A 72,089-nucleotide genomic window follows, 5' to 3' on the forward strand; every position below is an offset into this window, starting at 1 on the left:
TGACTGACCTTAGGGAGTGCATCAGGAGTCATTAGAAAATTACATACTTTCTTCATGTCTCCCCTGTGTAACTTGGGTTTCAGACTGTGCCCTGTACCCATTTACGCAGAATGGCTTTTCACGACAGAGAAAGATTATTAAGCAAATGGGTTTCAAAGGGCTCTCTTGCTCAGATAGCAGGTCAAACTCAAAGGACGTGTACAGAGTGTAGTTGTCAACTAACAACAACAAAAAAGCAGAGACCAGACTCTGCAATTGAATCAAGAAGGTTGTGGGTGAAGTAACAGAATTTCCAAATGAAAGCTGCTTTTAAAAAAAATAATGGTGTATTTTTTGATAAGACAAGAAGTCCACGGTTGGTCCAGAGGCTTAACAAACACCCATCTTTCTGATCGGACACCCTGTGTTTAGGAAATGCTTTCTCTCTGGTCTCAGCATTGGCTACTGCAGGTGATCATCATAACCAGAGAATGGTGTGACCACACTGGCTTATGCTAAGTATGCGCCTTCCCCGGTGATAAGGCCATGTTTCTTGAGCAAATGCTGCCTGGACAAAAGTGGATTATAATGGCAAGAAAGAAAGTAGGAGTGACAATTGGGTAGGCAATCATCTCAACCACAGCAACCAAAATGTTCTGTCTGTGGATAATAATTTTTAAAAATTGAGTGACTTTGGACCCTGGCAGTGTTGCTCAGCAGTTAGAGCCCTGGCCTACATATTAAAGGGTTGGAGGTTCAATTCCCGGTCAAGGACATGTATGTGGATTGCAGTGCAGGTTCCATCCCTAGAACATGCAGGAGGCAACCAATTGTGTCTCTCTTACATCCATGTTTCTCTCTCCCCCCATCCCTCCCTTCCACTCTCTCTAAAAATCAATGGGAAAAATATCCTCCGGTGAGGATTAACAAAACAAAAATATTGAGTGAATTTGGTTAAAAAGTGAGTCTTTATTGACTACAGTCTATGCCACATTTGGGACATCAGTGTGACTCTTACAAAGCAACATATTCTCTCCTTGAATGAGTTTATGACAACCTCCAGGGAGGAAAAAAAATCTAATTTTGTTATACATGTTGGACAAGGCTTAGGATGCTAATTTGGGCTTCTGGTTTTCAAAACAACAGATTGGTAAGTGGAGTGTGCAGTAAATCTTCAGTAAGAACTTGTTTTAAGTTCTAGGAATGATGGGTCTCCTCCATTTATTCTTCCATTAAAATATGTTAAAAGCAAGTCTGTAATCATCTGTTCTACCCACATGGAAGAAGCCCGATCATCTCCTAGGTGAATGCCCACTTCTGAATGTACTGAGGCAGCTCACTTATCTGCTCCGAATGTGGCTGTTTCAGAAGGAAACACCTGAGTACAAATCACAGCAGGGCACTTCTTTCCTTCCCCACGAGTCTGTGCTTCGAAGGGAAGTGCCCGCAGCCCACCATGTAGGCATGCGAGATAGGCTGCCCTACATAGCACAGAGGAGACCAAGCATTGTGGGCTAACTGAGGGCACCTCAGGACCCAATGCCGGCCTCAGTCCAAGGTGACTGTTCAAGCAACCAGCAGGTGGTATCCAGGACAAGTAACACCCTCGTAGGGACTGCCCAAGATGCAGCAGGGGGGGGCGGGCTCCCAGCGGGCAAGTGCTGTTAGATAACACAGCTGCAATTTCATTCGCAAGATCTGTTCACGTTTAAAACTCAGGGATATCCCAGTGTTTCGCTAAAACGTCTATAGAAAGCTGCTATTTTCCAACCTGCTTGTAAAAGGGGCATTGGGGAAGAGCAAAAGAAGGGAAATTTCCTACTGTTACAATAGAGGAACTCTAGCTGGAAGCCCAAACACTATGTCAAAGGGTTAAATGAAGTTAAATAAAGCACATTTTCCTTAGGTGTGGAGTTGTCCAAGGCCCGAAAAGAAGGAAAGTTTTCCCACTGGGTTCAGAATGGGATTCTAAAAGAACTTGTCAAATTGCTGTCTGGCTTCCTGGGTCCTAGATCCATTTTGTCTCCCCTGGGGGTTTAGTGGTAACAGTTGAGGAGCTGTGGACTGGGGATGAAGACCAGAGCCACAAACTTAATAACCTCTTTGGGTCTCTTCTTGAGTGCTAAAATAGGACCCATTTCACAAGATTATTCAGTATCAGCCCAGCTGGTGTGGTTCAATGGGTGAGCATCGATCTATGAACCAGGAGGTCACAGTTTGATTCCTGGTCAGGGCACATGTCCTCGTTGCAGACTTGATGCCCAGTAAGGGGCGTTCAGGAGGCAGCTGATCAATGATTCTTTCTCATCATGGATGTTTCTATCTCTCTCTCCCTTTCCCTTTCTTTTATATACACACACACACACACACACACACACATATATATACACATATATACATATACATACATATACATACACATATATATTAAATGTCTACTTTTATACTAAACTTTCATATCCAAAGCCTTACAAATCTTTTTGATTTTGCAAGGTTTTCTAAAACACTCTTTAAAAGGATTTAAAGTAAATAATGCTTATGCATTAAATTAGTAGTTTTAATTTTATGTTTAAAATTGTAATATAAGGGAACAGTCAGATGCCATTGCCCTAGACTTGAGGTCTGCACTGCACAGAGAAAAGTAGAAAATCTTCTGTCACCTGAATATCTGTACTGTAACTCTGATCCTATTCCAGCTTTTATCCAATGAAGATAATCTCCATTTTGCAATATTGTTGTGAGACACATTATAATAATTATTAACACGGTGTCCCCAGACACGAGTCAGTTCTGTGTTTCTTACCTCATCCCAGCCTATACAATGGAGAGCCTAATGTCTCCATTAGATGCAAAGGTGAACGGTTTGAGCAACATGTGAAACCACTTTAGAAACTGTCTATAACTGCACAGTGTTTTGAGTTGAGCCATAGCGCAGGTGAGTGGTGGCATTAGATACCTGGCTCTTCCGGGAGATAGGATGCTAGCTTGAGGCCCTCATGCTTTTCTAATGAGAACAGCCTGGGTGCCCTGATGTACTCCAAGTTCTGTTCTCTCTCGTCAGTGGACCCAGCAGCGCCCCATCCTCTATTCTATGACGGGAATAGAAGTGGGAGGGAGAGCAGAGTTTAACGATCCTCAATTACCTGCTCCAGTACTTAGTGTCCTCCAAGAAATCATTTACCCCCTTTCTCAGCCACAGAAGAGAAATATAAAATAGAGGCCAACCAATGATTAGTACAACTTCTGACTTAAAATAATTGACCATAGGCCCAACTGGTATGGCTGTGGTTGAATGGTGACCTATGAATCAGGAAGTCATGGTTCGGTTCCCAATCAGGGCACATGCCTGAGTTGTGGGCTCAATTCCTAGTAGGGGGCATGCAGGAGGCAGCCGATCAATGATTCTCTCATCATTGATGTTTCTATTCTCCCTCTCCCATCCTCTCTGAAATCAATAAAAATATATTTAAAAAATAATTGACCATAGTTTATCTCTCATTTAAATTACTTTCAAGATGTACAGACACAGTCTGGATGACTCTGGAAGAACTGGAGATCAATGGCCTGAGTCATGCTAAGAGCAGTCAGGCATCTTTGTGGATTCAAACTGTTGGGAAGTGGAATACATCTCCCCTCCTAGAGTGAAGGGGCCCTGGGAAGATGTACCCTGACATCCATCCAGGTCCAAACAAACGTGTGAAAATGATACTGTGGTTCCAACAAAATAGATTGGCGTCAAATGAGAAAAACCACAAGTCAGTCTCAAAGGTTCGCATGTGTGCAGGGGTGGAGGGGTAACTCTTAGGAAATCAGGCTACGTTAAAATGTGGGGTTTTACTCCCTTCTCCTTGAAGATGCGCTCCCTTTGGACTCCTGATAATTCCCTAAAACACAGCCATCTCAGTGCCTACAGAATATTCAAGATGAAAGAATCATCTCAGCCAACCCCCATACAGTGCAAATGAGAATTCAATTCCTAGACTTCTGGGGTTGGTCTATTTCCTCATAGATTTGTCAGGTGGGATCTTACCTGTGAATCGACTGTTTATGAGGTATTTCAAAGCTGGGACTGTAGCATACTTTTCTTTTAAAAAAAAAACAACACTATTTTTTTTATTTCATAGAGGGAGAGAAACATCAATGATGAGAACCATTGATCCGCTGCCTCCTGCACACCCCCACTGGGGAATGAAGCCACAACCCGAGCATGTTCCCCTGACCAGGAATCGAACCCTGACCTCCTGGTTCATAGATCAAAGCTCAACCACTGAGCCACACTGGCCAGGCCTTACTTTTCATCTTACATGCAGCTCAGCTCCTAGTCTACGAGTGCTGTTAGGCCAAGGGAAAGAACAATGTCCCGGCTGTCCCTTCATAGGGTTATGAACATGAAAATGGCCGGCACGCTCAGAATTCCCTGTAACGAGGAAGGAGCCACAGCCCCGACCCATCCAGGAAAAGGTGAAGAGGCTTTCAAGGACCCACAGGACGACTCATCCAGCCCTTCTGAGTGGAATCTTCCAGTCACTGAGGACAGCCAACAAAGCTGATGGGCTGGCCCCAGCGAGGTCTGCTCGGGGCCATGCCCTTGAGCACATGGCAGCCTCGGGATGATCTGTGATAAGGACACTGCACCGGACCACAACCTCGAGCAATTGGAGAAACGGGAGGAAAGTCAGGGTATCAGCTTTCAGTACATGAATAACAAGCAGTTTAGTATCACAGCAGCATTATCCAACAGAGGCCACCTTGCAAAGGACGAGGTTAAAATACAAATGAACACTGGTCAAGGTTTATACATCAATCTGAACCGAAAGCCAAGAGCAAATGATCTTTTACTAACTCATGTCCTGGAAAATTTTTTACCCTGATTCAAGGACACAAGGTCTTGGTCCAAAGTTTTTAGATTTGGTATGGCTCATAATGCCTGCATATTTTCAAAACCCTGTCATCAGCCCAGCTGGCGTGGCTCAGTGGTTGAGCATCGACCTATGAACCAGGTCATAGTTCAATTCATGGTCAGGGCTTGGTCCCCAGCGTGGGGTGTGCAGGAGGCAGCCAATCAATAATTCTCTCTCATCACTGATGTTTCTCTCGATCTCCCTTTCTCTCTAAAATCAATAAAAATATATTTTTTTAAATAAACCTGTCATCAAAATGAGCTGGAAAATACCACATACTCATATCCTGATATGATTTAATGGGGACATACAATATGGTAGATACTGGCAGGACACAGTACACTCCCATATAATCTTCATGGCCTATATTCCGAATCACCTTTTACTATAACTGAGTATGTTTACCCACTACATACACTAGTATTACTTGCTGGGCTGGTTTCACTTTTGTAAGAGGTTTTTGAAGTTGGCAAGAAGTGGTCACAATATTCATAATGCATTTATATTTAGGAATCATTTTGATAGAAACAAAGGTAATTTTTTTATTAGAAAGAAAAAAAAGCCTTATTTTAATATAACACCACTGTTTGTGAGAATGTACATCAAACCGGTCTTAAAAAAACAAAAAACATCACAATGACAGAAAATTTGAAATATTACATCTTTGAGGAGCCTGCAACCAGGCCACTTGGAAATAAACATACAGCTCCCACCGCCACCACACACAAATATGTACATGTTGTAGAAGCAAAGGTTTAGAAAACACATTGGAAGAGAAGGGTGGACACAGCTATATGTGTATATGTGAGCATGTTTTCCTTAGGAACATGTAACATGGTTTTCCTTCATTTTACTCAGCTCAAAGGAATTCTCCATCTGAAACTATCTCATGCCCAACACTAAACAGAGGAAACAGCGTAAGGCAAGTTTCCATTTTCCTGGGAACTGTTCATTGGAAAAAATGTTCCGCATTTTTTTAGTATGAAATCCACACACAAACAGAAGTTATATGATATAGCGCTTGCCACTCAATGCAACATTACAAAAAGCCTCCCTTCTACACTACAGTTTCCAGCTCTGAAGAGGAGTGTAATGAGGAAGGTGATCGGGGCTTCCAAACTTTTCTAATACTTCTAACGGGGGGTCCAAAGAGTTCAATGTAGTGAGATGGACAAGGAACTGTTTTCTTCCCACTGACACGTGTCCCTGACCACAGACAAGCCCCTGTCGGCCACCTGCCAGGGTCCTAACACACAAGTCTCTTCTACTGGACCCGACAGTTCTCGTTGGGCTTGGTACCGGCTTCTGGGCTGGGGGCGGGCTGGCCTCGCTTGGACCTCAGGCCCTCCCTGGGGCTGCCAGCCGAACGTCTCTCAGGAAGGTTACTGACCGAGAGAGGTCTCGCGGGGGGTTCTCGGAAGATGCTGCCTGAATCCGCTGGGCTCTGCTGAGCAACCTTGACCTGCAATACAAGCACCTTTGTTAGAGTTTCATTCACATTTCTACAGCATGAAAAATCCCTTGTCATCAGATTTAAGGCTATTCTTCTTCCCCAGGAGTTGTACATAGTTTTACCATTTCTTCTTACCTAAGAACAGGCCCTACCTAACAGCTAGGACGATGTCAAACGTGACCTCCGATGAGTCACCTTGCAAACTGTCCTCGATGCCTCTGATGGGCAGAGACGTGCTCCCAAGGCCAGTGTGACACCATCAGCCCAGAGGGCAGCTCTCTGAGGGCAAAGACTATGTCCTCGTTACCTCAGTATCCCTTGTGCCCACAATATGCTTGACTACCTGGCAAACATTCAATATATACCCTCAGAGAACCCAAACCAGCTTCTGTTTACCCTAACTGAACCACGTCTGTTATGCAAATGAGTAAAATCCAAATGAGAAATACCACCTCCACAGGGTATAAGCCTTATCTACAACATTTCAACGACCCACCACCTATTCCTCAGATAACGGCACTTTTCTCCTGCTCCCTGCATCGTTGTTCGGCTTCCATATTGGATTTGGATTAGAGCCGAAGGGCAGCCATCTAATAAACACGTCTGGTGACAGTAAATCTTCGTTCTGATGACTGGCCTTTTTAAAGCCAGAAGGATCTCAGAAAATATGAGACTTAGAAGCCAAGCAGAGTCAAGACTTTTTTTGAGGGTTACACAGCAGCAAAAGAAGATGGGGCGGTGGGGGGTGTCGAAGAGAAAGAGGAACAAGACAGCTGACGTGCACAAAACTCCACTTAACCAAAGTTAAGGTAGGAGTGGGAGAGTCAGGTAGGAAGATCTTTAAAAAAAACAAGAGGACAGGCCCTGACAAGGGCCACGCGTGCCCAGCACCGACCGAGAAGCAGCTCAGCGACAGTCACTTCCTGTGCGGTGGCCACCAGGGACCTCCCTCTGCAGCAGTAAGAACAATGGAAATTATGTCTCCATTTATATTCTTTCCATAGGAAGTATGTGGCTTTAAAAGGCAGCTAAATACTTTTCATTACAGAAAACATAGCAAATCTGGCCAACAGATCAAATCCCTGGAAAGCTCACCCCGACCTCAGATTATGTGCAGGACACGTAAAAGGAGCAGCAGCCCTGAAGGGCCAGGACCAGGACTCAGTGGAAAATCACCGTCATGGAAAGTTGAACGGAAAACAGAGTTTTATGGTACTTTTTTAAAAAGTAGAAAGTGATATAAAAGGCAGGCGTTTCCCTTGAGCCCATCAGATGCAGAAGATTCAAATTTCTAGGTCCATCATGGAAGACAGAGAGAGAGAGAGAGAGAGAGAGAGAGAGAGAGAGAGAGAGAGAGAGATAACAATGATTCTCTTTTCTGAGCTAATAAAATTCTTTCTTAACCCCAGTTCAATAGCCAAGGTCCATCCCTGGACTTCCCCCACCTCCAGGTGCAATTTCTCTGATACTGGGTTGAGGAAATTAGAGTCCGTGATCATTTTAAACCATAGATTTGATCCTCATGTTGGTCAGTTAGCCTCAGATTGTGAATAATGAGATGAGGTCAAATTCACCAAGTAAACTCCTAAGGGCACAGAAACCCTGACTGTCTTACAAGCTATGTCTGCAGCCCGAGGGGGAGAGGGCGAGGATGCGGACGGCTCGGTGAAAAGGGACCTCATTAGAAGGAAAAAAACTCAAAGTCCCACTAAAGTGGTGACTGACTGATGCTGCGGTGACGCTTCACCGTCCCCCACAATTCAGTGGCCCACCCACCGGCACCGACCAACCCCAGGTTCAGATCAAGTCCGCACACATCAGACTCCCTGGTCCCCAGCAAATGAGGAGCGCCTGGGTTTACTCATCCAGAGATGGAACAGAGACTGACCCTCACCTACTCTGCATTTCAGCCTCCTTCCCCTCTGAACTTGTCAGCTGTCACTGAGGGTCCTGCTAAATGACCTGAGGAGTCATCTTGCTCAAAACTCAAGCCAGTCACTTCAGGTAAAGGCTTGTAATCCTGGGTTTCTGAGCAGCCGCTTTAGGAAAATGATGCCTTGCTCTATATTTTTCAAGCTGAATACTGAAATATGCTTAACAGATGAGGCAAGCATTTTATAAGGCAACTCGGAAAATACCGAATTAAATTAAAATTCAGCAGGCTGGGTTTTGAAGTTTGCATCTAATCACGAAGTCTCCTATAACCTCCTCTCAAGAGGGACTCCCCCCATTCATTTGCACACGTGCACAAAATTGCTTAGCAATTCATAACCGCTGGTGCCTCCTGCTGCCTGTAGCGAACACACGGGTTGCAGAGCTGCAGGAAACCATGGTTACGACTTTGTGCTCAGCAGATTCAACAGCAGTATGGAAAGCAGGCCCCCTAGTGTGCAAAGCCTGTTTTCCAAGATAAGTCTGAACTCCACATGCAAACTGCTGTACCATCACTTCCTCATCAGAGGAGGGAAAAGTGACCCGTGTGGTGATTTCATGAGATGATTTCCTAGCACATCTTTAAAGCCTCTATTTATTATTGCAGTCCCGTCAGGACAACAGCAACAGCTCCACCCACTCAACACACATCTGTTGAATGTGAGATGCTGCATTAGACATGGGACACTGGGAAAGCATGAGCATAATCAATAACCTCACAGCCCTAGCTGGTTTGGCTCAGCGGGTCGAGCTTCGGCCTGCGGACTGAAGGGCCCTGAGTTCGATTCCGATCAAGGGCACAGGCCGGGTTGCAGGCTCAATCCCAAGTAGGGGGCATGCAGGAGGCAGCCCATCAATGATTCTCTCTCATCATTGATGTTTCTATCTCTTTATCCTTCTCCCTTTCTCTCTGAAATCAATAAAAACATATTTTTTTTTTAAAAAAAGAAGCTTACAGAACTCACTCTGCAATTCAGAAGGCAGATTTTCAAGCAGGCAATTACAATAAAGTGGACTGGCATAACATAATGGGAGTACTTACTACCTAGTCATGATTTTCTGCTTTAGGAGCCAAATACTTCACTTGATCCCCTAAATGTGGGACCAGCAGGATGGGTATTCGTGTGCACTGAGGAAGGAGCAGCTGCCAGCCAGCCTTGGCCCCGTCAGGACCTAAGCCTGACTCCTGGGTCATCTTACAGGTAACAGTTTTGGTCCAGCTCGGAAGCTTCACTCTTTAGAGCACTGGTTGCTTTATGGAAAAGCTGTTGCTATGGTCACTGGAGGGCCAGGGCCTACCGCAGTATGCTCTCTGCAGTGTTTTGTTGTTACCAGCACCCAAAAGTTAAGTCTAAATGTGAGAGAGAGAGGGAGAGGAAGGAATGGGGGTAACTGATGGAGGAGGGGAAATCCTTGCACAAAATGACACATTTTTTCTAATGCAGACTTGAACGAGTAAAAGAAGTTTCAGACCTTTCCTCCTCACCCCTGAATTTTAAGAGCTCAGTGAGCGCAGTGTCAAACCCTCGCCGGGGGGGCACTGTCATTTGCTAGATTTCAAAAGGCAGATACTTGTTCACAGGCGTTTACCTTTTGTGATCTGCTGCCACCAGCTGTTGGTTTGGAGGCCTCGGACTGGTTCTCTTTGTGGATATTGGATGGGGATGGAGTTGACTTCTGGGCAGCAAGGCGGGGGCTGGTCCTAGTTGCCATGGTTGTTCTTCGCAGGACATAGGGACTTATCTTTCCCGTTGGGATATCAGCAAACCCTAAGGACAAAAAAGCTGCCTGTCAACACTGCTAGGTCCAATTCTATCCATAATGGAAAAGATATGCACGAGGTCACATTTCACAGATAAACGCTTTCTCCTAGCCACAGAGAACAGAGATTAACTTCTCAGTTACCCTGGGAGTCGTCACACTGAATAACTAACTAACTAACTAACTAACTAACTAACAGGTTTTCTCTTATTAGAAACATAAAAAACCACAATGGAAAAAGGGGAAAACAGATAATATTCTTCTATGAGGATCTCTATTCTTGTGTTTTTCTAAGATCGAAAGAACACACCAGGTAAGCCCTCCTGTAAAATTTGGATTAAAAGGGGTGGGGAGGAAGAGGGTAAAATGCTACAGCTACTTCAGGTGACTCCCCTCAGGTAAAGACCAGGACGGGCAGAGATCTGATCTTGCTAAGCAGGATTTCAATCTCACTCTGCAGACATCCCCTCCTTCCACAGAAGGACCCCATGGGACTTGTGATGACAAGAGAAAGTCAACCCAAGGACACTAATGGACAGGATTATCACACACACTATGGAATTGTACTGACTAAACTAAACTAAACTAAACTAAACTAAAGCAACGTTTGGTTTGGTTTGTTTTTAACCCTTTAACTACAAATAAAAACCAGTAAGAAGAAAGCGATATCTCACTTTTTTGGAGTTAGATTTCCTAAGGGCTAGAGTTACTTAGAACAGTGCTTCTCAACCCATTTATGGCAAAGAATCAGTTTTGATAATGAGGGGGGCGGGGGGGCTGCCGTGCATAATTTCTAAATCTGCTATGGAATGACACTGTTGTATAATACACTAAGAATGAATCAATAGAGAAATGATTATGTGCTTGGATGTTGTGACAATGTCAAACTGCTATGAAAATTTGAAACTCTTACTCTTGATTTCGTTTGTTTGTTTTGGGGAGGGGGTGAGTCATGAACCAGTAACAACAGTTCCCTGGGCCACACTTGGGAGGACAACTTAAAAAAAAAAAGCCTTGCCCAAGGGGTTTGGCCCAGTAGATAGAGCATCGGCCTGAGGACTGAAGAGTCAAGGGTTCGTATCTCAGTTGCAGGCTTGATCCCCGGCCCCAGTCCGTGTGTGTGTGTGTGTGAGGCAAACAATCGATGTCTCTCTCTCACATCAATGTTTCTCTCTCTGTGTCTCTCCCCTTCTCCTCCACTTTCTCTCTCTCTCTAAAAAAAAAAAAAAGAAGCAATGAAAAAATATCTTTGGGTAAGGAGTAACCAAAAAAAAAAAAAAAAAAAAAAGTGGTACGTGGCTCCAGCCAGGGGGGCAGCACCTGCAGGCCCACCCTCCAGCCCTGACTACAGACAGGAAAGCTAGGGGGGTGTCCTAGAGTTGGGGACTTTCCCGCACAGGAATATTAAATTCCAAACAGCTTCCAAACAGTCACTCCGCAAATGGACCAGCCGTTTCTGTAGTGGGACATGAGGGACTAGGTCCTATTTGGTCCTATTTGACAGAAAGGAAAACACATGCCTTAAAAGTAGGCAACCGCTTCTTAACTTTACTTCGTACAGTTGCACAGTAACTGAAACTCAATGCTTCTCTTTTGCATTGGAAATGCCCTGTGGACTTTCAAAAGAACACAGATAATCTTGTTCTACACCTATGCCGTACCTTTCTTTACAACTTCTGGAAGCCCCTCAAGCTCAAACTCAGTGTCTTCTGCGTCCCCGGCAGGGTGAGCGCCACTGCGGACCGCCTTCCGGCTTCTCTTAGGAAATGAGTCTGGGGTGGACGGGGCTGCTCCTCCCCCATCCTCCCAAATCCCACTGTTCCTTTGCCTTTTGCCTGAACCTTTACTTTGGCCGGACGACTTCTGCTTTTCGGTGACAGAAGGGACTGGAGACGATCCCGGGACAACTGACTTCGGCGAAGGAGAACTTCGGACATTAGGTTGAGATTGTTGTGTTTCTAGCATCTCTTTGGCTCTCTCCAACTTCTCATAGCTTATAAGCAGCGCACAGTACTTATCCAGATACTCGTCTGCCTCCTTGCTTTTCTCTTCGAGGGTTTCTTTCAGTTCTTTCACCTCGGTCTTTAATTCATCTACATTAACATCCACGACAGGACCTGTCAGAAATCGTACCGCGTCACTTCACATTCCTCTAGTTGACACTGGACACCATAAAGCAGAAAACCTTGGGCTTGTGTTTTTTATTTTTATTTTTTTTACAAGTTGGGGAGATATATCTATACATGTTCTTAGAGTTTAAACAACCCTCATTTGGAAGGGATCACATCAAGGTTAATATTCTTATTAGGACAGCTGACATACCCAAATCTCAAGCTTGTATTTCCTCCAGCCTATCAAACTTTCTTGCAGTTGTTCATATGAGAGCAAATGGATTAATTTAGCGCATCCCTTATGATCCCTGTCCATTCTTTCCACCATACGTGAATGAACAACCTAAGCTGGTAAAGAATATGAGGTCCCAGTTGTGACGGCTCTGGGAGGCAGAAGGGGACCTGTGACAAGGCAGGCCCCAAAGGCTCTGAAAACCATTTGTAAGCAAAGGAGAGCCTGATGGACAAAAGCTTGGGGGAGGCTGTGAAGTGGGAGTCTTGGACAACTTGTAGCTGCCACAGCTGGCATGAAAGCCATTGGAAAACCTCCTTGGAGCCCCATATGCTCTGGGACTCTTCTCAGCGGGAAGACCCACCCTGCATACAATGCTCGCCATCATCTTTCCACAGGCAAGTAGCATTCCCCTCGGGCATAAGTGGAAAAAAGTTGTCTTTTCTTTTTTATTTTATCTTCACACCCAAAAATAAACCTCCCACCCTCCCACGTGGCTGAGCCATGGGGATGGGCCCAGGACCACCAGAACCAGCTGTTTGTAAGTTACCAGCACCAGCTCAGAGGCCAATCTGCCTGTGACATAGGAGCTACTTAGATGGGCATCATCACATGAAAACTCTTCCTGGAATGGCTCGCTAGCAAAAAGTGCTGCCAGTCTTTTGTACGTTTCATGGAACAGCAGATGTGACAATCCTATTTCAAAATGCAGGGTTCATTCTGAATCCTATGAATGACCCCAAGCCGAGCACAATGTTCAAAAACTGGAAATAAACATCTGCTGAGAATCAGCGGGCAGTACCAAACGGAGTGCTAAAACCATGCTTGGCACACACACACCAGCGAGCGCTGGCCTGGCCATGCCCATGCCCATGCCCATGCCCAGCTGACCCCACCTGAGTTCTGTTTCCCCCGCGCGGCATCTTCCAGGCGAGACAGCTCCTTCTGCAGCAGCTCCTTCTCCTCTTCCAGCTGCTTACAGGATTTGATCAACAGCTTGATTTTCCCCTGGGCACGCTCCGTTTCCTTCTTCAGCTGACTGGCGTATTTTAGATTGTCCGTCTACAAGGCAAAACCTTGAATTTAAAACCTTCAACTGCTTCTAGTGAGCACATAGAAAAATAACCATGAGATATAACTAAGAATCATGTATTGTAAATCTAAGATTATGTTCAAACTGAAACATCTAAAGATGAATCAAACAATTCACCTTTTCTACTGTTTTCCAGGGCTCCCCAATGGACGCTGATGCTAAGACGGGAAGTGACAAAACCAGCGTTATATCTCATGGTTATTTTTCTATGTGCTCACTAGAAGCAGTTGAAGGTTTTAAATATGGATTGGTATGAATATTACCAGAGAGCCTGCTAGCATATTATATAATATGTGGCATGTGCATTGTATTATGTAACATCTAAAAAATGCATAATTCTAAAACAAATTAGCTTTAAGAGTTTCTGGTAAGAGATCATGAATATATAAAGGCAAACCAAACTATTAAAATAAAAGAACTTGAGCACCATAATCATGATGCTAGTAATTTAATTCTCTGTGTATTTCACCTTGAGATCTTGTATTAGCAATGTTACAGTTCATCTGCACTTGTGAAATTTTCTATTTCTGAATCCAACCATAATTGGATTGGAGATGGATTAATTCCATTTCAACAATGCTTATCAACTGGTACCTCACCGAAATTACATGTGATCTGAATAGACTCAACAATGTACCATTTTGTACATGGTACGTACACAGACATTCCCCACAGAAAAACTGTCAAAGATTAAAAAGGCAGAAAGTGAATAAAAAAGTAGACCTGAAGCTACATCTTTCCATTATTAAAACTAACATATCTCATTTTGTAACAGAACATCATTGAACATTAACATTATTCTAAATTTTATGAGTATGTATAATTTTTAAAATACATATATTTTTATTTCAGAGTGGAGAGGGAGACAGAGATAGAAACATCAATGATGACAGAATCAATGAGCAGCTGCCTCCTACATGCCCTCTACTGGGGATTGAGCCTGCAACCGGGCATGTGCCCTGACCTGGAATCAAACCGTGACCTTCTGGTTCATAGGTCAATGCTCAACCACTGAGCTACACCAGCCAGGCATGAGTGTGTATTTTATTGGTATATTCCCTTCACCTTGTAAGTGTATATGAGCAATAAACCTAAGAAGTTAATACCTAGTTTTCTGTTTGAATATATTCAATATACAATTAGTTACCATAATCTTTAAAATTTAAATCATCTTTCAGTAAAGACTTTTATGGGACAATATTTATTATCCAGGTTCATTATTATACATTCTGAATGGTATTCATTTTGTGAAAATTATCTGTAGAAATCAAAACAGCCTCCCTTTACAAGTAGAATTCCTAAAGCGCCACCTCTAGTCTAAGAACCCTGGGACTAGGGTTCACCTCCTTTTCTCTGAAGAACACAGTTTTAGGATCCCTGGGTGGAGAGGAAGAGGAGAATGTACACCTACCTGTGCCCGACCAAATGCCCTGCCTCACCTTTGCCAAAGTGGGTTTGATGACAGCAATGAACTTGGAGACCCATCAAGCAAGAATTTGGAATTACCACCAAATTATTACTTAGGGGCCCCCCCTAATCTGTCAGTGGTACAACCTTCACCTCCATCTCAAGAAGTCTTGAAGTAGTTTGAGAGGGTTCGCTGAGCAATGGATAAAGTTCATATAAGCCATGAGACTGTAGGCCATCCACTGACTTTTAAAAATAACTCAGCAGAGAATTGATGAGTGATATTATTTATAACGGCAAAAACCTTTTTCACAAAAATTAAAATGAAACCTCATAATTCAATACCATTAAAACCATGGTGATTCTGCATAAGCCATTCGAGGTCATGAAGCAATGAAAAGTGAACATATTGCCCTGCTGGTGTGGCTCAGTGGTTGAGCGTAAACCTATGAACCAGGGGGTCATGGTTTGATTCCCAGTCACGGCTCAGGCCTGGGTTGTGGGCTCAATCCCCAGTGTGGGGTGTGCAGGAGGCGCAGCCAATCAATGATTCTCTCTCAGCTATGTCTCCCTTCCTCTCTGTAATCAATAAAAATATGTTTTTTAAAAAAAGAGTAAACATACCTTGGTTCTCTTCAGTTCCTCTAAAAGCTCGGTGGTTGTTTTCAAAGAGCTATTGAGTTCCTCTTTACTGGACTTCAAGAGGTCTATCTCCACCTTTTGGGAGCTGAGACACGCTTCCTTAGACGCCAACTTCTCCCGATAGGTCTGGATTTCCATTTCATGCTGGGGCAGAAAATGCTACTTTAGCCAGAAGGCTCAGGTAAAAACATTGCAAGCAAAATGAACTAAAAATAGACCTGCTGTTTCAAGGGCCATTACCAAAGGTCTTTGTGCCTCTCCTACTACTCTAACCCGAGATGGAAAGGTATTTTTTAAAAAATCAGTTATGTGCAGGTAATGGAGGGAAAGGTAGTGAGGAAAATATGATGGCACCCTTTCTAAGGTCATACAGCATAATAATGATGCAGAACTTTGACCTTCTTGCAAAAAAATGCTTCACTTCCATGGTCAACACACACTCTCCAGCTCCCCCAGTAATCAAACTCCGCGGATCACCTGTTTGTTTGTATCCAGAAGCAAAGTTTGGTGTTTCTTTTCAGCTTCCTGGAGCTGTAGCTGGTATCCAGCTATTTCTTCTCTCATTTTCTCTTGCTTTTCCATCTGGTCTTTTTGTAGGCAATCCAAGCTCCTTTTCAATTCACTATTTTCTAGCATGAATTCCTTCAATTGACCCTAATGAATAAAGTTATGCAAGCATGGGAAAATAATTAAGAACCTTGATATACGTCTTCAGGAAATACTGAGTACTGAGGGGGAAGAAATAGTTTATAAGCAAGACAAAAACCTATACAGAATAATGCTATAATCCTTAGCAGTGTATTCACTTTAAATTACAATTTCATCTGCAGTAACAATTTCCCCCATTCTAGCCCAGCCACCTCCTAGGTCACATCCAATGGGACCACAGAATCTCCGAAACCTGACTTCCACTAAACCACTCTGGGACTATACACTCCTGGCTACCAGGTTCGCTTATTTAAGTGTTTCCATTGCAGTAACTCCTTGACCTCATCAACAGCACCACCATGACGACCTTCACATTCCAGACTTAAAGTTTTCTTCCTTGGCCAGCTTAGATTCCATGTTCTATCACTTTAAGAATTTCCTTCCAAATGACCTGAACTCTTTAGCCCCTCTCCACTGTGCAGGACAGGTAGAACCACAGCCCTGGAGGCACCTGCCTCCCCTGTGCCTGATCCCACAGAGCTGCCTCTATATACATACTGTGTCCACTGCCTCATCTCCTATTCACTCAACCCACTCCAGCCTGGTTTCATTCTACCTCCTTCTGAAATAGCTTTTCATGGCATCGTCCACCTCCATGTTGTAAATCGAAGGAACACACTTAAGTCCTCATCTATCTGACCTGTAAGTAGGATCTGAGGCTCTGACCTTTCTGCCTTGAGAGCCTCCACTCTTGGCTGCTGGGACACGACACCGCCCCTGGTTGGCCTCACCATGGCTTCTCTGTTTCCTGGCTTGTTCTTCCACCTGCACATCACACTGCACACTGGGGGATCTCTGGGCTTGGTCTGTATTTTCTACCACGGCCATAATTCTGAAATCTGACCTATATTCTGAACTAGCCAAATAAATATATCCACTCCAAACCTTTCCTTTAAACGCCAACCTCGTGTATTTGGTCACTTCAGACTTCATTCGAACACTTTACCATGGCCTGCCTTCCTCCCTAATCTTTTCTCATATCATTTTCCATCTGATTTCAGCCACAATGGCTTCAATTTCTGAAAAACACAGACTTTACCATACTGCTCCCTAGACCCAGAAGGTTCCATGCTCTAGCTGGTTCTTTGCCGATCTGACTCCTCATCCTACAGGCAACATTCTCTGACCACCCGATCTCAATTAGGTTGTTGCCTACGCCCCCAGCCCAATCCCAATTGTTCGACAATAAAGAATCTTATTTCTTTCATTTATAGCACTTAACAGTTTATAATTATTTCATGTTTCCTGTTTAATGCTTTATTGTGTGTCTAGACCACAAGCTCTATGAGTACAAGCAGCACAGGAGAGCTAACGGTTCGACATTCTATCCCCTAACCTTACCAGTGCTTGTTATTTATAGAATGAATAAATTGAGTGAATGAAGCAATAGCGAGCCAACACTCTCATCTGTATACACTTAAGGTTAAACACCTATAAGTGAAATATGAATAACAATATACTTGGGATAGCCCCAAGATGTTCAGTGCCAAAGATTTCAGCAGGTGCGATACTCAAACTTATCATCAGTTAGGAACTCCTTCTACACAGCACTGCCAGAAAATTCCTTGTCAATTTCCGAGATTAAACACCAAAAGATTTAAATTTTCATTAGCTTGAATGTAGTACTTTAAAGAAAAATACAACTTTCCTCAACTTCTTTCTTACACAGGCTATTACAAATGTCACTTCAACTTTTTGTGATTTTTCAGGTTCATAATCACAACTCCATTCCGCTATCCTTTCCTAAGTACTCCTTATGGATGAAGCTGCATGAGGACCATATGGACATCTGGGCGTGGCAAACGGGTTTCCCTACATCGGCCAGCTCTGCACGCACAGTGGCTGCTACCTGGGACTCAGTTAAACTCAGGAGAAAGGGAGGCAGCATGAATCAGCAGTGTCTGCTATGGGAACAGCAGTGACGAGTGGCAGCCCAGATGCTATAGATCTGCCACATTAACCTGGCTCTAAAATAGCATCCACGACCGATTGGTGTGGCTCAGCGGTTGAGCAACGACCCATGAACGAGGAAGTCACAGCTCGATTCCAGGACACATGCCCAGGTTGCTAGCTAGGTCCCCAGCAGGGAGCATGCAGGAGGCAGGCAACTGATGATTCCCTCTCATCACTGATGTTTCTCTCTCCCCCCTCTCCTTTTATCTCTCTGAAATCAATAAAAAAACATTTTTAAGAAAAATAGCACCTAAGACTACTCTAACTTTACATTTTACTGAGCTTTCTTTCTGGTATTTTGTTAGTTCTTAGCAAGATCAATGTATGCACATCTGTCTCTAGCAACATTTTGGCTTGTGATCTGTGGCAGGCTAGGAAAGCGGCCGATTGAAAGCTGCGTGAAATCTATTTCTGATGCGAGTTAATACAGTACAAGAGTCCCCTTCCATGAAAAAAAAAGTACTTGGGGTCCATGACAGGTCTGGTCACGTGTTCAGAGGCCTCTCGTGACTCCTGGGCTCATGACAGTGCTGGCTTGTGGAGATGACTGCAAGCCTGATCATGACATATGCATGGGGTTATTTTTCTCAAAAGCTAAAAAAGTTTGGTACATTACAGAAGGTCTTACAAAAACAAACAAGGAGGGCGTGCACACTGAACTGTCAATCTGTCACAGAGACGCTTACTTTGCTGGTCTTTATTTCTTCCGACATTAAATTTAATTCTTCAGTGAGCCTGTTTTTCTCCCCACTGACTTCTGCTTCCAAACCCATCATTTTCTGCATCATCGCGTGTACTTCCCTCTGCAGCTCAGTTTCCTTCAAAGTCATAGTGTCCACCTGGAATTCAATCTTTCATCAGGACATGCTTTTGGTTTTCTGTTTTGATCAAATTAATCCCTCCCATACAACATATTCATGACATCATTTCAGACTTCGGTAAGAAAATGGGACCCAGCTAAGCCTCCTTTCATTAATCCACTCAATTAATATGCTCAAATCCCACTGGGGAGCTTACCTTTTCTTCTCAGCAAAAATTTAATAAGAGACAACAATAAGGAAAGGAATGACAACAAAAGATATTACTCAGTATTAAAATCCTTCATAAAGGCATTAATTTGAATTAAACTTACACCTCAGAGACTACTGTATGAGGCAGTGTCTTAGATTTTTATCATTTCTTAGATCTCTACGAATCCTCCAATGCCATACTGCTCTGCAAGAAACATGGCTCTAATCCAGCTGTGGGCAAACTACGGCCCTCAGGCCGGATCCAGCCCGTTTGAAATGAATAAAACTAAAAAAAAAAAGACCGTACCCTTTTATGTAATGATGTTTACTTTGAATTTATATTAGTTCACACAAACACTCCATGCATGCTTTTGTTCCGGCCCTCCGGTCCAGTTTAAGAACCCATTGTGGCCCTCGAGTCAAACAGTTTGCCCACCCCTGCTCTGATCAGTCACGGCCAGCTAAAGCTCTCGTTTGCATCTGCTCCTTGACGTTGAAACAGCCTGCTATAGTTTTTCTAATCATCTCTACCAGAACCGCCATCTCTTGCTAGCCACCCCAAAACTTGAAATTCTTGGAAAATAAAGTTATGAAGTGATTACATTTTCTCGACACACCCTTTCTCCTTTAATATTTGTCCAGTAAAAATGTGATTTGATAGAATCACTTTGCTAGATCAGTAAGCAAGCAAAGAAGGCAAAAAACTTAATTTTTCTTTAGTAAGTGAGCCTCCTGACAGCAGATCTTCCCTTTAATCATCAGCTTACAAATAACAGGAGACTAAAGGAGAAGATAAAAGAGAGGGGAACTGAAAGTACAAAATCCCCAGGACACACACTGGGAGCCATGAAGGTCCTGCTGTAACAATTATATCACCATCCTAATAGGTCTTTCTCCTAAAGGCAGTAAAGGCAGCCCAGGGACAAAGGGGATCCCTTCTAACTAGTATGTGTTATACCCTTTCTAGCAGATTCTCACCTGGGTATGGGAGGGTACTATTCTGATGCACTGTGAGAAAGGGAAGTGCAATGAGCCAGGAACTGTGCATGACCCAGAGCTTCTCCCATGTCCAGGTGCCATATTGAAAACCTGGGCCAATCCTTAGATGAGTCCCAGACAAATGTGTCCCAAAGCAAAAGAGTCACTACTACTGGAGCCAACTCAATGTCCTGCAAGTTCAAGACCTTTACAAAGTTTGGTCCAATACTGCAGGCACCATCCACAGGGAAATACAACTCACCCAGTGGTTTCCCTCCCTCATGACAACAGATGAAAATGTAGATAAAGTCACTTACTTTTTCAACCAAGGATATTTTTTCCATTTTTGTCAATTCCAGCTCTTTCTCCAGGTCCTTGTAAGAAGTCTGCAGCGCTTCGAAGGTATGCTGCAAAGTGTCATTTGTGGACTGCAGCCCTTGGATCTTCTGCTTCAATTCTACCATCAGATTCTCCAGGTCTGCTTTTTGCTTCTTCCAAACTTGCTGCTCTCCTTCCACTTGGGACAGTTTAGAGACAAGCTGCTCTCGGTCTTGGATTTGATTTTTGAGTACATGGATTTCTTCATCCTTCTTCTGGAGTTTCTGTTTGCCATCTTCGACTTCTTGGATGAGGCCATTCACAGAAGACTGCAAAATAGTGTAATTACTTTTGGCCTCATCAAGGCTTTGCAGCAACTTAGACTTCTCATGTTCAAGATAATCTACCTGACCACTCAGATCCTGCTGTTTGGCCTTCCAGGTCTCTTGGTCATCGCACAAGGCTGCCACTTTCTCCTTTAGCTCTTTTAATTGCGCCAGAAGCCTCTCCTCAGCAAGTTTAGATTCTTCTTTCAGCTGAAGTTTCTCTTGCTCTCTTATTTGCAGTACATTTTCAAATGAAGAATTTAATGTTTCCAATTCAGATACTCGTCCTTGCTCTTTTTGTAATTCTTTTGTCAGATTTTCTTTTTCTGACCTTATATTGACAAGATTTAATTCCAAATCTCTCAGATTTGGGGCCATCTCCTCAATTTTTGCTGTTAGGGTATCAACCTCTGCTTTGGCGTTCTCAGCCTCCAGAATCACAAGCTCGTGGTTTTTTCTCGACATCTCTAGTTCTCTTTCAAGGTTTTCAACTCTATCTTTAAGCAAGTCTGCATGATGCTTACTTTCCTGCTGCTTCTTTTCATCAGTTTCTAGGTGGATTTTCAGCTTTTCGATGCTATTTCTCAGCTGCTGCACCACCTGCACTGGGGAGCCCAGGCTCTGCGCTCTGACCTCCCTGGTTTCTTGGTCATCAAACAAGGCCGACACCTCCTGGTTCAGCTCTTTCAATTCTGTTTGAAGCATTTCCACTGTAGCTTTAGATTCTTCCTTTGTCTGCATATTTTCTTGCTCTCTTTCTTCTAAAAGATTTTTTAATGAAGAGAGTAACGTGTCTAATTCAGACACCTGATCTTGTTTTTCTTGTAGCTGCTTAGTCAGATTTTCTTTTTCGGACTGTACTGTGACAAGGTTTGATTCTAAAGCTTTCAGGCGTTCAGTGGTCAATTCTATTTGTGTTTTTAGGGTCTCTACCTCTGCTTTGGAATTCTCAGCATCAAGAATTACCATCTCTTGGTTTTCCTCCGCCATCTGCAATTCTCTTTCAAGATTCTCAAGTTTACCCTGAAGCGAATCATTCTTACGCTCACTTTCTTTCAGTTTCTCTAAGACGTGGAGCTGCTTCTTTTCATCAGCTTCAATGCGGACCCTTAGTTTCTCAATGCCACTTCTCAGCTGATGCACCTCGTCTTGCGTTGAGTTCAGCCTCATGGCTACCTCGCCTTTTTCCATTACTGCAGCCTCCAAGGCCTTGGCAATGGTCAGCTTTTCCTGTTCCAATTCAGGAAACTTGGTCTTTAGGCTTTCAGATTCCCTTAAAAGCAATTCTTTCTCATTATTCAATTGTCCAATCTGGTTTTCCAGCTCACTTTTTCCCAAAGACAGTGTGTGTAAGTCCTTTTCCAAGCTCTGCAGCTGCTCCTGCAGACGGGCATTATCTGAGGATAAATTCTGAAGGAGCTGAGTTTTGTCCTTCAGCTCATTTCCCACCACCTCAATGTGCTGTAGACATTCCTCTTGATGAGATTCCAACTCTCTAATTTTCTCCTTCATCTTTTCAGACATCAAGTCCAATTCTTTATTTTCTTTTGACAAAGTATCTAATTCTCCATGAAGCCGGTTTCTCTCACTTGTGACCACAGAGAGTTCTTCCTCAAGATGGCTTATAACTCGCTGCTTAGATTCATAGTCTTTTTCTAATTGCAGCTTCTCTGTTTGAACTCTCTTTATGTCAGCTTCCACGGAGTGGGCATGATGCTCGATGTTGCCTTTCTCCAACTTGATCCTCTGCAGCTCATTTTCCACTTCAAGAAACCTCTCTCTCCAGTGGTCGTTCACCTTGGCTACATTATCTTGAGTAATTTCATGTGACAATTTAGCTGTGTCCATTTCTAAATTACAGTTAAGGCCTTCCAAACTTTCTACTCTCTGGTGGAACTCCAGGTTATCACAAGAAAAGGATTCCAATTTTTCCATTAAATCGGATTTTTGTTTCTTAAGTTCCTCAACTGTTTCCTCCAATTCTCTGCATGTTTCAATCTTGGTAGTTAGTTGTACTTCCTGTAAACTGAGTCTTGAATCTAACTCTTTTATTTCGCTTATCAAAATTTCAACATTTTTGTCCTGTTCCTCTATGACATGAAGTAATCTCAAATTTTCATTTGATATCTCTTTTACCTGCAGTTGGAGATTCTGGGTGGTTACCTGAGCCTCTAGAAAATCCATAGGTACCAAAGGATTGGGACCAGAAAATGATGACTCAGAAATGCATTCTGGAAAGTCCTGGGTTTTGTCTTCCAGTGGTGAATCAGAACTGGTTTCTGGGGACAGCTCCTGAGAACTTTCTCCTGCCTGCAGAACTGCCCCAGGCGTGGTGCTTTTCTCCTCCACTAGACTGAGGTTCTGCTGAGCTTCTTTTTCACAAATTGGATGCATGTCCTGCTTTGGTGTTCTCGCTTTAGTTTCTGAAGTAGTACATTCTTCTGATTCCTTGGTGTCACAGTTATCATTTCCACCCTGAATAGCCTGCAGTTGTAATACAGAACAAGAATGCTTTTTATGTTTCAGGAAGAATAATAATAGAATAAATAGGCTTAATTATTATTTTATAGCAACTGGCTTCTTGCCTTGGCTCAATACATCGCTTCAAATGAAATATTTCTTACAACATTCTCTTCTCTCCATCCAAATACTCCACACAATTAAACAAACGTTCTGTAAGTGTTCTCTCTGGGCAAGGCACTGGCAAGGACTTTATCATGAAGACAAACCTCCAGTTATTTAATCATCTATATTGGCATACTCTTAAATTTCATATATTGTTTTTCTTTCTAGAAATAGTCCTGATAGCCTAAATATAAAATATCTCTGTGATTATCAAACAAGAGGCTAAATTCCACATGAAATGCTCAGCTTCCATCTTCAGCATTTCTGATATTCTTTGATAAGAGAAGGCAATAACGTTTTCTGACCAGAATTCCAGCCCAAGGGCTTAACATTCTCAGAAAAATCACGTGTCTAAACATCACCTTCCTCTCATCTGTAAAATGAGGATCAGCGGCTATGACTACTCCTGCTGACTCGCCACTTGCCTTTCCTATCTTACAGAGGCAGAAGGAACAAAGTGAGACTCATCAACAATACAGAATTATTAGTGTAGCTGTCAGACTAGAAGGACAAAGTTATAAGTAACTAGGCAATTTCGTTTTCTATAAAGAAAGATCTTTTTAAACGACTGATACCAAATTACAGATTTGTATCAGAGCAAATTGTTAGAAAATGATTCAGTAACATGTAATATACTCTTATTAGTTTCATGACTTTAACTCTGTAACATTAAAAATAGAAAGGGCAAGAGACTTTAAAATTCATATCACAATAACATTCCTAAGCTCTAATTTATTATATAAGTGTGCTTTATTAACTCACAAAGAATGCAAATATGCAACATACACATCCTGAAGACACTGTTCTGATGCCATGTAATTTTTTCCAGGAGAGTTTAAAAACCCTCTGTAGTAATTTCCCATATAATAGTGTTTAAATGTAATAACTGTGGAAATTTAGCTCCCAAAAAGGTTTACTTACTCATATTCCTAAAGTTCTGGATGGGTTTTTTTCATAAAAACTTTGGGATATTCAATGCCCTTGAACCCTAAAACTATTTTTAAGGTCAATTCAACATTGATTTCAACATTTATTGAGTGTCTGCTAGACATGCAATTAGAGAAATAGCATGTAAATCCATGTACTTACATCTTCAAGGTCGGTGCCAAGGAAAGACCGGGTACTTAAGTCCAGACCTTGTAGCTGGAGTCGTGCTACTTCGAGTTCCAGTGACAGGTGTTCTGTCTGCTTCTTTTCTGCTGCCAACTTGGACTCCATCTCCATCGTCACGCTTGCCAGTTTCTGCTGCCACTGTTCATTTTCTGACAAATACTGCTTCCGAAGACAGTTGAGCTCTTCCATTTCAGAATTTAGTAACTGTTTGAGCTCTTCAATTTCCTTCTTTTTCATGATCTCTTGACTTTCAATTTTTTCTTCTAGCTTCTTAAGGGACTGCTGGTATATCTGACAGAGGATCTCAAGTTCTTCAACACTCTTCTCTGAGGCTGACGGGACAGCAGTCTTGGGCAGATCCTCCTCCTCCAGACTGCTACAAGATACCTCCTCTAGGTTGGACTGGTTTGTAGAAACATTCCCTTCCAAACTATTCCAAAGGGATGTTTCCCCTGTCTGTTCTAGAAGATCTTTGCAAAATGATAATTCCCCCAGGCTACTAAGACTAGGGCTGTCAGCCACACAAGAGAATGACAGTGACAGTGAACGCCTCTCCCTGGATTCCATCTTCCCTTCCTTTACCAAGTCACCTGGAGAGTTTCGAAGACTCATTGACAAAACGGAATTTTCAGCCTTCAACACATCAACATAGGACTGTAGCTCTGACATCTTAGAGCTCATTTGGCTGTGCTGATCATGTAAAGTTTTGTGTTCACTTTGTAAAGATGAGAATTTCTCCTGCAATTCAGCAAAGTGCGTTTGAACTTCTTTGCTCGACAATGTCAAGTGCTCATAGATGTGACTGTTATCTAAAGGATTTAAGGACACAGATGTCTCTGAATTTTGTTGTTCACCATGTTCACCTTCTAGCATTTCTTCCACTAACTTATCTTGGCAATGACCATGTTCATCATTTAATATTTTAACTTCACTGACCAGTTTCTCAACGTTTGCCATTTTACTAGTTGCTGTGATACATTCTGATCTTGAGTCATTCAGCTTAGACATTAATTCAAACTTTTCACTGCGCAGCAGTTCACACATTGTCTCTAGCTCATTCAGCTTGTTCAATGCCATTTGTAGAGAGCACTGCAGCTGCTCATTGTCCTTTTGACTTGTTGACAACTCATGAAGCATGGATATATACTTTTCTTCTGTATCTACTTCACAGTCTTTAAGGCCACTAATTTCTTGTGATTGAATGTCTTGCAGCAAATTTCTAGATTCTAATTCTCTGTTAATTTTCTGTAATTCATGCTGTAGGTACTTCTTTTCCTTCTCTCTTTCCTCAAGTTGTAATTCCATATTTCTTATCTTAGCTTCTAATTGTTCCAACTGTGCAACATAATTGTCTTGAGAAGTATCTTTAACTTCAAGCTCCATTGGAAGTTGAACATGACATTTACTCTTCTCACTGTCTCTTTCTGTCACAGAGTCATTAATTGGGTCCAATTCTAGATTCTGATGCTCATGTGTCATCTTCATTAAGTTCATCAGCTGCTCATTCTCTTGTGATAAGGCATTCACGTCCTTTTGCATTTTGGTGTGCTCTTCCTTTAAAGTCATGATCTCTTGCTTTAAATCATCAGCCTCACTCTTGGAATTGTTTTGAATCTCTACAATCTCAGCTCTCAGATCTCCCTGCAATGACTCCAACTCTTGTATTAGATTCTGGTTTCTTTCTTCAGCTAAAGCTAATTTTGCTACAAATGCTTGGTGTTCCCTTGCAAATGTTTCCTTTAGCTGTTCCAACTCATTTTTTCTATCTTCACTCACACTAGTGCATTCATTTAGCACACTTTCTAATTTGGAGTTCGTTTCTTGTGCTGCTTTGTATTTCTCACTGAGATCCTCAAATGCATTTCCTATTTCTTCACATCTTTGTAATAAAATAAGTCTTTCTTGCTCATTCTGATTAGATAACTGTGAAATACTTTTTTCCCCTTCGACTATACACTGTGAAATACTCTCACTTTTTTGGAGTAAATCCATCTTCTCTTGATTTAAGGTGGCATTAAGTTCTTTGAGAGTCCCATTTTCTTGGGTCAACTCTTCAATTTTCTTTTTATTTAGAGAAAGCATGGAACTCATTTCCTTTTTCTCTGAGCTCAGAGTTTCAGACAAAAGTTGTAGCTCCTTTAGAGATTCTTGAAGTAAATGGTTGCTCTTTTTTAATTCTTGAATCTCTGCTTGCTCACTTTCCAATTTTCCATTCAAAAGCTGGACCTCTCTGTCCTTGTTCTCCAGGGCAACTAAAGTTTCAGTAACAACATTCTGATGGACAGAAGTGTCTTCCTGTAACTTGTTAATGCGTTGACTTGTTTCTGCCACAAAACTTTGATGCATCTGTTCTGCTTTGACAAGGTTTTCTTCTATTTCTCCTCGGATTTGCACCAACTCTTCACACTGCTTTTGCAGATCTGAGTTCATTTGCTTTTGGGACTCTAATGAAAACTCAAGAGAAATGACTCTATTTTGTAAGACGGTTGAATTTTCTGGACTTTGGTCTGCTTCTACATGGCAATCGCTCCTTTCTGAAGGCATACTTCCTTGTTCTCCTATATTTGCAAAGGAATTATTCACTGCAGACTGCTGCTCAAAGGCCAAAAGATTTCTGTGATGAGCCTCATTTGCCACCAAAGAATCACTGGATTTTAGCAGGTCCTTGAGGCTCTCATATTCTGCATGCAGGTCTTGGTAACGCTGGTCTTTGTTCGTTATTTCACTTGAAAGTAATTGAAGCTTGTGCTTCAGATCTTCAACTTGCCCAGTAAGCTCAGAAACTTTCACACACATATTTTCCATTTCCTTCTTATGTTTCTGATCTGAGAACTCGGCTTTTTGCTGTAGCTCTGCGTAAGCTTGTTTCTGAGCCTCTACTTCGACAGTCTTGCTATCAATCATATTATGGAGGTTCCTCACCTCAACACTTATGTTTTCTCTTTCCATCTCCAATATGCTTACTCTCTCGTTGTATTCATTGCTTTTTATTTTTTGTGTCTTAAGACAAGTTTCCAACTGATTAATCTTACTCAGCAAGCTTTCCTTATCTGATTCCATTTGCTTTATAAGCTGTTCATTTTCATTTTTCCAATGAGAAAACTGAGTTTTCTCTTCTTTCAATTCTTCAAATTCTTTCTTTTTTACCTCCAAAGCACTCAATAACGCTTCAGACTCTCTCTCTGTTTTGCTTAACTTTTCGCTCAGTTGTTCTATGTGATGTTCCCTTTTCTTCAACAGATCTTGAGAACAATCACGCTGCTTTTCCAGGTCAGCCAAGGCAAGCTTCAGTTTCTCTAAAGTCAAGGAATTCTCTTGCTGGTTTATTTTTTCTTGAAGGTCTTTTAACATGGTTTCCTGGGAAGTATTCTTAGCTTTTGAAAATAAAATAATAAAAAGCATTGTCAATGTTTTTGATACTTTATAAAAATTTTAAACTGAAAAAAAAAATCTAAACAAACTAACAACTTCTCAGCACTGTAAAAACTGGCATTATTGCCCAGGTACCTCCTGTAAAGTAGATCACCCGACAATCATCTAAGCTTATATAAAATCAATTAGAGCAAGGAGAGACATGGTCCTTTTAGAAGTGGTAATACATTTGGTCATCTTCTTTCTAAGCAGTTTAATAAAGGGTTGTTGCATAACATATATAAAATACCAACAGATTATTTTCCTAAGCCAATTGCAACTTTCTTTTCTTCTTTTTCTGTGTATGTTTATGTATAGGTGTACAGGAATATTCATTTTATTGTGCTTCAATGATGTTGCATGTTTTATAAACTAAAGGCAAGACACTCCACCAGTAAAAGATCATGACTCCTTTTACTGCGATACCTGCTTTTTTGCAATGGTTGGATACAAACTCACCACATCTCTGACTATATTTTTCAACTCCTCTGATATATTTATTTAAAGAGAGAAAACTATGTCAAAAGCAGCATTGAAATGGAATTACTCATGTTACTATGGAGTAATACTGATTTTCCAGGAAAATAATTACTCCACCATTTTAGCCAAAGTATATAGGATTAAATACAAAAGAGTAAAAAATCCTATAATCACTAACTCTCAAAGCCTATATAGGAATACTTAGGAACAATGTCACCCACATCCCAGCCCCTTGCAGTAAGGGTGGTGTCTATAAACCCAAGAATTCTCTGGAAGCTTTTTCAAACTCCATTAAAATCTTGTTTTCTGTCTAACAACACACTTCTACCCACTGGTCCCACCCAGTTGAGAATAACCTCAATGATTTCATTCAACAGTGATGGGAAGGTTTTATACACCCCAAATATATTGAGGGAGAATATAAGTTGAGAAACTTAATAGTAGATGATAAGGACAGGATGTATTCTAAATGCAGATGTTACAATACAGCTCCTATATTTAATCTTCTAACCTCATTCTACCTGCTGGATGAGGTTTCTCAGTTGACCACAAGGGCCATTAATCACCTCTGCTCACAAGGACCTGAGACAATAATGCTGATAACTAACACTGGAAAACACCTGGAACCCTTCACTTTTGCCATGGTTTTCTTTCAAGAGAGACTGACATTTTTACCACTGCTGTAGAAAAATTAAAAGCTATCTTCGGGAGATGGAAATTTTAAGAAGAAAACAGTCACCAGCAAGTGTGACACATAATCCACAGGTCAGGTTAAAAGAAATCCTAGAGCCCTGGCCAGGTGACTCAACTGACTGGAGTGTTGTCCCGCACACCAAAAAAAGGTTGCAGGTTCCATTCCCCATTGGGCACATATAGGAGGTAACTAATCAATGTTTCTCACATTGATGATTCACTCTTTCTCTCTCCCTAAAATTAATAAAAATATCTTCAGTTGAGGATTAAAAAAAATCTCAGATGTGCAAATACCCCAGGGTGAGAAAATAAATGAAGTAGAAGACATATGGTACACTGATAAATGGGAACCTAGCAGTGGACTCATTTAGTGTGTATAGCATAATTCTGTAGCTCTAAAGTAAGGAAATAAAATCATTCAGTCAAGTTAGCCATCAAAAATCAATGGTCATTAAGGGCTGGGGCACATGCATTTCATAAAGTGATTTTCCATTATGTGGGAAATGATAATGAGCGAGGAGATGAGCTGTCTGAATGTAACTAACAAACACACTTGAGACAATCAATAGTACTCTCGGGCAATAGACAGCACTGACAATTTACTTTTGTGTGGGAAATATTTACCCCTCTGGTTTCAAAGTGCTGAAAACCAGGCGTTTGGGGACTCAATGTGCTCCAATAAAACAATGTCCAACTATCACTTTGGAAACTAAAAAGTGGACGAGAGAAAACTTTCTACACATCGAATGCAGACATCTTTCTGGGAGAATATATGGGAAAATGTGAAGTTTCTAATGCTATCCATCCTCTCTCTCAGGAATGGTAGCTTAGAGAAATAATTCTAAAACACCAAGTTTTTCTTACCTTTCATTTCTTCTGCAAAATTCTGGCTATGAGTCAAACACTGCTTGGTCTTCTTCAGTTCCTCCTGCAGGTGGCAGATTTCTCTGGCACTTTGCTCAGACTGGCTCTCAAAGAAGCGGTTTTCCTTCCTCATTTCCTAAAGTGCACATTTACTTGGTTATAATCAAAACAAATGCTCAAGCAAACTACGACTTCTGCCTTAGGAAAGGCCCTAATGGAAATGATTGTATATCTCACTAGGGGAGGAATCACACGTTCCCTTTGAGTGCTTAACAAAGTTAGACATTACAGAACCAAATGAGTTTATGAATAGAAGTTAAAACAAATCAAAAAACCTAAATCTGACAATAATCATTTTCCTTCAAAAATATATTTCTTTGAGCTTTCTGGTTGTTCCTAAGCTTGTTAAAGCGTTAGCTCATAAGAAAAATCCTATTTAAAAGATCCTCAAGGACACAAGCTCCAAGTTCTTATCATATCTGAATGTATATCAAATATATTTTTACAAATACCTGATGTACTAAGGAACAAAAAAAGTCACACTACAAATGTTGACTCTACATCTTGAGGTTCACTGTTAAGGGGATGTCTTTATGAGTAAATTACTTTTAATAAGTGTTTATCAAAAAATCTACAATGAACCACATGCTGAAATGAACATTATAAAAGATGTAAATTTAAGTGAGACAGTCTCTGCCCTCAGGGCAAGTAACCCAGTGAGGGAAGATGTGCTACCAGTCACTTAATACACATGGGGATGTGCTAACTGCTAAAGAGAGGTGGCGAGTACTATGGGAAATTGGGCTGAAGCACAAAAGGAAGAATTCATTCTAGATGGAGGATACTGAGGTTTCACAGTAAAAATAGATTCTTTGGGCACCTGATTAAATGAAGTATCCATGTAAATAAAGTAGCAGAGACGCAGATGTAGCCCCATTGTATTATCTAGGGAGACATATGGGGGGGGGGGGAGGGGTCTTAAAACCAAGCAATATTTGTATGCCAAAGAAAAGTGCTATTGCTTATTAACCACATAAGACACACAATATCACAAATCCTCTACTTCCTCAACCTGTTTTCCAACCTTTAATGATTTTATAGCTGTAAGTATCTCAGCTTATATGATATGCCACCCTCTGGACCACAAAGAATTGGCATATACTGACAGAATTAAGGGTCTCACATCCTTGGGGGAGGGGGAATTCATAAGGTTAACTTAAAAAAAAACCAAACAAACAAAAAAAAAACCTGCCAAAACCGGTTTGGCTCAGTGGATAGAGCGTCAGCCTGCGGACTGAAAGGTCCCAGGTTCGATTCCAGTCAAGGGCATGTACCTGGGTTGCGGGCACATCCCCAGTGGGAGATGTGCAGGAGGCAGCTAATTGATGTTTCTCTCTCATCGATGTTTCTAACTCTCTATCTCTCTCCCTTCCTCTCTGTAAAAAATCAATAAAAAAAAATATAAAAAAAAAAAAACAACTTAAAAAATACCCCTCTGAGAAGGAGAAAATTTTGAATCTTAAAGAAACAATTAAGACCCAGCCTCCAAAACCCTACTGCACCGTTAGAAAACAGATGGCCCTGGCAGTGCTGTGTTGGAAAGCTGCCTTCAATTATCAGTCTGGTTACTACCAGCAGATGGGTACCGAGGCAGCAAAGCCAAATTCAAGAAGAGGGGGAATCTGGCTAGGAGGAAGTACTTGAAAACTTGCTGGCATCTGCTGTGCTCATATATATATATATATATATATATATATATATGCTCATTTCATCATCAAGATAAGACAGAACCCATTGTAGTTAAACTCCTGTCTTTGTCCTAATCCTGCCTCCCTTCCTTGCTGGCAAATTAAGACATCAATCAGAACTAAAGGGCCACTCCAACTGATCTCAAGACTGAGGCTGACATTCATACTGGGCAGTGTTCAAGTCTGCAAAGAATGATCATTAAGATACAACAGTGTGCCCTAGCCAGTGTGGCTCAGTTGATCAAGCATCATCCCTTGCACCGGGAGGTTGCCAGTTGGATTCCCAATCGGGGCGCATGCCTGGGATGCAGGCTGGGCATGCAGGAGACAGCAGATCAATGTTTCTCTCTCTCTCTATCCCTCTCACTTCTTCTCTAAAATCAATCAATCTATCTATCTATCTATCTATCTATATACATACACATGTGTGTGTTTGAAATGTGTTATTGACTTAAACTAACATCATTAAACTATAGACACTATAATCGCCTGTTTGTTCTTCAAACACAGGATAATCATCAAAAGATATCACAAATGTGAAAGGAAAAATACCTTGAAGAACTTTAACAAGTGAATGGAGCATTATTAGTATTTCTTCCCAAAATCTAACAGCAGTGAGATCTGCGTGATCAGTGCTAAGATCAGCTGTATGAGTTCAACATAAGAGAGGAACTAGCATTTACCCACCCGCCTGGGTTGACGTAGCATTGTAATTTACAACCTATAAAATATTTTCTTACCCTAAAGAAATCAATCAAACTAAATGGCATCTACATCTGGAGGTGACAAGAAAGCTGAGAAGACACCATGTGCAAAGCTAAAGCTGGGTGCATCCCAGAGAGGGAGGGGGGCAACTTATGTTTACATGTCTGTTGATCTTCACAGCCTCTGTCCGTAACTGGAGACATTTACAGGAATAGTAAGTGAAATGGAAAGATTAGCATGTCTTTCTCTATTCTGGCATTAGCTCCGTAAATATCTGTTTCTAACAAAGAAACATTCAGCCAGTCCTGGGACCTAGCAGGCTAATGCTATGGCTAAGACCAACCCAAGGATTTTTAAAAGCCAGAATTTAGAAAATGAACATCTGAAAATCGAGCTGTAAACTGCCATCCAGCAGCAGTTAGTTTTCTGCAAGGCTACAGCCACTTAAGCCTTGATCAGGTAGCTCATTATCAACAACGAGTTAAGCATACAAGGATAGGTTCTCCTAGGCATCTCCTGCATCCTGACATGATGTGCAAAATTGGGCACAAGTCTGAAAAAACCCAACAAAAATCCCTATAAACACAAGCCAGCATCTGAGCTTAGCAAGCTATTCCACCCAAATCAACTTCGGTTTAGGAGCAGCAAGGGAAGCATCCTTTCCTAGGGCCAGACAAAACAAATTTCAGTTACTGTGCACTATTTCATGATCCCATCCATGAATGATGCTTAATACGTCCCCTGCTGGGGCGAAGTCTGTATCATGAACAAGGGACGGATGCAAAGGATGTGTTTTTCCCTTCCATCTCATCATTCCTGTCTGCCAGACCAAGCCCCTTAGAGGATCTGGTATAATACAGATCCTGTGCTCAGAAAGGTCCCCGAGCAAGTGTTCCCCCTACCTTGGCTGTCAAATGATGGTACATGATGGCCTAACACAATGCTATGGGGCTGGCAGCCGATGCTGGATAAGCAGTGTATCTAAACCCTCCATTCACTTTGATACTAAACGTTAACTTTACCCTTGATTGGACCATTAAATCACATTTCCATTACTGATGCTTTCTCATTGTGAGTGGCATATTAGTTTGCTAAACACGAACAAGGAAAATTTCAGTACAACTGTCACATTATTTCGGCATCCAAAACCTATCGGCATGCTAAACTTGTTAATACTTATAATTAGATACAGAAAGAGACCCACAGTGATAGAACAGGCAAATTTTAAACGTGTAAAATCTCAAATGCACTGTCCCCTGGCTCATCGCTTTCTGTGCCTGTGGGTGACAGCAATCAGGCCATAACAGTTGTGAAGACCAAAGCAATGAGCAGGTGGACTGCAATAATCTACTGAGCACTTATGTACTGGGTGGGGTTTAATTTAATCATCGATGAAGCTTTGAAAAGGAAGGGGTATCATTTGTCCCTATATGCAGATGAAGAAAGTCAGACTCAGAAGAGGAAAGTCACTGTCCCAGGTAGGTGGCAGAAAAGCAATGCAATTTCAGCTCGCGCTCACACTAAAGCCGCCAACATTATACCATTAAGTTATGCACCGCTCTAAGTGGCTAAATCACTTTTCTGATCCCAATCCCAATTCAAAATGCAAGAGCCAGCTAAATGTGAGTTCTTCTCATCTTCAAGAGAAGACACACACATAAATGAAGACAGATGCTAAATGAACTCCCTGGCCCTGTGCGAGGCCCTTGCACACAACTGCCCTCACTGGACACAGAGATCGATCACATATTAGTGCAACACGGTGGGCAGTTAGCTCAGTATAGGCGCGTTCACAGTAGAGGACAGCTCCTCAGCTGACACACCAGACCCTGTGGGGTCACCCAAGTCTTCAGAAACACCTGCAAGACAACATCCAGCCCACTACTGCCCCTTGGCCAAGGAGACTGTTTTAAAAGCGTCTGTGGCCTCTTAACCAGATGACTGCTTTTACAAAACGCTTCCACCAGGCCGCCAGTGGCGTCGCGGGAGAGTTCCTGGCTGAAAGGGGAGCTCACAGAGGGAAGAGTTCGGTGCCAGTCTGCCTGTGGAAATGTTAGCAGAAGCATCTGCTGGTTGGTCCCCACTGGCCAAAAGGCAAACATTTGTTTTGCTGAAACAAAACACTTCCATTTGAAAATGTTCGCTGTTGAAACCATCCTCTGATACGAAGCTTCCTTCCACTCCAGTGGCTGGAACTGGGGCCGCCTGTCTCCAGCCGTATTACCCCTCTGAGGCTGGCTGCATGCTCCTGTGCTACTGACAGATGCTCCGATTTTACAACCGTGTTAACTCTCCAAAGCTGGGGAATAAATACCTTTCGACTCTCCTCACCTGCATAAATGACTGCTCTTTACAGAGAATTTCAAAGAGAGAATCTTTGCAATCTAGAAAGTGACTGCAAAATATTTAAAGAATGAGTGGAACAATTTCTTTCCTGTGACATTTGACGGGGAAGAAACTTCTGTTCTGCTGTGCTTCTTTGTAATAATGCCACGCTGATTTATGCCACTATTCAAATTGTCTCAGGCTAGTAAGCGCTCCTAAATGGCTCTTCATTAAGCCCTTTAAAATAAACTCCAGGCCACTAAGTAAATTCAGGGAGAAACCAAGTTAAATAAGTATGGAGAAAACCCTATCAGTAGAAGCAACGTCAAGGTAGTTCTATACTCACACCACTGGGGAAATCATCCAGCATTGTGCACAAAAGCACGAATCTACGAAAACACTGTCAACCGTGCTCAACACTGAACCTAATGCTGACTTTTGAAGCCAGAGTAACATAATTTACAATTACTTGATGTTTTCAGAAGAATTTGAAATCTAGGAACTCTTCGTCTGTCATTACTCTGCTCATTTAAATCGTTGACTTTCCACCAGGTTTTTAATATTTGATGATTCAAAAGCCAACCCTTGGAAAAGGGATTTCAATTTACCCCTTCACCAATTTTGTTTCTTTCCATTTCGAAAACCCTTCGTTTTCTTCTATTCTTCACCTCCCAAAAGGTCTAAAACAATCTTTCAAAAAAAAGAGTAGTATATGTTCTTAGTACAAGTCAAGTTTTCCTATAATTGCTACATGCATATTAGATTTTGTATCAGAATAGAAAGTGAAAAAAAAGCACTATGTTCTGTGACATAGGTTATGTACAAAATACACCGTCATACTTCTGGCAAATAAAATAGACAATGAAATGATCATGATAAGCTACTAAAAATCGGTGTAGCAATTCCCAGCGCATCCTGAACGGAAGTTGGCAGACACTCGTCTCTGCTCCTCACTCACCTCAAAGTGCCTCCTCAGCACATTCTCCTGGTTCTGACTTGCCAGTAACGCCTGCTCAGTTCGGCAGGCATTCTGCTTAAACTCTTCCAATTTGTTTAAGAGCTGGTTCTTTACTGATGTGACCTACAGAGAGAAAATAAGGTCAGGGTTCAGTTTCCTGTTCTTTACTTCCTTAATAGTCATTTCTTCTCCAATAATAAGAAAGTCATGGAATAAAAGAATTGATGCCATCCATGTTGGCCAAGACCCTCACTCTGAGAGAGACTGAGGAGCTCTGAGCAGAGTGACATCAGGTTAATAGACTCACTCTGGCTGCTGGTTGTAAACAGACTGAGGAAGAAGTGGTGGGCACGGAGACAATTAGGAGGCTAGAGCAGTAATCCAGGAGAGACATGGTCTTAGACCAGCACCGGAAACAGCAGTCATATTCAATATAAACCACAGACAGACATTGTAAGTCAGGTTTCTTCTAAGCAGAGAGATAAGTAGTACAAGAAGGGTTTCTAGGGTGGCTGATAACATTCTATCCCAACACAGAAAATGCTTATAAGAGAGCACACCTGATAATGACTTATCATCAAAATTTATTCTATACAGATTTTGTTTTTTAACACACAAAGTTTAAATGCACTCTCTATATAATGCACACACACATACACATACAATCATGCACACAAATATACATATGCACACACATATACACTGATATATACAAATACACACATGTGCGTACATGTAAATAAATAAAGGTAGAGTCGGCAGTTTTAATGGATGACACTGAGGTGAGAGAGAAAAGGAAGACCTGCACATAACAGGAAGCTTTAGGCCTGAGCAATGTGAAGACCAGAATTGATATTTACTGGGATGAGGTATTTACTGGAGTTTCATTATTAACAAGATGCGTTAGAAATGCGAGTGGCAATGTCAGATACAGACCCATGAGTCTCAAGTTGAGAACAGATGTCCAGGCTGGAGATATAAATATGGGAGCCTTCACCACACAGATGAAATGCAAAGCCACAACACTGGACATCATTTTTGAAGTGAGTGTTACGTAAGTAAACTGATTGTAATTTTCAGGGCTTTGACGATTTGAGGGCATAAATTACTTGGGACAGGAGCCCAGTGACATGACCAAGAACCAGAATATCAGAGCTACACAGACTTCCATATCTAAGAACCCCGCTCATTCACTGTCCTCTTCTCTAAATGAGAGAATCCAGACCCAGACAGGCTCCGTTTGCTCTCCTGTTTGAAAAGGAAAGTGAGGATAGAGCATTTTTTCCTTCCAAGCAGCCTGTGTCAGCTGCAGCACAGAATTAACAGGTACGAGGAAAAGGGGAGAAGGAGCGCCTACTTTGTCCAGCTCAGCCTGCAGGATGTTGTGAGCGTTCTTGGCCTGCTGCAGTTCCTGGGTGAGTCTGACTTTCATCTGAGTGCACTCTTGGTCCAGTGTTTGGAAGGAGCGCTGTTGACGGCACAGCTCCTGAAAAGCAAAGGACACACGTGTCACACTGCCGATGGTTCCCAGGCTGATACCAGGGTGACACAGGCACCCCATAGGAAATGCCAGAGACAACAGGGAGCCTAGAGGACCATCCACATGATGATGAACATCATCAGCCAGGGCATGGTCCTGGTATTCAAATCCAGGTCTCCGAGGTCCCGGGAAGGAGCCTGCCAATTGACCACATGGAAGCTAGCCTGTGTCCACCTCATTCCCACTCTTAAGTCAATCATCTGTATTGAAAGATCCAGGGGCAAAAGAGAGGAGAGCTGAGCTTCAACCATCGCAGTTGAGCTGAGAAATCAAAGGCACTCAAAAATGGGGTTTAAAATTTCAAATGCCATCCACCACTTATAATTGAGAATGGCACAAAGTAAATGTCACCAATGAACTTGGATAACCAGGTAAGGACACCAGAGTGACATTTACAGGTCACTTTTTTATATGTATGTGTGCTTGTGTGTGTTTTGTTTGTTTTTTGGGGGGGTTCTCCCTATCACCCCACTATTGCACCAGGGATTGCCAGCTTTGACATTACTCATATTCTGGGCTTGGGACAATGCTTTATCTAAAGGACTGTCACGAATTACAGGGTGTTTACCAGCAGGCCTGGCTCCTAGCCACTAAATGCTGGTAGTGGCCCCCAACTCCTCCACCCAGTTGTGACAATAAAAAATGTCCCCAGAGCCCTAACCGGTTTGGCTCAGCAGATAGAGTGTCGGCCTGTGGACTCAAGGATCCCAGGTTCAATTCCAGTCAAGGGCATGTACCTTGGTTGCGGGCACATCCCCAGTGGGGAGTGGGCAGGAGGCAGCTGATTGATGTTTCTCTCTCATCAATGTTTCTAACTCTCTATCCCTCTCCCTTCCTCTCTGTAAAAAAAAAAAATCAATAATATATTTTTTTTAAAATGTCCCCAGATATTGCTAAATATCCCCTGGGAAAGGGAAAATAATCCCCCCTGGTTGAAAACCACCGTTCTAGACTATAAAATCCATGGTCTTAATCACCCCGTTCACCCAGAACTAGCAAAGCACCTGGTATCTTATTTGGTCAATAAATAATAGACACAATATTTAAATACTTGTTTTATCAGGGGATCACTTTGTAAGTTTTACAAATGTCTTAACACTATGCTGTACATCTGAAACTAATAGAATACTAAACATCAACTGAAATTAAAACATTAACTTAGCCCTAGCTGGTTTGGCTCAGTGGATAGTGTCGGCCTGTGGACTAGAGTCCCAGGTTCCATTCCTGTCAAGGGCACATGCCTGGGCTTTCCAGCTTGATCCGAAGTAGGGGTAGGGGGCGTGCAAGAGGCAGCCAATCAATGATACTCTTTAATCATTGATGTTTCTATCTCTCTCCCTCCCTCTTCCTTCCTCTCTGAAATCAATAAAAATATATTTAAAAAAATTAAATTTAAAAAATATTTAAATACACAATTGGTTATAATTTTCCCAGGAGGCGTAATTACTTCCTTCTGGGTAACTGTCTCTATCATGCCTGCGGTATACAGTAGTTTTGGTGAGATAAACAATAAAGGAATAAACAGTTTAACGAATGTATGAGGCGGTGTCTGACCAAGATGAGCTCCAGTCTGCAGTCACTCCTATTGGAAGTCTGCAGACCCTCAATCCATATGACACACACACTTCCCGGCTAACTCGCCTCACATTGGCAGCTGTACTCACATAAGGGCATCCTCAGCTCTAACTTGCCTGCCAAAGCCTTTCCCCACTTCATCAGCTACTGTTCTAATGTATTTGCCAACCCACAGGCTTTACAAACAGCCAGAGATTGTAATTTAATTTATTCCACAACGGAGAGTGTTTGAAAGAAGAATATGACCCTTTCCTACTCAGAATAATAATCTCAAACTAACCTGAAAATATGGATACAAAAGAACATTTCCGACTACTGAGTTCCTTCTCTGATCAAAAACTGAAAGACTGAAGGAAAATACAGAGATCTTTCCCCCCGAGAGCATTGCCCTATAGAACATCCAAACGACCAATGGCTCTTTTCCAATGGGGGAACTGTGACATCCCGACAAACTCCTAATGAATCTATCCACCTTACCTCTTGAAACTCCTTCTCTTTTTCTTTGAGTTTCTGTTCCAGAGAACATCTGGCACTTTCTGCATTTTGTCGCTGGCAACCCAAATCTTCAGTCAATTTTTTCAATTTTTGTTCCAATGCAGTACACTAACAACAAATAAAAATGTGCAATACAAAACTATTCAAGGAAAGAATATTTTGAACTTTAGAAAAATTAGTACCAAGTTTAACAACGTGCTTTGACATTTATATTTCATAAAAAGTTGGGCTTAAAACTATTAGCCATATACCAAAAGCACTGTAATTATTTTAGGACACATAAAATTTACGTTTGGGAAACAGTAGCAAGGATATAAAGCCTTTGACCATTTAATACTTCATCATTTACACTATGACCTACGAACCAGGAGGTCATGGTTCCATTCCTGGTCAGAGCACATGCTTGGGCTGTGGACTTGATCCCCAGTGTGGGGCAAGCAGGAGGCAGCCCATCAATGATTCTCTCTCATCATTCTATCCCTTTCCCTTCTTCTCTGAAATCAATAAAAATATATATTTTTTAAATTAATACATTGCCTTGTACCTTCAGACACCTCTGTCATTATCCTAACTGTTCTTGAATTTTTGAATCCCCAAGAAAAAGTATTATAGAAATTATTTATAATATGAATTCAATACTTATTGCAAACCTACTATATGTCAAGCACTGTGCTAGATACTGGAGATACAGGAGTAAACAATTCAGATAAAAATCATTGCCCACATGGTCCAAAATGTTGATAGTTGACAATCATGGGAAAATCCCCCACACTTGGCAGGCATTGTAGATGACTGAACCCTTGGCGCCCTCTGCTGGCCCTTCTTCAATCTGCAACTCATTCCACTAAAGGTTCTCAGAAGCAATAATTTTTTCTTACTAGAAACAGTAGGTTAAAAAAGAGCTTTCAGGAGATATTTATATTTTCTGCAAAAATTTTTGAATGACATTCTCATGCACAGTCCATGTAAAAGTAGTCCATGTAAAAGCTTACCACTAGATGTCATGAATGTTCCATAATATTCTAAAATAGTGTCCAGAGCTCAAGTCCCTGAAAATATGCAGCACATGACCCTGGCACTCAGTGCTCTGGGCCTGTGTTTCATCTCTAAAATGTGGGTGCTCAACTCCGGGTTTGCTGCGAGCCCCAACACTTTGTTTCTACATGATTTCAACAGCTTTATATGCCACACGGTTCACAAATACTTGGAAAAGAAGCAAACTAGAAACAGCGTATGTTCACTAAAGAACATGGTATTGATCTTGATTAATTAGCTCCATTTTATTTAATAGGTAATTCTAAGGGAAGAGCATAAACAATGCATAATTTGATTTCAGCTACGTATCTGACAAGGTTATGTTGTCCTTAGAGGCAAGCCAGAGAGAGGTAGACTGAATTTTCAGTCAAGTGGATTGTAGCTCACAGGGAAATGGAATTCAGAAAGCATGGAACAAACAATTCTTAAGAACCCAGAGTGACGACTAATAGAAAGAAAGCCAGAACTGTGTCCTCAGCACTCGGCACCATCCAGTCAAATATTTCAATCATGACCTGGTAGAAGACACTATATCAGATGTATCAGATGGAATGAAGATTCAGTGATCTTATCACACGAAAATCAACAGCACATAATGTGAAAGGGTAAGTATAATTCTTATATATGGGAAGGCCTGAGCTGGCAGAAAAGCAACTGAAAATGAGCTTAATTGACAAAGAACTCTATGCAACAAAAATTATTACAAATATTAATATAATTCACATGTGCCAAGTACTACGCTAAAGCCTTTATGAAAATTACTTCAATAATAACAACAACCCTGTGGCACAGGCATTTTTAACACCGTTTTATTGATTAGACAACTGGACTCAGAAGTTAATTAAATAGCTCAAAAGCAATACAATTGAGATGTGGCAAGGCCAGAACTCAAATCCAAGTCTTCCTAACTTAAAAAGCCAACTCAGACTGCAAAAGGAGAATACATATAAGGATCAAGGCAGGCTATGGTCCCATCGACCCTCCAGTTTACCTTCATAGATGTAATCAATATTTATCAAGAATTTCTCTGTGCAAGGCTCTGCACTTGGAGAATATCTAAAAATGAACCTAGACTACCATTTCCAAGAAGACAGAACAGACGTAGACTTCCCTATTTTTCCCATCAAGAACAACTAAAAACGCTGTATAGTAAAACAGACATAAGAACGCTCTAAAAGGAGATTAGACTGATTGACTGGGGACCCAAGGGAAAAAACATGTTGGTGCTGAGAGAAAATAACTTCGGTCAACCCAGAATCCTATACCCTGAGGCTGTATTTTCCAGGAATGAGGAGGAAACCAAGACATCCTCAGAAAAAGGCAGAGTAAAACAACCCATAGCCAACAGACCAATGTTAAAAAAAATGGTTTTAAAAAGTTGTCTAAACAAAAAGGAAATGGTGAAAGGAACCAGAAAAGAAGAAAACTCTAGTTTTCCAAGTTTCCTTCTCTTTAGTTTTCTAAGTTATTTGACAGTTTAAGGAAAAAAAAATATTTTTTTATTAATCCTCACCCAAGAATTTTTTTTTTTTTTTTTTTGAAAGTGGATGGGAAGCAGGGAAGACAGAGAGAAACATCCCTGTGACCAGGCCAGGGATGGAGCCTACAAACAAGGTATCTAACCTGGAATCTCACCGGAGACCTTTCAGACTGAGTGCTGGCACTCTATCCACTGAGCCAAACCAGCTAGGGCTGAAGCAAAAATTAGAACAGTGATGATCAGATATGGTTCTAAATATATGTAGAGAAAACACTTAAAATTATATAAAAGTGGGGCGAGATAAAAGGATGAAAAGAGGAGCATGTCAAGAGTATTCCAAGAGGGGAGTATGCGAAGCAGAAAGACACTGAGCCCAGATAAAGATTACGTCTAGGAGACATCAAGTAAGTCAGGTGGTTCTAGAAGATAATTCATTTTTCTCTACACTCGTCCCCATATACCACACTACCTGTGATTTCTATATTGAGGTTACATCACCCATTAGGATGAAGCTCCACAGGACAATGATTTTTGTCTAATTCCGCACTGCTCCATCCCCAAGTCTAGAACAATGGCTGACATAGGTAGGCAGTCTATAAATACCTGTCAAATGAGTCAGTGAATAAGTGAATAACAGAAGACTAGAGAGACAGGTTGGGGCCAAAGCAACCCCCCCCCACACACCACCACCAAAAAAACCCAAAAGAAACCCTCAAACAGGCCTTAACTGGAGCTTAAGGAGTAAATGGACACTGGATCCCAAGAATAGATCAATTACATTCTATCATAATTCCTAAATGTCATTCAAAGCTCCATTACTTTAAGTTTCTCATATGTGCTGGGAACTGTGACAGGTATTGTGCATACATAATCTTTATTCTTCACCCTCTGAGGTGTGGAGAGAAGTGACTGGCTCAAGTCCCTCGGCTGGGAAAACGGGCAGTCCAGAACTGAGCCCTGATACACTCAACTCTAAAGAACTTACTAGTTCAAGGGCATCGATACTGCCTGGAATTTATTAATAAGGTTCATTTCATCATTTATTTCATAATTTAAGTGTGAAGTGCACTTCCCAAATAATTGCATAAAAAGCGGAGATTTTTCAGTAACTCACGAACAGTCACGTACCTTTGCGGAGGCTTGGTCATACTGTGCTGTTGTTCTCACCAGTTCATCCCTGCTTTTATTCAAAACTTTCTCCTTTTCATTCAATTCCACCTTTGCTTTCTCCAGTTGGAGCTGTAGTTCTTGCCATTTATTCACTTGGCCTTTCATTTCTTTTTCTTGTCCTTGTAGACGCAGTTCCAACTCACCAATCTTGCCCCTTAGCTCTTAAATCACAAACAAAATCCATACTTCAATTAACATATACTTTTCACAAAAAACTTACAACTCAATTCAGAATTTATCATTTATGTCACTCGGCTCTGAAATCTTTGGTGAGACAAACACAAGTCAATTCACATTAAACACAGAAGCTACTTTCATTGGATTTAATTTTAGTGGTTAGTCTCTATTATTACTTATATTAAATAACTTATAGAAAGCAGGAGAAACAAATTTTCTTATCAGAGAAACCTGGGGTAGAAAGTGCTTTTCTAAAATCGTGAATATTACCTGATCGAGGCTGCAAAAAGTGCATCCCATATAACACCCTTACTTAAATTACCACCTGATTTTACACACTGGCAGACTAATATGTATTCTGTGCCCATTTCAATGCAAGTAAGTGATAAACAATGAAAAATTCACCCTCCCATATCCCGGGGTAGCTTTACCTCCACTAAAGATCAAGACAGTGTGAGCCTCCTATACTGCCAAAAGTAACAATAATTTTTTCTCATTTTCCCCCCACATACACACACTATTGGTTCCAATGGCATTGGCAGTGTGACAGCTCTCACCAGTGAACACTGACGGTGATTTTCAATATATCATAGCCCTGGAAATTATCATAGTCTGCAGAGAAGATCCAAAGCACCACCTGGTACCCTTGGCTGTCAGCTGCAGCGTGGTGCAGCAGCCAAGGTTACAGGTTTGCTCCCATATGGACAAGCTGGCAGCACAGAGCAAAGCTGTTCTGCAGACACATGCCACACCTCTGGCCCAAACCGGCCAGAACACAGGCTGTTCCATGGGGCACAAAGGAGCCAGATGAGAAGCGTGGGGAGTGTCGACCAACCTACTCACCCGGCTTCTGGAAAGACAATCAAAGCCATTCATCCTACTTCTGAAGGCTTCAGGGGCCCAGCTTTTTAGTACAAATCAAGATACATTCCAAAACTGATATCTTTTCTCATTATCGAAAAGACAGTATTTAACATCATCAGACTGGGATGCTCACCACTGATGTGTCTAACAAAACACATCAGCACTTTCTAAGACAAAAAATGCCTGGAATCACCTCTAAAATTATCTCAGGAAAATTTAAACTTAGTTTACCTTGATTCTGGGCTTTTAATTGATCCAAAAGATGAGAATTGCTAGAATTATCACAGAAGCTGCTGTTAACATCTCTTTCCCCTGCTTGCAAAGTTGATCTACTCGGAGTCACCTCCTGTTCCCCAGAGAAGTGAGATGCAGAGAAATCTCTCCTACTCGGAGTTTGTAGAGCACTAGAAGAAAGACGACTTGGGGTCTTTTCTTGTTGCCATGAGAACACAGACGACGAGGCCTGGTGTCGGGCAATGTCCCGGTGATTCATGGTGTTTTGTGGAATAGCCTGGCTCGCTTTCTGTTAGGATAGAAACTCTTTAGAACCTTTAGAAATCCATATTCAAGACTACTTATTTTCAAATAGAACACAAAGTCATGCCAAGAGGTTAGCATCTCCACTAGGTACCAAGAAAGAACATTCATCAAGTCAAGGAAACCATTAAGCTCCAATACCCAGTGAGATTTTCTAAAGATGAGACCAGCACTGAAGGGTTAAGCCAGTGCTACTGAGGCCCACTCTATTTCACATGAGCTCAGTTTTTGTATTTAGCTTACATCCCTCAAATACTCCATTAAACACATGAGTATTCACTGCAATTTTGAATTCTGAAATTTGATTTTTCCCCCCTGTCCTTGATCATACCTGCTCCCCCTACCCCCTCAGTAGCTTTACACAAAGAGAATCAAAATTAACCTAAAAAACTTTCAAGAATCTCACTTTCCACCATACCACTCCCCCAAAAATGTCCAAAAGATATTTTATGTTATACAATTGGCATCTATGGATTTTCCTAATGCTTTGGATTTTTTTGTTCTTCTTTCAGCCCCCACTCTGACAATTAAAGACATGGCTGCAGATGCTACATTTCATTTTTTATAGCAAGTGCTTTTCTTGTCACAGGGAGAGGTTTAATGTTTATGGAGACTCCCCTCCACAGAATAGCTGGGAATCGGGGCAGAATTGATAACAATGACTGAATTAGATAACGAAGCATATGATATTTCTAGGATAAACCACAGAATTATTAATAATTATTCATCTTCATAAGCAATGCTGTTGTCACAAATGAAAATTCTGGTGACTCTAAAACAAGGGTTAAAGGCACAAAAAGAATTAAAATTGTTAAATCTATATTAAGAACTTTTGATCCTCAATATTAAGGTATCTACCTATAAATTTGTCATTCAACTATCTGCAAAATTGTGGTATCTTCTCAAGTTCTTATGTTTAGCAGAAATACAATACACTATTAAGTGCCAAAATGTACTTTTTAAAATGAAGTTTAAAACCCTTGCCAGCAACTTACTTAAAAGAATGGGAGAGATATTGAAAACATTCTCCTCTGAAATAAACATTTCATAAATAAGGATCCTCAACCCCAGGACCCTGGCAGCAATCACCACAGTCCTTCAGAGGAACCGAATATGAAGCCACTTCCTCCAGGTGGCAATGCAGTGTCGGAAGAACTGGTCCTACCCTCTCCAAACATGACTCTTATCATTAGACCTTAATAGGGAAATAAACATATTGCTAGTTTCTATGGCATTTGGTGAACATTTAACATTTAGAGATAATGCAATCTTCCACTCTATTTTATTCACTCTTTACCTATTTTTAAATTAAGAACTATCATAACCAGTGAGCCAGGAACTTTATTTCTTGGTGTAAGAAAAATGTACCAGCTCTACACGAAGCAGATTTTTCTAACCTTGTTCTAGCCTGTATCAAAGTGCTTTCTTGACTGCATATCTACACTAATAAAAGAGAAAAATGGTAATTGGCGTACGACGATACCCTTTTCATTGGCTAATCAGGGCTATATGCAAATTAACTGCCAACTAAGATTGGCAGTTAACTGCCAACTAAGATTGGCAGTTAACTGCCAACTAAGATTGGCAGTTAACTGCCAACTAAGATTGGCAGTTAACTGCCAACTAAGATTGGCAGTTAACTGCCAACAAGATAGCAGTTAATTTGCATATGTAGGCACAATGCAGGGAGGCGAAAGGGAAAGCAGGAAGAAGCCCCCTGCCACTGACAGTGATCGGAAACCCAGACATCGGAATTACAAGCCCCCCAGCCATGATCAGAGAATCAGGTGCCTTTTCCGCCCTGGCCAGTGATAGCAGGAAGTAGGGGTGGAGCCAGCGATGGGAGCTGGGCACGGTGGAAGCTGGCAGTCCCAGGAGCTAGGGGTCCCTTGCCTGGGCCTAAAGCGAAGCCCACGATCGCGGGGCCGCTGCAGCTGCGGGTCCCCGCTGCCCGGGCCGGACGCCTCTGTCAGAGGCGTCCGGCCTGGGCAAGGGGCCGATCCTGCGATTGGAGGGTGATGGGGGTCAACGCCTGAGGGCTCCCAGTATGTGAGAGGGGGCAGGCTGGGTTGAGGGACACTCCGCCCCCCCCCCACCCAGTGCACGAATTTCGTGCACCAGGCCCCTAGTTCTGTTATAAGGCCCATACTTGACTTACTTTTGCCTGCCAGGCTTTCACTTCTGCCTCTAATCTTTTTCGTTCTTCAACTTCTTTATTATATTTTTCTTTTAGATCTTCATATTTGGAACCTAAACACAGACAAGGAGATACCAGTTTTATTTTGATCACTGATTCCGTGAAGGAATTCTCAGATCAATAATGAATGTAATAGATAGCTGAGAAATGACTACCTTAGTACACCAGAAAGAACATTTCAGTTCTGGCAACAGATACTGATCAAATTACTCAAGTATCAAAATCCATGGAAACAAAGGTGCTTTGAATATTCTGGAACTGAATTACTTTTGAAACACACCATAGAAGGATAAAGGAAAAGTGTTAAGCCAGTCAACAAGTCTGCTACCTGAGTGTGTTTCTGCAGAAATTTAGAAGCTAACAATAGTGGACACTGAGGTCATTACATTCCCTGAAAATGGGAGCTTCCTTTAAAGCTTCCCTATAATTAGTGCTAAAAATTGGTGAAATTCCTATGTTAGCAAAAAAAAAATTTTAAGCCCTGGCCAGTGTGGCTCAGTTGGGTTGGAGCATTGTCTTGCACACCGAAAGGTGGCAGGTTCGATTCCCTTTCAGGGCACCTACCTGTGTTGTGGGTTTGATCCCTGGTCAGGACATATGGGAGGCAACCAATTGATGTTTCTCTCTCACACATCAATGTTTCTCTCTCTCAAATAAATAAAAGGCATATCCTTGGGTGAAGAAAAAGAAACGTTTAAGTAAAAAGCATAAAGACTAATTAACCTAATGTCTCAATATAGTTCAACAGATAAACAAAGGTATATGTTATAGCAAGTAGTTGCATTTTTTTAATGCCCAGATAAAAATTTAATTGATAGTTGAATTAATTCATTTCTTTGGCAGAACTGAAATCTCAATAAAATAACTATTTTAGGAAGGGAAAAAATCCTTACCACTATAATACTGGCTTGGCGTTAGTGGAGTTGTGAATATTTTTTGTGGTGTATTGCATGGATTCAGAGAGACATCTGCAGACTGTGCAGCTTGCTGGCTTCTTTCAAGCTCAGATTTACACCTGTTAGAAAAGGACCCAAGAGGGACGCCAAATCAGAGTGAAAGCTACAGAATGCCAACACCATACATTCCCAGAGAGCAATAACCTGACAAAACCCACCCTAAGAATTCTAACCTCTTCATTTACCCAACAGACATTTAATTAAACTGGCTTATGTGACAGACACACAAACTCAGTCTAGTCAGGGAAACAGAAACATAAACCAATAAATACAATGTCATAAAGGCTATACAGAAGATCTGTAATACCCACTATATAGTACAAGCAAGAACTGGGAGGCTGGGGATATATTCCAAGTAAATTTTACATTTGAAGTCACAGGGATATAAAGAACCCAGAACTTCAGAAACATAGAAAACTGGTATCCCTGACGCTTGGGCTAAAATCACAAAACTGGATGGCATATGTTATCCAGACATGACAACAGCATAGAAGTGATATATGTACCATGTGCTTTATGGTATTTTTAAGACATATAAAAATCAAGTTAACATAATGCATAAATATATGACTGAAAAGAATTACAAAGAAATGGGGAAAGTAAGCTATATGTTGTATATATGTACAAAGTCTCCCTACCACTTCAGTTCTGAGCAACTTTCAGAATCAAGCAACCTAAGTTAAAAGAGGATTCAATTCTTGCAAGTCTCTCATGTCGCTGATTTACGCTTAACACAGAAATATACTGAACATCCTATTAGGATGGCTAGCCATGTGCACCATTCTTTTTGCCATGGGCGCATTCCTCAAAGCAGAGGGTGAAGAAAGTGCCTCGGTGCCCTAGCTCCCCCAGCCCCAACTTCAACCTGGGAAGAAGCAATGTTAAGAGCTGGAAATGACTGCTCAGCAAATCAGAGCTCAGATTTGTACTCTCGGTAGGTAGGACAGCGCTCTTCAATAGAAATATTCTATTCACATAAAAAAAAAGTAACAAGAAATAAGTGGATTTCATCTCAATATTTAACTCGATGTTTTCTAGACTGTCATTTCAACTTGTAATCAATAAATTATTAATAAGGTATTTTTTTTTACTAAATCTTCAGCACCTGGAGCACATCTGTTTTTAATAGCCACATTTCAAGAGCTCAACAGCCACATGTAGCCGTGGCTACCTTATTGGACAGTGGAGGAGTATCTACAGACTACCTAAGTGTCAAAGGCTGGTAATTCCAGCGGTGAATTTTGAAAAACCTTGAAAAATCGGTGTTTCTTTTCCCTCTCAAATTCACATCTTACCCAACTTTTCCCTATCCTTTCATTAAAAAACAGAAAGTTTATTTTAAATATTAAATAAAAGTATATCCTATTCTTTTTATAAACCTTTGTTTCTCCATTTTCTTAGGGAGAAAACACAAACCAACACCACCACCAAAAAAAGCTCTCAATGAGGATGTTTCCTGTTAAGTTTAACTGCACGAGATTGCCAATGGTCAACAGTTTTCGATCAATATTTCAAATGGTTCAACCTAACATGTTCGAGATGTTCCTGAAACATCGGTGGATACTGATGGAGAAAAATTAAGTTCCTGCCCTGCACTTGAAGGTTACCAGTGAGAATTTAAATACTGTACTCAATAGTTCTTGTAGACTAGTTTTTATACTCTTAATAGTTTCTAGACTATAGAAAACTATACTCTTAATAGTTGTTATAGTCTAGCCAGCATGGCTCAGTGGTTGAGCATCGACCTATGAACCAGGAGGTCAAGGTTCAATTCCCAGTCAGTGCACTGTTTGGTTGCACACTAGGCTTGATCCCCAATAGGGAGTGTGCAGAAAAAGGCCGATCAATGATTCTCTCTCATCATTGATGTTTCTCTCTCCCTCTCCCTTTCTCTTTGAAATCAATAAAAAAATATATTTTTAAATGAAATGAGCAACCATTTAATGAATCTATATAGTACTGAGCTATGTAATGATAGGACTAAAGTATATAAGAATCAATTTTCCTGAGATCATGGTTTTTCCCCACTGGGAAAAATAATTGCATCCCTAAAGGAAAAGAGAAACGCATCTGATGAACACACACAGACATCTATATAAATACCATTTAAAAAATTACCTTTTAAGTTCCTGTTCCAGTTTCTCTATTTGTTTCTTGCTTGAACTCAGCTGTCCCTCTTGGAAATTCATTTGTGATTCCTTGACTTGAAGTTCGTGAGAAATCTTCTGCTTAGCCTTCTCCAGGTTTTCACAGATTTCCATCAAGCTTTGATTCTCCCTTTTCAGGTTTGTGCCCTCTGTTTTTTCATTCTCAACCTAACGGGGATTATTTAAAAGGAAAGAGGTCTCTACTTCGTGAACTTGCCGGGTAGGATTTATAAATCTGAGCTTAATTCTGACGACTAATTTTCTGAGACAGGGTTGTAATAATCCAGTGGCAATGCTTGATGAATGCAGATATTTAAATGACCTCCCTTTAAGCCTCTAGAAAGAAAAGTCCTACAAAGTCATGCATTACATTACCTTTGGTCGGGGCTACACGCTCCCTTCCTAGAAAAGCTTTAGTATGCTCTCAAGAATTAAAACAAACAAACAAAAATAAGCCCTAAACACCTTCCTTGGCAACTCATTTTCAAATCTGACTGCTAAAATCCGTTATTGCAAGAAACTGGAAAATTATCCCACTGGCAAAAACATTTTAGAAGCAGTAACTGTTTCACCACTTTGCTGGTTAGTGAAGAGATAAGAAAGAAAGACTGTGCACGTTTTCATTTACTAGCCCTTGAAGAGACAGGTCTGGGAATATCACGTTGAAAAGCCCACTCTCAAAAAGTGGTTGCTATTTGGATCACAAAGTGTTCTATCCTGTCCCCCCTAAATATAAGCAGGTAAGCAGAAACAAGGACAGAGGATGGAGAAAAACGAGGTAATTGAAATTAAAATGACTCTAAAAAGGAGAGGGGTCATTACCACCTAAAGATATAGCAAAATCATTTTGCTCAAAATCGAACAGGCCAAGATGAAACAATGCACCCACAGAACCAGTGCACAGCTGTAAACACCAGCGTTTCAGGGGTACCTTCTGCTTTTGTTTCTGCAACGCAGCCTCCAGAGTTTCCAGCTGAAACTGCCTTTGCTGCCTCTCTTTCTTCAGCTTGTCCAGCTGCCCTTCGAGCTCTTGGATTTTCTGAAGAGCTCTTGTAGGCAGGCCTTCTTTCCACTCTTCCAACGCCCAGCTCATTTTGACTCCTTTCTTTGTTATTCAAACATCTGTAAGTAAACTGAAGGGAAGAACAGGACTGTTGATCTAAGTATAGAGAGGAAAAGGACCCTTAAAGTCTCAGAGATTAATGAGTCTACAGAACCACTCTAAGAATCAAGTCTGAAAACTTCTCACTGCAAAAGATGACAAGGCATAACATCTGTCTTCCCCATCCTCTGAACGGTGATTACCAATAAACCTGATTGTAAAGTACGTAATGTGCTTGTTTGGCATCCCCTTGCTTTCTGTTTTTATTTCTCCTTTTTGGCTTCTTAGATTGCTACCTGCTTCCTACTGCTGTTTGTTTCCATTATATAAAATATGAATATTTTGCCATAATGTTTTGGGTGAAGTGGGTCCTATGAGCAAATAAAATACACAAGTTATTTTGTAAATGCTCTTTCCCGCCCCCCTCTTCATGCCCTCAATTCCCACTCCCTTTGTCCCTCTTCCCCTGGGAGATCCACAATCTGATCATAGTTTCTCATGACACAGGTACCCCCCTCACCTTCCCAGCTCTCATTTGTTGAATTAATGCATGACTGGCAAAGCTATTACTACATATTAGTACTAGAACTAATATGCAGTCAAGTCATGCTGCAGACAGACCTTGACCAGGAAACAGTGACCTTGGGCATGTCATTTAACTTGCTCTGTGCAGAGGTTTTCTCCTTTGCAAAAAAAGGGATAATAATGACGGCAACTTCCTACAGCCTTAGAACAATTTCACATTTCTGTATTTCAGCTTATGGTACCAAAAGGGAAGTGGCCTACCTCCTTCTCAGCCAAATCTTAGGACATTTAAATCAGCTGGGGAAAAAGCATGGTAACTGTTCTTTATTTATTAGCCTTTAGTACTTAAGTGAAAGAAAAAACATTCATTTTCCAGTTATTTTGGCAACAGGGTGAGGATTTTTTTTACTAAATGAAGCCCAAAACCATGTTAGTGTTTTATTTCAATTGACTGTGTCAATGAAATTTTTTATCAGAATAACTAATAAATAGTTGATGAAAGTAGTAAAAATGATTTTAAAAAAAAGATTATTAAGAGAGAGAGAAGCAAAGATCTGGGAAAACAATTTAGATATCCTATCACACTTTGGAAAGCGGTGTTTTCTCTGCCTGTTTATTAATTCTTTTGCTTCCAGATGTCAGTTCTTTGAACGCAGCATCTTAAACTCCCCTCCCATTTGCCCAAACAACTCCTGAAGGGAGTCTCAAGCCTCTCCACCAACAAAGGACCATTTACACTGTCCCAATAGGCTTGCCCATTCAGGGATGGGGGTACGGATCCCAGAGGCCCTCGCTGCGACTGACCTCGACAATTCTGCCCATCACTGAAATCATAGCACCAAGACGCCGCAGACATCGCAATATAAAAAGGAGCAATTCAGAAGGATGACAGAGATGAGGTTATGAAATAAGCAAGGAAGGCTGGCATGTCCGATGCTTTTCCAATTCAAAAATCTAAGATACAGCTATAAAGGGGTTAAAGCAACTACCAGACCCGGGCTAATTGTGATGAGAGCAGACTGCTTCTGATTAAGAATCTGTATGGAGCCACTGGGGGGGAAAAAACAAAAAATATGTAAACCTTAAAAATAAAATGTAGAGGGCAAAGGATGGGGAACGGGGCGGGGGCTTGGTGTAGAAAAGCCCTGCAAGTCAAGGTTCCTGCAAAGAGGATTTACAGGACTATCGTGCTTCCCAGAAAAATGCTCCATCTCAGATATCTGCAGGACACTCTTCATGCCCGAGTCACCCAACCCCGAGGAAGCTGACTTGTGACTCATCAGACCCCAGCACTGCAGCCCGGTTGGTACGCTTTTCCTTTATCAGAATCCCCCGTTTCCCCCCCAAAAAAAACCCCAGTTCCCGCCTCCAGGGCCACTGCTGAGCCGGAGAATGCAAACACCTGCTCCTGCGGACCACGCTCACGGCCGGGACTCACGCCGTCTACTTCTGGGTCCTCTAACAGAGCAGAGCCCGGAGCACAAATGCGTCCCCTCAAAGCAGTGGTTCTCAACCTTCCTAATGCCGCGACCCTTGAATACAGTTCCTCACATTGTGGTGACCCCCAATTTCATTGTTACAAATTGAACATAATTAAAGCATAGTGATTAAGCACAAAAACATAATTATATATGTGTTTTCCGATGGTCTTAGGCGACCCCTGTGAAAGGGTCGTTCGACCCCCAAAGGGGTCGCGACCCACAGGTTGAGAACCGCTTAAAGGGAAAGGCAACCGGGACGTGCTCTCGCGACTCACCAGCAGCGCCGCCGCCCAGGCCAAAACCCACGCTCGCATCTCTCCAGGCCACCAGGACCCACGTCCGCCTATCCGATGGGAGCCCCTGGCTCCTGTTACAGGAAATGCACGCTCACCTCCAATTCCTTCACCTCACAGACTTGGGAACTGAACCCCCGAAGTGCGAGCTCAGGCCCGAGCGGGGTCTCGGGGCCCTCGTGTGAGCACAGCTTTCTCGGGACCCGATTCTCCAGGCGGGTCAGGTGGGAGGGGGCGGTCCGCTGCCCCTCCGGGGCCCGGGAGCGCAGCCCCACAGGCATCCCCTCCCCGCCCCCCACGCCCGCCGCGGGGCCGGGACCCACGCAGGACGCTCACCTCACCGGCCGGGAAGGAGACACATCCCCTCGCAGAGCCGGTGCCGGCGCAGCCTCCGCGGCTCGGAGCCCAGACCCCGATTCAAACGGCCCGCGGCCGCCACCCGTTCACGATTCGCCCACTTCCGGTCGCGACCAAAGCCGCTTCCAAAGCTATTGGTCGCTGTAAGCAGCGGTGGACCAATCCGCTTCCGCGCTCTAGGACCGCCGCCTTTGATTGGTCATTTCGGATGGATTTAAAAATCAAGACTCCCCCTCCCCCCCCACGTGAGGTACCGGCGCCGGAGTTCCAGTGCTTTTTTGTTGTTATTGTTGAAAAGGGGGGGGTGGGGGGGGGGCGGGGGGCGGAGCCCACGTGCTTTTGCTGGAGGAAGTTTTGAACCGCTTTTTCCGCAAAAGCCTGAGGACCCGGCCTCTGATTAGGCGGGTGTGGTCTATCACCTGCTGTCAGCGGGAGAGTGCTCTCTGGTGAAAACATTTAATACTGCACCTGCTTTTCTACTTGTTTATTACACATAATAATGGATGGCGTCGATACTTGGTGCTGTGCTTGCCATGCATTCTTCATCCAGTGTCATTCTGGATCATTCTTTTAGGTAAGGCTTCTCATTTTATTTGAAAGTTAAGCGAGGCACATAAAAGCTATATGAATTGACATTGAACCCAGGACCTCTTAACTACTGTCCTTTATTGATCATGGATCATATTCTTTTCTGTTTTAACCCCGCCCCCTCTGCTCTTCGTAGCTACCCCTCCCTCCCCTGCATTGATTATATTGTAAAGAGGGATTCCACAGGAGGGCATTGAAGCCAGAAGAATCTCCAAAAAGGTGTAATCTCTCCTTTTTATGAAGCCCACTGTTTTGCGTGTGTTTATGTACTTGTTTCATTTCCTAATTCAACTAAAAAAGAAGCTCCTGAAGGCAGGGGAAAAACAATGAATTGTCTTTTTAAAAATTACATATGTATATATGTATATTATTGATTTCAGAGAGGAAGGGAGAGGGAGAGAGAGAGAAACATCAATGGCAAGAGAGAATAATTGATCAGCTGCTTCCTGCACGCCCCCTACTGGGGATCAAGTCCCCAACCCCAGCATGCATGCGCCCTTGACTGGAATCGAACCCAGGACCCTTCAGTCCACAGGCCAATACTGTTCACTAAGCCAAACCAGCTAGGGTAAATAGTTAAATTAATATATCTCTGCTGGTGTTATGCTCCTCAATAGAGTCTACATTTTGTGTAAACCTCTCTCTACCTTTCCTTAGACAGTTAGCACAACCTATATTGCCCCTGACCTTTCACTGAAATGCTACTTCTTTATTTTTATTTTTTTTAGTATATTTTATTGATTTTTTACAGAGAGGAAGAGAGAGAGACAAAGAGCTAGAAACATCGATGAGAGAGAAACATCGATCAGCTGCCTCCTGCACATCTCCTACTGGGGATATGCCCACAACCCAGGTACATGCCCTTGACCGGAATCGAACCCGGGACCCCCCAGTCCGCAGGCCGACGCTCTATCCACTGAGCCAAACCGGTTTCGGCGGAAATGCTACTTCTTTAGAACCCAATTCAAATGTCATTTTCTCCATAAAACATTCCTATCCTCACCCACCCTCTTAGAAATAATTACTTCCTAGAAATATAATGCTTACACATTATATTAATTTATATGTCTGGTTCCCCACCAGACTGAAAAATTTCTATAGAGTAAAATCTGTTTCAGTTCATCCTTGTGTCTCTTGTAATTCCCTATATTTCGCGCATACAGTCTAGTATCTGGTCATTCTGGGATTCTAACCAAATTCTGACTCTAACACCAATTACAAACCCGTTGCTTCCCAGGTTATTATTCAGCTACTAGTGACCCAGTGCACGGATTCATGCACATTAAAGGAAAATTAATTAGAATTTGGCTGGCAGGACTGGGCTAGACAGGCCGGACACACCCTGGAGCCAACCCTCTGTGGTTTCTCCTCTGTGTCTGCAGCTTGAGCGGGGTCCCTCCAGTAGGTGGGGTCCCTCCACCTGGCCTGTGGGGATTGGGCCAAAACCGGCTCTCTGACATCCCCGAGAGGTCCGGGAATGTGAGAGGGCACTCTGCAAAGTTGTTGTTATACAGGGTGTGGAACACAAATGCAAGTGTGCAGTAAACCAGATTCAGGCCGACAGTGCCCCAGCAACAGCATAACCCATGGCTGAAGGTGGAACTTCATGGCCCCGCAAGGAATTGGGCTCCCTCCTCTCTGGTTTCAGGGTGCATCACCCAAGAACTGCCGCTGCCAAGTCACTGCAGCTCGGCAGCTCCTGCGTTGAGCATCTGTCCCCTGGTGGTCAGTGTGCGTCATAGCGACCAGTCAGACGGACAGAGGGACACTTAGCATATTAGTCTTTTATATAGAGAGATTTGTTAGCTGCCTAAAGAAAACAGAAATAGCCTCACCAGTTTGGCTCAGTGGATGGAGCGTCGGCCTGCGGACTGAAGGGTCCCGGGTTCGATTCCAGTCAAGGGCATGTACCTTGGTTGCAGGCACATCCCCAGTGGGGAGTGTGCAGGAGGCAGCTGATCGATGTTTCTCTCTCATCGATGTTTCTGACTCTCTATTCCTCTCCCTTCCTCTCTGTAAAAAAAAAAAAAAAAAAAAAATCAATAAAATATATATTTTTTTAAAAAAAAAACAGAAATAGAAAGACATGTAATAGAGAGTTTTGAATGAGAAATTTACACTTGCTATTAGATGTCTACTGAGTGGCCACTCTATAGCCAAGCCTTGTGCTATGCTCTTCTGTAATAAATAGTGAAAAAATACATTCACTTCTTGAACAGTTATGTGATGGAAATTATTCTACCAATTTCTGTGATATCTCTACACTTCGATTTTTTTTTAATACTAGCAAAAGTTTATTTAGAAATTCACAGAGGTAGAAGTGAGCCAGCTGGGCTGCATAGACTCAGGAAATAAGTTACAGGGGCAAAAGAAGGGTCCTTGGAGCTTAGGAGAGAGAGAAGCAGAGAGACAGAGAGAGACCCAGCAAAGGTAGTCACCTGCCTTGAGGAAAGACGAGGGGGAATACTGTGGGCGTGCTTCAGAGAGGGTGCCCCCGGGAAAAGAAGTGGGTGGGACAAGGTGACAGCGTGCTAAAGAGAGAGAGAAAGCCTGGCTGGCATGGCTCAGTGGTTGAGCGTAGACCTATGAACCAGGAAGTTGCGGTTGGATTCCAGGTCAGGCCACATGCCCGGGTTTCGGGCTTGATTCACAGTAGAGGACATGCAGGAGGCAGCTGATCCACGATTCTCTCTCATCACTGATGTTTCTATCGCTCTCTTCCTCTCCCTTCCTCTCTGAAATCAATAAAAATATATTTTAAAAAATACAAAGGCAAGTGGAGTAGGTTAAGGTGTGTTCTATAGCAAGTACTTTGATGGCATCCCCTTGGCCCACCTTGATTGCAGCCACAGCTGTGGTAGGTAGGTAGTTCTGTGTGGGCTCAGACTGTTTCCTCCTCAAGTGCAAGCCATGGATCACTCTAGTCCCCTGCTCTAGAACTTTCTCTGAAACTGAGGAAGCCTGCTAAGCCAGTATACAAGAACAGCCAGGAATTTTGAGGGCAGTTAGAGCTTCCAGGGGCGATCCTCAATGAGTGGGGTCAGGAACTAGCGGATAAATGAAGGCCTTGTGTTGCACCTTTCACGTGGGCTGTTCTGAGAGATCCCAGAAGAATCAAACCCCTGGCACCGACCACAACAATTGTGAAACGGCACCCTTCGGCTGGCTTTTCCTCCTTCCCTGTCACTCTCCCTTCTGGTCACTTTGTTTCCTGGAATCATCACCCAACCTAACTTCCGTCTAAGTCCTTATTTCAGTCTCTGCTTTGGAGAGAACCCAAACTATACATATGATTTATTATTTTCACGAGTGAAAAATCCATCTTGGTCTCCCAAATGTATCAGAAGCTTCTGTTATGTAGATGGAACCTCACCTACCTCACCTGTGATATTTATTCGAAGTGTAATTATAATAGATCTGCCTGGTAGCAGGTGGATTTAGACCAGTGTTTTCTGGTAGATAAGGGTTATGCTTGTTTTGTGCATATCTGGACTTCTTTGGACTAAAGTACTGGTGAACTTAACACATTCTTTGGGACAAGAATTTCAAAGCTGGATGTTAAGGAATTTTTGAGAAGGAAAGAAAAGCTTAGGGTGGTAAATATTTCATATTCAACATATTTATATGATTTAAATAAAGTTGATTACAAAAAAAATTCTACATTTTGTTGTTTTTTAATTGATTTTAGAAAGAGAGGAAAGGAGAAAGAGGTCAAGAAAGAGACATCAATGCACGTACCCTGACCAGGGATCAAACTGGAACCTGAATATGTGCCCTGACCAGGAATCGAACCGGAAACCCTTTGGTGCACTGGATGACACTCAACCAGGTGAACCAAGGCTATATGTTTTAAGCAAATTGATTACAAACCATATGGACACTACTCAGTGACATGAACTAAATAAAGCACAAGAAAAAGGATCTTGAACTTTTAAAAAGCTTTTTCTATTCCAACCACTAGGTGATTCCCTATGCCTTGAAAAATCTTTAAAAGTAACTGCTGCCCCACCCCCTGACTCACTGCATTTTCTTTTCTATCTCCCTCTGTCTCTCTCTTCCTTCAATGTATCTAATGTTCTTGTTTACTTTGTTTTAATATAACATTTGTTTATTTAGAGTAGAGGAAAACCACAGAAAAAATAATGGCCCATAACCCTTCTGCTTATATAATCTTTCCTATTAACAAAGTAAGAACACATGCACCTAATAAGAAATTCCAAACATTCAAGAAAGATATAAAAGGTGAACTTGGGAAAGTAGAACAAACATTGGATTCCCTCTAGACTGAAATCCTCATTTTGTAGCTGAGATCAATGAGATTGAGCTGTTTTCAAAAATTCACAGGCCAAAAAAAAAAAGAAAAAAAAAAAGCAAGTAAAGAAAACAGCTTAAACAGATAAACCCTCCTTATTCTGCAATCAATTACCTTATAAAAATTCAAAACACACTCTAATGAGCCTTGAAACAGTAATTTTATGAATAAAGTGGCATTATTTATATAATTTTACATTTTCAGTAGCATTTCTTAGGGAAAAAAATGCTTACGTGGTGATTATTTCTTCCAAAGTGTTAAAATCAATGTTTATTATATTTTCTATTCCTTTGTTGGAAACCTGATGCCCAAAGAAAGAAAGTGGCTGGTATAGGCCCAAGGTTCCAAAACAACAATATACATATAGTCAAAAGTCAATCTCTCAACTTGCTAGACAAGTTTGTTCAAGGAGATGACAGTTCAGTTGGTCTCCAGCTCATTTTCAATTATAGTTTTGATCCAGGTGTTAGTTTCACCATGAAATAAAGTGCATGATTCTCCCAACATCTTTGATAAGGTATTTGATACCTTGGAATGAAAGGTGAAGAAATTCCCTTAAACCAGGAATAAAATTTTAGTATTCCCTAAGAATATCATTAAAAGCTTTTCTAAAATGCAAAATTTTAGGCTATACCCAGTTCTGATTTAAAGATTTGGGGTATATCCCTGGCTGGTTGTGACTCAGTTTATTGAGCATCCTCCCTTGCACCAAAAGGTTGCTGGCTCAATCCCTGGTAGGGAGTATGCAGGAGGCAGCCAATTGATGTTTCTCTCTCTCTCCTTCTCCCTCTCTCTCTCTCTCTCTAAAATCTATAAAACCGTTAACACTAAAAGAAAAAAGGTTTGGGGTGGAGTACAGAAATCCATTTATAGGTTCTTCTTTTGCCTCTCTAAGTTGTTTCCTGAGCCCATTTATTCTGACTCACTTTTTCTACCTCTGTGACTTTCTAAATAAACTTTTGCTTGTTAAAAAAAAAAAAAATTTGTGAAACATTCCTGTGGTCAATAGATAAGGTGAATATACTTCCTGGTTTATTTCTATTTTCCTGGTATCTGTCTGTTTTAATGTGTCCCAGAGTTGTTGTTACTGCTTTTAACAGAATATTATTATTAACTAGAGGCCCGGTGTACAAAATCTGTGCACTCAGGGGTCCCTCAGCCCGGTCTGTGCCCTCTCACAGTCCAGGAGCCCTCTGGAGATGTCCAACTGATGGCTTTAGGCCTGTGGGGAGTGGGCCTAAGCTGAAAGGTCAGACATCCTTAGCACTGCTGTGGAGGCAGGAGAGGCTCCCGCCACCACTGCTGCACTTGCCACCCGTCAGCCTGGCTTGTGGCTGAGCTGCACTCCCCCATGTGGGAGCACACTGACCACCCGGGGGCAGCTCCTGCATTGAGCATCTGCCCTCGGGTGGTCAGTGCACATCATACTGACCTGTCGTTCTGCCATTCGGTCAATTTGCATATTACCCTTTTATTATATAGGATAGGTGTGTCAAAAATAATGCTAGATTGGTTTGGTAGCTCACTTTGTACTTCCCCTTTCTACCATGGTGTTCTCTGGTAGTATGTGAGATAGCCTAAGCAAAGACATGTAACAAGTGGTTAAATCCAAACTATCAGTGATAACCCTTCCCACTTTTTCAAAACCCTTCTTGACACAGGAAACTAACTCCTCCACTTTAAGGATAGCACACAGGCCCAGCCAGAGTGGCTCAGCTGGTTGAGGTTTGTCCTGTGACCAAAAGGTTGCTGGTTCGATTCCTGGTCAGGGTACATACCCAGGTTTCAGGTTTGGGCATGCACAGAATGCAGCCGATTGATGTTTCTCTCTCACATCAATGTTCTTCTCTCTGTCTCTCCCTCTCCCTTCCACTCTCTCTAAAAATCAATGGAAAAATATCCTCTGGTGAGGATTAACAAAAAAAAAAAAGAGAATGCCTGCCATAGAGCTTATATAGAGTAGCATGAACAATCCTGCTAAAATGATTTTGTTATATACTAAATAGTATAAATCTACAACTGCTCTATTTATTTACTTTATTGTTCATTACTATTTCATCTTTTTAAAGATTTTTTAATGAACTCTCTCAGCAGCAATGAGTTCAAGAACCAAAACAAAAATGCATATTTAGTGAAAAATTAAGCACACAATTTTAATGTCTCAGTAAAGTTGATGATGAGTACATAACATAAATAAAATGTTTGCCAACATTTATAATTTACCATGGGCCCTGTAGTAATGAAAATTATAAGTAATAAATATACTATAGAGGCCCCAGAATTTGCTTTAAACCTTAGACATTATTTTAAGGTTTTCATAAATAAGCATGAAATATGAAGCAATAGCTGTTAATGTGTTTCGTTTAATTAACAGAAGAACTCTGCAGACAGCTAAATGACTCCGTTCTTATGTGTCAACAGATGCTTCTAATTAAAATTAATTCCAATCATTGTTCAATTTTTTCCATAAAATTCATAGAATCAAAGTAAAAAAATTCATCTGACTTTATTATGAATGCTATCATAAATTCAGTTAAAAATGTTAACAATGAAGATAAAATACAAATTCTTCATACATTCTGTTATCAATAAATTTCTTGCTAAATAAAAAATCTATAGAGCAGAATGTTCTATTATGCTTTTTTAAAAATTATGTTTTTATTGATTTCAGAGAGGAAGGGAGAGGGAGAGATAGAAACATCAATGATGAGAGAGGATAATTAGTTGGCTGCCTCCTATGTGCCCCACTCTGGGGGCCGAGCCCACAACCCCGGCATGTGCTCTGATCGGGAATCTAACCACAACCTCCTGCTTCCTAGGTTGATGTTCAACAACTGACCCATGTGGGCTGGGCTCTATTACGCTTTTAGAGAACTGCAGTGATTAACAACAAAATTTGGAAATGGGGAGATATTGAAATTTATCCTATAAGAGCAAGGGAAGAATTGAATAAATTAAACATTGAGCACTTAATCAATTTACAGGATTTAATTATGAAATTATATAATTGTGCCTTGAAATATCCTGACTTGTGGAATAATCTTTTGATGGAGCTCCTTGTTTTTATTTCACAAATGTATATTCTATCCCAGGATGGAATGAAACTGCAAAAGCTAACAATTTTGAAGCATCTGAATTATACAAAACTAGGGGTCCTTCGGCCTGGCCTGTGCCCTCTGCAATCCAGTACCCCTCGGGGGATGTCAGATTGCTGGTTTTGGCCTGATCCAGACAGGAGGGAGCCTGATCTTGTGCGTTGAGCATCTGTCCCCTGGTGGTCAGTGCGTGTCATAGCAACTGGTCGACTGGTCGTTCACTTAGGCTTTTATATGTATAGATATTTTTTAAAAATATAAATAGAGACAACTTATAGGCAAGTTTTGCCTTTTAAATGTATTTGTTTTAAAAATTTATTCTGAGTTGAGCCAAACATAAGGGATCTGTGAAAATATCTCAGCTGAAATATTTACACATTTTGAACTAAAAAGAATAGAATTGGGGATCTCCTCCTTAGTAGAATTTGTTCTGAGCATACCATGAGCCTCACCACCTGAAGAGAGATTTCTCAGTTGAAAATATTGTGGGCTACAGAGAAGTGCCAAGTGAGAAAGACTGTGGCAAATTTATGAAAAAAATATGTATATAATAAGACCATACTGAAAAACTACATTCTTCAGATATATCTCAGTAACAGAGCACTAGCAAATGAAAATGCTAAGAAACTGAATAATATATATAATATGTGTATTTTCCTATATAATAAAGAGCTAATATGCTAATTAGAGCAGACGGCGGAATGACCTCCTGGAACGATCAGTGGGTGGGCGGGGCGGGGGAGGGGGGCAGCGCTTGGGGCTGTGAGGCAGCCAGGGCTGCAAGGGTCTACTGCACAAATTTCGTGCATTGGGCCTCTAGTATATAATAAACATATAAATAACAGTTATATATATATATATATATATATATATATATATATATATATAACAATTATTCTGCTTATATTATTTTTAATATTCAGATAATCAATATAAATATGTTTTAAGCCCTAGCTAGTTTGGTTCAGTGGATAGAGTGTGAGCCTGAGGATTTAAGGGTCCCAGGTTCGCTTCTAGTCAAGGGCACATGCCCTGGTTGTGTGCTCTATCCCCAGTAGGGGGTGTGCAGGAAGCAGCCAATCAATGATTCTCTCTCCCTCTCCCTTCCTCTCTGAAATCAACTAAAATACATTTTTTAAAAATGTTTCAAAATTTTTCTTGGATATATATGTTTTTAACAGCCCTAGAGTGTGACAGTCTCAGACAAATTGAGATTGGTGGTCTCCCTATATCTGTTACATGCATTCAGATCCCAATGTGTTAGGTGAGGCCTGTTGGCATGTGGAGAAGGGACGTCATAAATACTGAGCCTCTGAGCTACAGTTCCAGAAAAGGTGCTCTTTACGTTCAATATGATGCAAGATAACTAGGCAGCAACTTTCGTGGCTCCCATACATTCCTTACTTCTCAGACCCTAGACAAATATCTTATGATGGTTCACTTCCTTCCCCTCTTACCCGAGGTCCGGACTTCTGCTTCTTCACCCTCCCAACCCTGAAACTACTCCTGATTTTGAGAGTAGATGCAATATCTCAACAGCTTCTGGGGCCTGCTTGACTTCCTAGGAAACCAGTTCTCTGAGTAGCCACCAAAAAAGCTGGGCATTGAACACGAAGGCCTAGTTCAATGCCTGGCACATAGTAAATATTCAATAGATATATGTAGAATGTGTGAATGAGAGAGCAAAAGGCCCCCAAATAGTAGACACCCATCAAGTGGTACTCTCCCAGCTACCTGGTGAAAGAAAGTCTTCAGGACAGGAAGGGAGAGAAAAACGTTGGAGAATAGCCATTTCTCCCGCCCAAGAGCTCAGTGGGTGAGGAGACGTGCAAATGACCCACAGAGGAACTGAAGAAGACTGTTTATTCCTGTCTCCTTTGCTTTTTGCAATTTGGAGAAGGAGGAGCAGCTAAAGGAACCTAGCTTTTCTCTCTCGACTGCTATCTGCTAACCAGATTATCCCTTATATTTTCCCTTCCAGGAGAATTTGCTTTTGAGATCCTAGAACCAGAAAACAGGAAGAACCCTTGACTATTTATAAAACAGGCCATCCACACTTTTCAGGGTTGCATGTGATTTTTAATTTCTAAGAGAAAGGGCATTATTTCATGAAAAAGGCAAAGGTGACAGAATAGATGTTCAGAATGTATAAGGGTGACCTGTTGATCATAGCAGTTAAGGAGTGTATTTGCTCCTTGTCATCTAGATGCTAATGCCATCGGATAACCAGGAGGTTGCACTGTGCAGGGGTGTAGGTGTCAAACCAAAGAACCTCCTAGCTCCACCACCTACCTGCTATGAGACATTGGGCAAATTGCTCAACCTGTCTTCACTCTGGGGCTGTCGTGAGGATTAAGTGAGAGAAGCTGTAAAGCTCTCGGCACCATGCCACACGGTAAGTAGTCAAAGGATAGTTATTGGTACTTACCATTGGCTAGGTTGTGTCATCCGCTCACCTGTCATTTCTGCTGGAAGAACTAAGGTGGTTTTTACACCTCATAGTAAGTTTATAAAGCATATTAGCCACAGGAAAGGTTATGTGCTGAGCTGGTGCTTGCCTAATTTGATGAATCAAATTGTTTTCTTTTTTTCACTTCTGTGTTAAAAATAGAAATTTAGGTCAAAGTTTTGCTTGAGGCAGAAAAGCCTTCTCATTTGGCTACCTGTCTGAAATGAGAAAGTAACCTCCTTAATGTCTGGTTGTCTACCCAGCCTCATGCTGATAGATTTCATTTGGGAACCTGAAGCAGGACTCTTAGGACAGAGTTTGTATATGGCTCTTAAACCAGGAAGTGTAGATTAAAATAAATTTTTTAATCCTCACCTAAGGATATTTTTTCCATTGATTTTTAGAGAGAATGGAAGGGAGGGAGGGAAAAGGAGACAGAAAGAGGGACGGGAGAGAGAGAGAGAGAGAGAGAGAGAGAGAGAGAGAGAGAGAGAGAGAGAGAGAGAGAGAGATTAATGATGTGAGGGAGACACATTGATTGGTTGCCTCCAGCACATGCCCCGACCAGGGCCAGGGATTGAACATGCAACCCAGGTATGTGTCCTTGACTGGGAATCGAATCTGTGACCCTTCAGAGCGTGGGGCCGACCCTCTAACCACAGAGCATCACTGGCCAGGGCAGATTAAATTTTAATTTAGAGTCTTTTATCTCCAAGTTCACCTTCAATGAAATATTTAAAAATCCACAATCCCAGAATTCTTTGGTTAAGTTTAATAGATGTTCTAAGATCAGAGCTCATTACTTCACTTGCCTAGGGGGACAGTGTCAGGGAAGGCTGCCCAACAGAGGAGGCATTTGATGGGAATCTTGAGTCTGACTAGAAACTCCCAAGGTGGTGTTCCTACTAAGTAGAGCTCATCTAAAGTACTGCTCTAATAGGCTTCTAGGTTGCTAATGACTATCCAGTCCTAATCAGCAGTAATGAGCACCTAGTTAATCCACCCCAAGTCCTAAGGTGAATTGCCCCTGTCACTACGACTAAGCGGCATAACTTAAAATTGGCAGGTTTTCATTTTCCCACTGTTCTCCTTGGTGCATGAAGCTGGGTGCGGGCTTGATAACCTCAGGCCATAAAGTACTGTAACATGTTAGTTCATGCTGGGTGGCAACAGGTTTGTTTTTCATGATTATGTAATCTGAATTCCTTTTCCAAGAAAGGATTTGGAAATGAGCTATTAAATTGGATTTCTGACAAGCCTGGAGTCTCAAAGCCCATCTATGTTAACGATGGTAAACTCAGACCCTTCCTCTGAAATGGGCTCTTCACGCCTAGACGAATCTGTAAACTATAAATCAAGTGTGACCCAGGGGCAGTGTTGTCCAGTAGCTGGCTGAGGTTTCAGTAAGGCATTCAAATGCCTACTAAGGCTTTTTAGGGACGGTATTTGATCTGCTCTGTCTTAAATAGCAACCTAATCAGCCAGGCGACCTGGGCACTCTGTCCCCACATTAGATTGGCTTTAAAAACTAATAGGGTGTTAACATACTGTGTAAAGGGTTCATACTGGAGTAAATTCAAAGACCTTAGGTGCTAGGTAGGTATTTATTGACTAGAATGTTATTTAGAAGAAAGTTCAGATTGTTCTTAACTCCCAGGACAAAGCTTAAAACCACAGCAATAACTGCTTGGGGTTTTGCATTCCATCGCCCTGGACTCACAAGCAAGCTTCCTGTTCCCTCTGGGCTGGCAGACCCGAGGCCAGATAATGAATGGTTTGATTCTTACAGCTGGAGAGTCTACTCTGGCTTTCTGCCCTTAAGGTTCTGGGCCAGACCAGGTGTTTGTGTGGTTGTTGTTTTTTTTCAAGTTCCTCCTGGAGATTTGGATTTCACTTGAAGATAAGAGTGGGAGAGCAGACTGAGTTAGGCATCTGGGCAAAGACCATATCTAATATAGATCAACACAGCCATGTATGTCCCAAAAAGGAGTATTTCAGAACCTCACGAAGGATCAGAATTGTGCAACTCTAATCACTCTCTGAGATCTTCCTGGTAGATTTCAGGAAAGAAGAACAATGCAAGATTCTTGGACCAATGTTATCTTTTTTTTTCGGGGGAGGGAGGGTGGCATGCATTTTTAAGGGGTATGACAATTAGTTGCTTTCCTCTGCAACTTATATACACAGCCATATTTATTTATGAGCTGAAGGTCAGAAGCTAAGATTTCTTCCGCTGCCCTTACCAGCTAGTGCTATTAAAGGGGCCGGATCAGAACCTACTGGAAACTGAGGGAGGGAGAGAGGTTGTAACTCTGGCAGTATGTGTGTGTGTGTGTGCGCGTGTGCGTGCGCGTGTGTGTGTGTGTGGTGTGTGTGTGGTGTATGTGTGTGTGTGGTGTGTGTATGTGTGTGTAACAAAGAGAAAGAGAGAGACAATGCAGAACGTGTCCTTGTATGGAGCAGTTATGAGTCTGTTTTGAATTTTAAGTGGAAAACAAACGAACAGAATACTAGAACACTAGTTATTCAAATTAATTGCTTAGGGAAAACATGTCAACCATTTCTTCTCTGCCTCATTATTTTAGCAACGGTAAGGTCCTGTGGCCAAAGGACAGGATCTTGAAGGAATGGGGGAGGGGGAAGGAGTTGAACTTTAACTCAGAGGAATTGGGAGCTAATTTCCTTGGCAGTTCAAAAAGCTCTTAATGAAGGCTTCCTACCAGACAGACCAGAGCAGGCTGCTACCCAGTCACACTGAGGCCTGTCCCTAACCCTCAAGCTTCTGAGACTCCATCCTTTTCCTCTGAGGCAGCCCCTCCCTGGGGTAAGGCAGACCACCTTCCTCTGTGCCCTCACCACAGTCAACACCACTGTGCTCACTGTGACCTTTAAAATTTTTAATTTTTTTTGTTAATCTTCACCCGAAGATATTTTTACATTGATTTTTAGAAAGAGTGGAAAGGAGGGGGGAGACAGAGAGAGAAACACTGATGTGAGAGAGACACATTGATTGGTTGCCTCCAGCACAGGCCCTGACCAGGGCCAGGGATCGAGCCTGCAACCCAGGTACGTGCCCTTGACTGGAATCGAACCTGGGACCCTTCAGTCTGTGAGCCCATGCTCTATCCCCTGAGCCAAACCAGCTAGGGCTCATTCCAACCTTTATGTCCCCTTTCAAACTCTGCTTGGAATTCTCTCTCTCCACCTCTCTTCAGCCCAACCTTTCACCTCTTTGCAGGCCAAACTCTAGGCCCTCAAAAAATATCCAACAAAGGACCTCAACCCATGGCACTCTCCCTACATAGAGCTGTTATAATTTCCACTACTTCTGGTAGAACCTTTGAGGTAGATGGTCAGTTAAAGACAAAAGCTCTTCTTGTCTTTTCTGGCTATCCTTTTCATTCTTTTTTTTTTCTTTTTTCTCTGCTGACTTTTATTCTTTACTGTTCTATGAAGGTAGACATAAATGACTTTTTGCTGCTTTACACCCAGCCTCGATATTATTTCAACTTCTCCCTCCGCGGCACGTCAACAAAGCCTGTATTTGGTTTTTGCAGAGGTTCTCTGACATTAGAATTTAAAAGTATTCTGAAAAAAATGAAAGCTACTTCTCCAAAAAGGACAGGAGGAACTGAGGAAGAAATTAGCACATAGGAGGTATATTACGTTACTTACATTCCATATGCAGAGAAGTAACATGGAGGGACTTTTCAGAAACATGGGTCCAAAGACATTAGGGAAAAATCCCTTCTCTCTTAACAAAAATATCTTAAAGGCTTTTTAGAAGAAACAGAAAGTAGAAATGTTTTCTACTCTAGGCCTCCCTAAGTTTTTTGTTTATTTGCTTGTGTTTTTTTTAAAAGTACGTTTATTAAAGCTGGGGACAGTGAAAGGAGAAATGGACTAGGATAGAAGCAACAGGAGAGAGAGTAGGCAGGGCTGGTTTGACTCTCTGAAAATGTTTAGGAAAGAAGGGACCCAAGGCGGGGCTACCGTCAGCTCTCTGGAGAGTTAGAGAAAAAGGGGGCCTTTGAGACAAGTTCAGGGACAAGCTGCTGCTGCCCAATGCTTCCATGATTGCAAGCCTTGTGAGGACTCTTAGAGATTAGGAGAAAGAAAAAGATCACTTGCAAAGGAGATTCAAGCCCAGCTGGTGTGAATCAATGGTTGAGTGTTGATCTCTGAACCAGGTTGGATTCCCAGTTAGGGCACATGCCCTGGGTTTTGGGCTCGATCCCCTGTAGGAGGCGTGCAGGCGACAGCCAATCACTGATTCACTGTCATCATTGATGTTTGTATCTCTTCCTCTCCCTTGCTCTCTGAAATCAATAAAAATATATTTTAAAAAGAAAATAAAGGGGGATTTGAGTAGGCATGCCCCGAGGAGGGTGTGCCAAGCCTCCCTAAGTTATTAAGTCTTCCTTTAAAATAATAGAGGTAGGTAGAGGGAATAGAGCTTTCATGAGAGACAGGTAATTTCTTCTCATGAGTTTAAGCTGCTCTACCCAGGGAAGTCTACAGGAAATTGCACGCGGTGAGCCTGTGAGGGTGAGCAGAAATCACTGCATTGATCGTTCAGAATCTCATTTCCACTTCATTAACTTCAACCCCTGTTCCCCTCTATTGGTACTGCTAAGAAAAGCAAGGTAGACCAAATTGAAGATAATATCCTGTCCCCACTGCCCAATGCCCCATGCCCCTCCTCCACCCATGCTCAGTCAGTGGGGTAGATGTTCATTTTCAGAAGAAGGATCCAGCAAGTGGCCCACATGATCCACAACCCAGCTAGCTTCGGCTCTTTGGGGCTAGGCTCCAACCTTCCAGACTGGGCTATGCTGTTTGGGACTAATCATTCCAACATTTAAAGATAAGGTGGAGAATGAGTGGCTAGAGAGATGGCAGGTGGGGTGTGCAATAAGTGTGCCAGGAGGCGTTGGGTTTCAAGAAGGAGGCAGTCAACGCTGAAATGCTGCCAAGGAGCCAAGCAAAATGAGAACAGAAAAATGAACATAGGATTTGGGCCCATGGCCAACCCCCTGAGTCTTGATATGTGGTGTGTCTGCTTATTTACTTAATGCGTTCTCACTTCACATTCACAACCCGCTTACAGCAGGCAGAGCACTGTCATGGCTAATTCTAGACGACTGCTGGCTCTTCTAGGGTCTGGTTTTCATAACTGGATCTAAGTGGGGCCTATTTTTTTGTTTGTGTGTCTGTTTGTCTTTTCTGAAGGAGGGAGAGGGAAAAAGAAATTGGTACCTGGCACCTGGGGGAGAGGAAGGAAGAGAGATGGGAAAAGGAAGGGCAGGATGTTCCACATTCCCCAGCCTAGACTCAGAGATCATGCTGATCGATAAGAAACACCTTATATAAAAGATGAATTATTTTGAAGATTCAAGTATACTAAATTCTAAGTTAGGAGACATATTTTTCTCTCAATATTATTTCCCCCCCCCTTCATTATATTTAGCACAATTTGTCCATGTGAATATATTTGGCGTAATAATTTATTTAACATTTCTGTCTGCACTACTTCTAACATTCATGAGACAAAGAGCATGTCCAGCACCCTCTTGTCTCTAGTGTTCAGCACAAGCCCTGACACATACAAAGTTCAAGATATAGGTGTTGAGCCTTGACCCCGTGGCTCAGTTGGTTAAAGCACCATCCTGATAGGCCAAGGTTGCGGGTTTGATCCCTGGTCAGGACACATACAAGAATCAACCAACGAATGCATAAATAAGTGGAACAACAAATGGATACTTCTCTTTCTCTCGCTCCTGTCTCTTCCTCTTTCTCTAACATCCATCAGCATTTTTAAAAAGATACAGGTGTTGAATGAAATGGTGATAGTTTATGCAAGAATAAAAATTGCAGGCTTAAATTTATAGGCATAAATAAATTAGTGAACTAGAGTCAGCGGTCTTTTATGTATTTCCATATATATAAGTTGGTACTTGTTTGCACTGCTATCCTCCACTAATAAATAATGTTGGAAGGCACTGGAAATTTAAGAAACTATATGGGAGAAACACAGGAAATTGGGAAAACTTTATGTAGTAACTTAGTTTTTTCAGAGATTTTAGAAAAGACAACATTTTTTTGTGTGTATTTTACCTCAGTACTCTACTGGTGTTTGGGGATTGAAAGGTTATATTTTTTACTGACATGTCTAGCAAAATCCAGATGTACAATAGCCATAGTTCAAAACCACGGGAAGTCCACTACTTGTGTGGTTCCTCAAGCCCTGGCCCAACCACTACACTTCCAAATAGGAGGTTTGGGGAAGGGACATATTAGGGAACGGTGAGCTCCTCATGCCACTGGTGCAGAAGGAAACATCTTAGAGAACTATCAGTGAACCATACAATTTTAGAGTTAAAAGGGGCTTTAGGCCAATACCCAGTGGTTACAACCTGTAATAATGTCTGACCTCAGATCCAGATCAGAAAGTGTGTGTGTGTGTGTGTGTGTGTGTGTGTGTAAACACTGAGTTTGTGTAAATATCGAATTCTTTTTTATAGTTAATACTGGTACACATAATACAGACAAGCCTATTGGTGATAGCCTTGGTGATTTACCCTAAATGAGATACCACCCCCAAATATACTTATTTCATAAGTTTGGAATTTTTATATTAGGTTTTCTCCAAAGTGAGGCACAGTTGAACTACTCGGATGAAATCCCAATTTCAAGTGAAAATGTCACTTTCTCCCCTTACAAACTCTTGCTGAGACCTGGGTGAGCTCACCATGTGTCAAACACTGAGGTCAGAGCCATGTGGCTCAGGCATGGCTACCAACAGCTGGAGTGGAGGGTCTCATACATGAATCATATATCCCCATCCTGCCAACTTTTTTACAACTCGCTTATTTTTGTGCATTTTTTAGGAAATTGATAGTTTTGTGTGGCCATATGTTAATATTTACTTTCTTAGTAACAGAATTTGGTTAAGAAATGACTATTCCTCCACAAATATAGGGGAGATTTCTCAAACTGATTTTTCTAGAGTACTTGTCTTCTGCACTAAAATTTGTACCAATGACTTTGCTGGCTGCAAATCAATAAAAACAAATATTCGAGATATATACACACACACACACACACACACACACACATACATATCACAAAAATGTAACTTACTTTGCAGAACAGACATTATTTACATTAAATTTTTTGTTCCTTATTTTAACATTGTTTTCTTCCTTTGTATAATTTTCAAATATTAGGAATTTTGAAGTTAGAATCCATTTTTATCCTTTTACAGATTTACAGAAAAGTTCTATTTTTGCCAAAAATGCTGTTTCTGTGCTGAGGATCACTTTTTTAAATCTTAATTTTGTTTTCATGATTCGATGATGTCATATTATTTTTTGAAGTTTTATGCCAAGTGTCATTTCATTTGAACAGTGTTTTAAATTCAATAATACAGAAAATGGCGGTAATAATGTTCTCTCAAGAGAACTAGCTATGCACCATTTTCCACAAGTTCTATAATTTAAAAAAAAACAGACCCTGTGTCTTTATCAAAAACCATATATTCATTCAAAATTCTGCGTTAAGTACAGGAAGGTATCCAAAGATGACAACAAGGACTGCTTCAGTCTAAAATGGAAGATGTTTAAAAAGTTCCCCCAAAACATCTTACTCAAGTCTGTATTATCAGCACTTAGCAAATAGTAGGGGGTTATTAAATGTTTTTGAATTAATGTTAATATCACCTATGTACATAGAAAAGAATAACATTAGTCAATAGCCATCTATGTATAGTCCTCAATAAATGAAATTTTACACAAACACCATCATGTGTTTATAAGGAGTTTGTAGAAAAACTGGGAAGAAAAGCTGCTCTCCTTAATTGGAAAAAAATCACAAAAATATTGCATGGTTTTCTAGAACATATGGAGTTGGCTTGGCAGATGGGTGGGAGTAGGTGGTTCCTGGCACTCAGAGGGGTCCTAAATGTCCATCTTCCTGCTCTTTGTCAA

The 72,089-nt window shown here is 41.7% G+C and overlaps 1 protein-coding gene across 1 annotated transcript; it reads right to left on the minus strand.

Annotated features, from left to right (window-relative positions):
• Window positions 1-5,395: 5,395 nt before the first annotated feature.
• Window positions 5,396-53,766, minus strand: CENPF (centromere protein F). Its single transcript, XM_081112367.1, has 20 exons — window positions 53,637-53,766; window positions 50,831-51,032; window positions 49,871-50,067; window positions 47,690-47,811; window positions 46,758-46,849; window positions 44,294-44,585; window positions 42,980-43,182; window positions 39,319-39,444; window positions 37,084-37,212; window positions 35,727-35,849; window positions 29,991-30,126; window positions 24,519-27,916; window positions 20,478-23,288; window positions 18,859-19,011; window positions 15,989-16,165; window positions 15,494-15,655; window positions 13,266-13,431; window positions 11,688-12,143; window positions 9,856-10,034; window positions 5,396-6,342 (listed from the first exon to the last, which is right to left on the minus strand). Exons 2-20 carry the CDS (start codon window positions 50,990-50,992, stop codon window positions 6,145-6,147), a joined length of 9,282 nt encoding a protein of 3,093 aa, XP_080968493.1. The 5' UTR covers window positions 50,993-51,032; window positions 53,637-53,766; the 3' UTR covers window positions 5,396-6,144.
• Between the last annotated feature and the right edge of the window lie 18,323 nt (window positions 53,767-72,089).

Source organism: Myotis nattereri (genome assembly GCF_964212035.1).
Source record: "Myotis nattereri genome assembly, chromosome: 18".
NCBI lineage: Eukaryota > Metazoa > Chordata > Mammalia > Chiroptera > Vespertilionidae > Myotis > Myotis nattereri.

Bases quoted from the DNA above. Each gene is read 5' to 3' on its own strand.
- CENPF (XM_081112367.1), bottom strand. From the start codon at position 50,992: ATGAGCTGGGCGTTGGAAGAGTGGAAAGAAGGCCTGCCTACAAGAGCT. The intron at 43,183-44,293 runs GTAAACTAAGTT...TTGTGATTTAAG, and splicing joins ATTAAAAGCCCAGAATCAAG to AGCTAAGGGGCAAGATTGGT. The intron at 16,166-18,858 runs GTAAGCGTCTCT...TTTATTCATTAG, and splicing joins AAGAAATAAAGACCAGCAAA to GGTCAATTGAAGGAATTCAT.